This window comes from Lagenorhynchus albirostris, chromosome 17 (genome assembly GCF_949774975.1).
Source record: "Lagenorhynchus albirostris chromosome 17, mLagAlb1.1, whole genome shotgun sequence".
Lineage (NCBI taxonomy): Eukaryota > Metazoa > Chordata > Mammalia > Artiodactyla > Delphinidae > Lagenorhynchus > Lagenorhynchus albirostris.
This window is the reverse complement of record NC_083111.1, coordinates 55,685,818-55,757,906: the sequence shown is the minus strand read 5'-3', so window position 1 is coordinate 55,757,906 and position 72,089 is coordinate 55,685,818.

Here is a 72,089-nt window from a genome sequence, read left to right as displayed (position 1 = left end):
ACGTCCCCTAATCCTAACCCGTACGCTAACACTAACCCATGCCCTCACATGTACGCTCCTCCTAAAGCATTGTCGGACCCTCACCTGGACCCTAAACCGTCCCCGTCCCCTAACCCTAACCCTAGCCCGAACCCTAACCCTAACCCTTCCCCGAAGCCTGACCCTCACCCGTCCCCTAATCCTAACCCGTACGCTAACACTAACCCGTGACCTCACACGTACGCTCCCCCTAAACCGTTGTCGTACCCTCACCTGGACACTAAACCGTCCCCGTCCCCTAACCCTAACCCTAGCCCGAAGCCTAACCCTAACACTTCCCCGAAGCATGACCCTCACCCGTCCCCTAATCCTAACCCGTACGCTAACACTAACCCGCGCCCTCACACGTACGCTCCCCCTAAAGCGTTGTCGGACCGTCACCTGGACCCTAAACCGTCCCCGTCCCCTAACCCTAACCCTAGCCCGAACCCTAACCCTAACCCTTCCCCGAAGCCTGACCCTCACCCGTCCCCTAATCCTAACCCGTACGCTAACACTAACCCGCGGCCTCACACGTACTCTCCCCCTAAAGCGTTGTCGGACCCTCACCTGGACCCTAAACCGTCCCCATCCCCTAACCCTAACCCTAGCCCGAACACTAACCCTAACCCTTCCCCGAAGCCTGACCCTCACCCGTACCCGAATCCTAACCCGTACGCTAACACTAACCCACGCCCTCACACGTACGCTCCCCCTAAAGCATTGCCGTACCCTCACCTGGACCCTGAACTGTCCCTGTCCCCTAACCCTAACCCTAGCCTGAACCCTAACCCTAAACGTTCCCCGAAGCGTGACCCTCACCCGTCCCCTAATCCTAACCCGTACGCTAACACTAACCCACGCCCTCACACGTACGCTCCCCCTAAAGAGTTGTCGGACCCTCACCTGAACCCTAAACCGTCCCCGTCCCCTAACCCTAACCCTAGCCCGAACCCTAACCCTAACACTTCCCCGAAGCCTGACCCTCACCCGTCCCCTAATCCTAACCCGTACGCTAACACTAACCCACGCCCTCACACGTACGCTCCCCCTAAAGCGTTGTCGGACCCTCACCTGGACCCTAAACCGTCCCCGTCCCCTAACCCTAAACCTAGCCCGAACCCTAACCCTAACACTTCCACGAAGCCTGACCCTCACCCCTCCCCTAATCCTAACACGTACGCTAACACTAACCCGCGCCCTCACAAGTACGCTCCCCCTAAACCGTTGTCGGACCCTCACCTGGACCCTAAACCGTCCCCGTCCCCGTCCCCTAACCCTAGCCCGAACCCTAACCCTAACCCTTCCCCGAAGCCTGACCCTCACCCGTCCCCTAATCCTAACCCGTACGCTAACACTAACCCGCGCCCCCACACGTACGCTCTCCCTAAAGCGTTGTCGGACCCTCACCTGGACCCTAAACCGTCCCCGTCCCCTAACCCTAACCCTAGCCCGAAACCTATCCCTACCCCTTCCCCGAAGCCTGACCCTCACCCGTCCCCTAATCCTAACCTGTACGCTAACACTAACCCGCGCCCTCACACGTACGCTCCCCCTAAAGCGTTGTCGGACCCTCACCTGGAACCTAAACCGTCCCCGTCCCCTAACCCTAACCCTAGCCCGAACCCTAACCCTAACCCTTCTCCGAAGCCTGACTCTCACACGTCCCCTAATCCTAACCCGTACGCTAACACTAACCCATGCCCTCACATGTACGCTCCTCCTAAAGCATTGTCGGACCCTCACCTGGACCCTAAACCGTCCCCGTCCCCTAACCCTAACCCTAGCCCGAACCCTAACCCTAAACCTTCCCCGAAGCCTGACCCTCACCCGTCCCCTAATCCTAACCCGTACGTTAACACTAACCCGTGACCTCACACGTACGCTCCCCCTAAAGCGTTGTCGTACCCTCACCTGGAACCTAAACCGTCCCCATCCCCTAACCCTAACCCTAGCCCGAACCCTAACCCTAACACTTCCCCGAAGCGTGACCCTCACCCGTCCCCTAATCCTAACCCGTACGCTAACACTAACCCACGCCCTCACACGTACGCTCCCCCTAAAGCGTTGCCGTACCCTCAGCTGGACCCCAAACCACCCCGTCCCCTAACCCTAACCCTAGCCCGAACCCTAACCCTAACCCTTCCCCGAAGCCTGACCCTCACCCTTCCCGTAATCCTAACCCGTACGCTAACACTAAACCACGCCCTCACACGTACGCTCCCCCTAAAGCGTTTCCGTACCCTCAGCTGGACCCTAAACCGTCCCCGTCCCCTAACCCTAACCCTAGCCCGAACCTTAACCCTAACCCTTCCCCGAAGCCTGACCCTCACCCGTCCCCTAATCCTAACCCGTACGCTAACACTAACCCACGCTGTCACACGTACACTCCCCCTAAAGCGTTGTCGTACCCTCACCTGGACCCTAAATCGTCCCCTTACCCTAACCGTAACCCTAGCCCGAACCCAAACCCTAACCCTTCCTCGAAGCCTGACCCTCACCCGTCCCCAATCCTAACCCGTACGCTAACACTAAACCACGCCCTCACACGTACGCTCCCCCTAAAGCGTTGTCGGACCCTCACCTGGACCCTAAACCGTCCCCGTCCCCTAACCCTAACCCTAGCCCGAACCCTAACCCTAACCCTTCCCCGAAGCCTGACCCTCACCCGTCCCCTAATCCTAACCCGTACGCTAACACTAACCCGCGCCCTCACACGTACGCTCCCCCTAAAGCGTTGTCGGACCCTCACCTAGAACCTAAACCGTCCCCGTCCCCTAACCCTAACCCTAGCCCGAACCCTAACCCTAACCGTTCCCCGAAGCCTGACTCTCACACGTCCCCTAATCCTAACCCGTACCCTAACACTAACCCATGCCCTCACATGTACGCTCCTCCTAAAGCATTGTCGGACCCTCACCTGGACCCTAAACCGTCCCCGTCCCCTAAACCTAACCCTAGCCCGAACCCTAACCCTAACCCTTCCCCGAAGCCTGACCCTCACCAATCCCCTAATCCTAACCCGTACGCTAACACTAACCCGCGCCCTCACATGTGCGCTCCCTCTAAAGCGTTGTTGGACCCTCACCTGGACCCTAAACCGTCCCCCTTGCCTAACCCTAACCCTAGCCCGAACCCTAACCCTAAGACTTTCCCGAAGCCTGACCCTCACCCGTCCCCTAATCCTAACCCGTACGCTAACACTAACCCACGCCCTCAGACGTACGCTCCCCCTAAAGCGTTTCCGTACCCTCAGCTGGACCCTAACCGTCCCCGTCTCCTAACACTAACACTAGCCCGAACACTAACCCTAACCCTTCCCCGAAACCTGACACTCACCCGTCCCCTAATCCTAACCCGTACGCTAACACTAACCCACGCCCTCACACGTACGTTCGCCCTAAAGCGTTGTCGGACCCTCACCTGGACCCTAAACCGTCCCCTTCCCCTAACCCTAACCCTAGCACGAACCCTAACCCTAACCCTTCCCCGAAGCCTGACACTCACCCGTCCCCTAATCCTAACCCGTACGCTAACACTAACCCGCACCCTCACACGTACGCTCCCCCTAAAGCGTTGTCGGACCCTCACCTGGAACCTAAACCGTCCCAGTCCCCTAACCCTAACCCTAGCCCGAACCCTAACCCTAACCCTTCTCCGAAGCCTGACTCTCACACGTCCCCTAATCCTAACCCGTACGCTAACACTAACCCATGCCCTCACATGTACGCTCCTCCTAAAGCATTGTCGGACCCTCACCTGGACCCTAAACCGTCCCCGTCCCCTAAACCTAACCCTAGCCCGAACCCTAACCCTAACCCTTCCCCGAAGCCTGACCCTCACCCGTCCCCTAATCCTAACCCGTACGCTAACACTAACCCGTGACCTCACACGTACGCTCCCCCTAAAGCGTTGTCGTACCCTCACCTGGACCCTAAACCGTCCCCGTCCCCTAACCCTAACCCTAGCCCGAAGCCTAACCCTAACCCTTCCCCGAAGCATGACCCTCACCCGTCCCCTAATCCTAACCCGTACGCTAACACTAACCCACGCCCTCACACGTACGCTCCCCCTAAAGCCTTGTCGGACCGTCACCTGGACCCTAAACCGTCCCCATTCCCTAACCCTAACCCTAGCCCGAACCCTAACCCTAACCCTTCCCCGAAGCCTGACCCTCACCCGTCCCCTAATCCTAACCCGTACGCTAACACTAACCCACGCCCTCACACGTACGCTCCCCCTAAAGCGTTGCCGTACCCTCACCTGGACCCCAAACCACCCCGTCCCCTAACGCTAACCCTAGCCCGAACCCTAACCCTAACCATTCCCCGAAGCCTGACCCTCACCCTTCCCCTAATCCTAACCCGTACGCTAATACTAAACCACGCCCTCACATGTACGCTCCCCCTAAAGCGTTTCCGTACCCTCAGCTGGACCCTAAACCGTCCCCGTCCCCTAACCCTAACCCTAGCCCGAACCCTAACCCTAACCCTTCCCCGAAGCCTGACCCTCACCCGTCCCCTAATCCTAACCCGTACGCTAACACTAACCCACGCCCTCACACGTACATCCCCCCAAAGCGTTGTCGTACCCTCACCTGGACCCTAAATCGTCCCCGTACCCTAACCGTAACCCTAGCCCGAACCCTAACCCTAACCCTTCCCCGATGCCTGACCCTCACCCGTCCCCTAATCCTAACCCGTGCGCTAACACTAACCCGCGCCCTCACACGTACGCTCCCCTTAAAGCGTTGTCGGACCCTCACCTGGACCCTAAACCGTCCCCGTCCCCTAACCCTAACCCTAGCCCGAACCCTAACCCTAACCCTTCCCCGAAGCCTGACCCTCACCCGTCCCCTAATCCTAACCCGTACGCTAACACTAACCCACGGCCTCACATGTACGCTCCCCCTAAAGCGTTGTTGGACTCTCACCTGGACCCAAAACCGTCCCCATCCCCTAACCCTAACCCTAGCCAGAACCCTAAACCTAACCCTTCCCCGAAGCCTGACCCTCACCCGTCCCATAATCCTAAACCGTACGCTAACACTAACCCGCACCCTCACACGTACGCTCCCGCTAAAGCGTTGTCGGACCCTCACCTGGACCCTAAACCGTCCCCATCACCTAACCCTAACCCTAGCCCGAACCCTAACCCTAACCTTTCCCAGAAGCCTGACCCTCACCCGTCCCCTAATCCTAACCCATACGCTAACACTAACCCACGCCCTCACACGTACGCTCCCCCTAATTGTTGCCGTACCCTCAGCTGCACCCCAAACCGTCCCCGTACCCTAACCCTAACCCTAGCCCGAACCCTAACCCTAACCCTTCCCCGAAGCCTGACCCTCACCCCTCCCATAATCCTAACCCGTACGCTAACAGTAACCCACGCCCTCACACGTACGCTCCCCCTAAAGCGTTGTCGGACCCTCACCTGGACCCTAAACCGTCCCCGTCCCCTAACCCTAACCCTAGCCCGAACCCTAACCCTAACCCTTCCCCGAAGCCTGACCCTCACCCGTCTCATAATCCTAAACCGTACGCTAACACTAACCCACGCCCTCACACGTAAGCTCCACCTAAAGCGTTGCCGAAATCTCACCTGGACCATAAACTGTCCCTGTCCCCTAACCCTAACCCTAGCCTGAACCCTAACCCTAACCCTTCCCCGAAGCCTGACCCTCACCCGTCCCCTAATCCTAACCCGTACGCTAACACTAACCCGCGCCCTCACACGTACGCTCCCCCTAAAGCGTTGTCGGACCCTCACCTGGACCCTAAACCGTCCCCATCCCCTAACCCTAACCCTAGCCCGAACCCTAACCGTAACCCTTCCCCGAAGCCTGACCCTCACCCGTCCCCTAATCCTAACCCGTACGCTTACACTAACCCACACCCTCACACGTACGCTCCCCCTAAAGCATTGCCGTACCCTCAGCTGGACCCCAAACCGTCCCCGTCCCCTAACCCTAACCCTAGCCCGAACCCTAACCCTAACCCTTCCCCGAAGCCTGACCCTCACCCTTCCCCTAATCCTAACCCGTACGCTAACACTAAACCACGCCCTCACACGTACGCTCCCCCTAAAGCGTTTCCGTACCCTCAGCTGGACCCTAAACCGTCCCCGTCCCCTAACCCTAACCCTAGCCCGAAGCCTAACCCTAACCCTTCCCCGAAGCCTGACCCTCACCCGTCCCCTAATCCTAAACCGTACGCTAACACTAACCCACGCCGTCACACGTACACTCCCCCTAAAGCGTTGTCATACCCTCACCTGGACCCTAAGTCGTCCCCGTACCCTAACCGTAACCCTAGCCCGAACCCAAACCCTAACCCTTCCTCGAAGCCTGACCCTCACCCGTCCCCAATCCTAACCCGTACGCTAACACTAACCCACGCCCTCACACGTACGCTCCCCCTAAAGCGTTGTCGGACCCTCACCTGGACCCTTAACCGTCCCCGTCCCCTAACCCTAACCCTAGCCCGAACCCTAACCCTAACCCTTCCCCGAAGCGTGACCCTCACCCGTCCCCTAATCTTAACCCGTACGCTAACACTAACCCACGCCGTCACACGTACACTCCCCCTAAAGCGTTGTCGTACCCTCACCTGGACCCTAAATCGTCCCCGTACCCTAACCCTAACCCTAGCCCGAACCCTAACCCTAACCCTTCCCCGAAGCCTGACCCTCACCCGTCCCCAATCCTAACCCGTACGCTAACACTAACCCGCGCCCTCACACGTACGCTCCCCCTAAAGCGTTGTCGGACCCTCACCTGGACCCTAAACCGTCCCCTTCCCCTAACCCGAACCCTGGCCCGAACCTTAACCCTAACTCTTTCCCGAAGCCTGACCCTCACCCGTCCCCAAATCCTAACCCGTACGCTAACACTAACCCACGCCCTCACACGTACGCTCCCCCTAAAGCGTTGTCGGACCCTCACCTGGACCCTAAACCGTCCCCGTCCCCTAACCCTAACCCTAGCCCGAACCCTGACCCTAAGCCTTCCCCGAAGCCTGACCCTCACCCGTCCCCTAATCCTAACCCGTACGCTAACACTAACCCGCGCCCTCACACGTACGCTCCCCCTAAAGCGTTGTCGGACCCTCACCTGGACCCTAAACCGTCCCCATCCCCTAACCCTAACCCTAGCCCGAACCCTAACCCTAACACTTCCCCGAAGCCTGACCCTCACCCGTCCCCAATCCTAACCTGAACGCTAACACTAACCCACGCCCTCACACGTACGCTCCCCCTAAAGCGTTGTCGGACCCTCACCTGGAACCTAAACCGTCCCCGTCCCCTAACCCTAAACCTAGGCCGAACCCTAACCCTAACCCTTCCCCGAAGCCTGACTCTCACACGTCCCCTAATCCTAACCCGTACGCTAACACTAACCCATGCCCTCACATGTACGCTCCTCCTAGCATTGTCGGACCCTCACCTGGACCCTAAACCGTCCCCGTCCCCTAACCCTAACCCTAGCCCGAACCCTAACCCTAACCCTTCCCCGAAGCCTGACCCTCACCCGTCCCCTAATCCTAACCCGTACGCTAACACTAACCCGTGACCTCACACGTACGCTACCCCTAAACCGTTGTCGTACCCTCACCTGGACACTAAACCGTCCCCGTCCCCTAACCCTAACCCTAGCCCGAAGCCTAACCCTAACCCTTCCCCGAAGCATGACCCTCACCCGTCCCCTAATCCTAACCCGTACGCTAACACTAACCCGCGCCCTCACACGTACGCTCCCCCTAAAGCGTTGTCGGACCGTCACCTGGACCCTAAACCGTCCCCGTCCCGTAACCCTAACCCTAGCCCGAACCCTAACCCTAACCCTTCCCCGAAGCCTGACCCTCACCCGTCCCCTAATCCTAACCCGTACGCTAACACTAACCCGCGGCCTCACATGTACGCTCCCCCTAAAGCGTTGTTGGACCCTCACCTGGAACCAAAACCGTCCCCATCCCCTAACCCAAACCCTAGCCAGAACCCTAAACCTAACCCTTCCCCGAAGCCTGACCCTCACCCGTCCCCTAATCCTAAACCGTACGCTAACACAAACCCGCGCCCTCACACGTACGCTCCCCCTAAAGCGTTGTCGGACCCTCACCTGGACCCTAAACCGTCCCCATCCCCTAACCCTAACCCTAGCCCGAACCCTAACCCTAACCCTTCCCCGAAGCCTGACCCTCACCCGTACCCTAATCCTAACCCGTACGCTAACACTAACCCACGCCCTCACACGTACGCTCCCCCTAAAGCATTGCCGTACCCTCAGATGGACCCTAAACCGTCCCCGTCCCCTAACCCTAACCCTAGCCCGAACCCTAACCCTAACCCTTCCCCGAAGCCTGACCCTCACCCTTCCCCTAATCCTAAACCGTACGCTAACACTAAACCACGCCCTCACACATACGCTCCCCCTAAAGTGTTTCCGTACCCTCAGCTGGACCCTAAACCGTCCCCGTCCCCTAACCCTAACCCTAGCCCGAACCCTAACCCTAACCCTTCCCAGAAACCTGACCCTCACCCGTCCCCTAATCCTAACCCGTACGCTAACACTAACCCACGCCCTCACACGTACGCTCCCCCTAAAGCGTTGCCGTACCCACACCTGGACCCTGAACTGTCCCTGTCCCCTAACCCTAACCCTAGCCTGAACCCTAACCCTAAACGTTCCCCGAAGCGTGACCCTCACCCGTCCCCCAATCCTAACCCGTACGCTAACACTAACCCACGCCCTCACACGTACGCTCCCCCTAAAGAGTTGTCGGACCCTCACCTGAACCCTAAACCGTCCCCGTCCCCTAACCCTAACCCTAGCCCGAACCCTAACCCTAACACTTCCCCGAAGCCTGACCCTCACCCGTCCCCTAATGCTAACCCGTACGCTAACACTAACCCACGCCCTCACACGTACGCTCCCCCTAAAGCGTTGTCGGGCCCTCACCTGGACCCTAAACCGTCCCCCTTGCCTAACCCTAACCCTAGCCCGAACCCTAACCCTAAGCCTTCCCCGAAGCCTGACCCTCACCCGTCCCCTAATCCTAACCCGTACGCTAACACTACCTCGCGCCCTCACACGTACGCTCCCCCTAAAGCGTTGTAGGACCCTCACCTGGACCCTAAACCGTCCCCGTCCCCTAACCCTAACCCTAGACCGAACCGTACCCCTAACCCTTCCCCGAAGCCTGACCCTCACCCGTCCCCTAATCCTAACCCGTACGCTAACACTAACCCGGGCCCTCACACGTACGCTCCCCCTAAACCGTTGTCGGACCCTCACTGGACCCTAAACCGTCCCCGTCCCCTAACCCTAACCCTAGCCCGAACCCTAACACTAACCCTTCCCCGAAGCCTGAAACTCACCCGCCCCTAATCCTAACCCGTACGCTAACACTAACCCACGCCCTCACACGTACGCTCCCCCTAAAGCGTTGTCGGACCCTCACCTGGACCCTAAACCGTCCCCGTCCCCTAACCCTAACCCTAGCCCGAACCCTAACCCTAACACTTCCCCGAAGCGTGACCCTCACCCGTCCCCTAATCTTAACCCGTACGCTAACACTAACCCACGCCGTCACACGTACACTCCCCCTAAAGCGTTGTCGGACCCTCACCTGGACCCTAAACCGTCCCCGTCCCCTAACCCGAACCCTAGCCCGAACCTTAACCCTAACTCTTTCCCGAAGCCTGACCCTCACCCGTCCCCAAATCCTAACCCGTACGCTAACACTAACCCACGCCCTCACACGTACGTTCCCCTAAAGCGTTGTCGGACCCTCACCTGGACCCTAAACCGTGCCCGTCCCCTAACCCTAACCCTAGCCCGAACCCTGACCCTAAGCCTTCCCCGAAGCCTGACCCTCACCCGTCCCCTAATCCTAACCCGTACGCTAACACTAACCCGCGCCCTCACACGTACGCTCCCCCTAAAGCGTTGTCGGACCCTCACCTGGACCCTAAACCGTCCCCATCCCCTAACCCTAACCCTAGCCCGAACCCTAACCCTAACACTTCCCCGAAGCCAGACCCTCACCCGTCCCCAATCCTAACCTGAACGCTAACACTAACCCACGCCCTCACACGTACGCTCCCCCTAAAGCTTTGCCGTACCCTCAGCTGGACCCCAAACCGTCCCCGTCCCCTAACCCTAACCCTAGCCCGAACCCTAACCCTAACCCTTCCCCGAAGCCTGACCCTCACCCGTCCCCTAATCCTAACCCGTACGCTAACACTAACCTGCGCCCTCACACGTACGCTCCCCCTAAAGCGTTGTCGGACCCTCACCTGGACCCTAAACCGTCCCCGTCCCCTAACACTAACCCTAGCCCGAACCCTAACCCTAACCCTTCCCCGAAACATGACCCTCACCCGTCCCCTAATCCTAACCCGTACGCTAACACTAACCCGCGCCCTCACACGTACGCTCCCCCTAAAGCGTTGTGGGACCCTCACCTGGACCCTAAACCGTCCTCATCCCCTAACCCTAACCCTAGCCAGAATCCTAACCCTAACCCTTCCCCGAAGCCTGACCCTCACCCGTCCTCTAATCCTAACCCGTACGCTAACACTAACCCACTCCCTCACACGTACGCTCCCCCTAAAGCGTTGTGGGACCCTCACGTGGACCCTAAACCGTCTCCGTCCCCTAACCCTAACCCTAGCCCGAACCCTAACCCTAACCCTTCCCCGAAGCCTGACCCTCACCCGTCCCCTAATCCTAACCCGTACGCTAAAACTAACCCACGCCCTCACACATACACTCCCGCTAAAGCATTGTCGTACCCTCACCTGGACCCTAAACCGTCCCCGTCCCCTAACACTAACCATAGCCCAAACCCTAACCCTAACCCTTCCCCGAAGCCTGACCCTCACCTGTCCCCTAATCCTAACCCGTACGCTAACACTAACCCACGCCCTCACACGTACGCTCCCCCTAAGCGTTGTCGGACCCTCACCTGGACCCTAAACCGTCCCCGTCCTCTAACCCTAACCCTAGCCCGAACCCTAACCCTAACCCTTCCCCGAAGCCTGATCGTCACCCGTCCCCTAATCCTAACCCGTACGCTAACACTAACCCGTGACCTCACACGTACGCTCCCCCTAAAGCGTTGTCGTACCCTCACCTGGACCCTAAACCGTCCCCGTCCCCTAAACCTAACCCTAGCCCGAAGCCTAACCCTAACCCTTCCCCGAAGCGTGACCCTCACCCATCCCCTAATCCTAACCCGTACGCTAACACTAACCCACGCCGTCACACGTACACTCCCCCTAAAGCGTTGTCGTACCCTCACCTGGATCCTAAATCGTCCCCGTACCCTAACCCTAACCCTAGCCCGAACCCTAACCCTAACCTTCCCCGAAGCCTGACCCTCACCCGTCAACAATCCTAACCCGTACGCTAACACTAACCCGCGCCCTCACACGTACGCTCCCCCTAAAGCGTTGTCGGACCCTCACCTGGACCCTAAACCGTCCCCGTCCCCTAACCCGAACCCTAGCCCGAAACTTAACCCTAACTCTTCCCCGAAGCCTGACCCTCACCCGTCCCCAAATCCTAACCCGTACGCTAACACTAACCCACGCCCTCACACGTACGCTCCCCCTAAAGCGTTGTCGGACCCTCACCTGGACCCTAAACCGTCCCCGTCCCCTAACCCTAACCCTAGCCCGAACCCTAACCCTAACCCTTCCCCGAAGCCTGACCCTCACCCGTCCCCTAATCCTAACCCGTACGCTTACACTAACCCGTGCCCTCACACGTACGCTCCCCCTAAAGCGTTGTCGGACGCTAACCTGGAACCTAAACCGTCCCCGTCCCCTAACCCTAACCCTAGCCCGAACCCTAACCCTAACCCTTCTCCGAAGCCTGACTCTCACACGTCCCCTAATCCTAACCCGTACGCTAACACTAACCCATGCCCTCACATGTACGCTCCTCCTAAAGCATTGTCGGACCCTCACCTGAACCCTAAACCGTCCCCGTCCCCTACCCCTAACCCTAGCCCGAACCCTAACCCTAACCCTTCCCCGAAGCCTGACCCTCACCCGTCCCCTAATCCTAACCCGTACGCTAACACTAACCCGTGACGTCACACGTACGCTCCCCCTAAAGCGTTGTCGTACCCTCACCTGGACCCCAAACCGTCCCCGTACCCTAACCCTAACCCTAGCCCGAACACTAACCCTAACCCTTCCCCGAAGCCTGACCCTCACCCTTCCCCTAATCCTAACCCGTACGCTAACACTAAACAACGCTCTCACACGTACGCTCCCCCTAAAGCGTTTCCGTACCCTCAGCTGGACCCTAAACCGTCCCCGTCCCCTAACACTAACCCTAGCCCGAACCCTAACCCTAACCCTTCCCCGAAACATGACCCTCACCCGTCCCCTAATCCTAACCCGTACGCTAACACTAACCTGCGCCCTCACACGTACGCTCCCCCTAAAGCGTTGTCGGACCCTCACCTGGACCCTAAACCGTCCCCATCCCCTAACCCTAACCCTAGCCAGAACCCTAACCCTAACCCTTCCCCGAAGCCTGACCCTCACCCGTCCCCTAATCCTAACCCGTACGCTAAAACTAACCCACGCCCTCACACATACACTCCCGCTAAAGCATTGTCGTACCCTCACCTGGATCCTAAACCGTCCCCGTCCCCTAACACTAACCATAGCCCAAACCCTAACCCTAACCCTTCCCCGAAGCCTGACCCTCACCCGTCCCCTAATCCTAACCCGTACGCTAACACTAACCCACGCCCTCACACGTACGCTCCCCCTAAAGCGTTGTCGGACCCTCACCTGGACCCTAAACCGTCCCCGTCCCCTAACCCTAACCCTAGCCCTAACCCTAACCCTAACCCTTCCCCGAAGCCTGACCATCACCCATCCCCTAATCCTAACCCGTACGCTAACACTAACCCGTGACCTCACACGTACGCTCCCCCTAAAGCGTTGTCGTACCCTCACCTGGACCCTAAACCGTCCCCGTCCCCTAAACCTAACCCTAGCCCGAAGCCTAACCCTAACCCTTCCCGGAAGCGTGACCCTCACCCATCCCCTAATCCTAACCCGTACGCTAACACTAACCCACGCCGTAACACGTACACTCCCCCTAAAGCGTTGTCGTACCCTCACCTGGACCCTAAATCGTCCCCGTACCCTAACCCTAACCTTAGCCCGAACCCTAACCCTAACCCTTCCCCGAAGCCTGACCCTCACCCGTCAACAATCATAACCCGTACGCTAACACTAACCCGCGCCCTCACACGTACGCTCCCCCTAAAGCATTGTCGGACCCTCACCTGGACCCTAAACCGTCCCCGTCCCCTAACCCGAACCCTAGCCCGAAACTTAACCCTAACTCTTCCCCGAAGCCTGACCCTCACCCGTCCCCAAATCCTAACCCGTACGCTAACACTAACCCACGCCCTCACACGTACGCTCCCCCTAAAGCGTTGTCGGACCCTCACCTAGACCCTAAAACGTCCCCGTCCCCTAACCCTAACCCTAGCCCGAACCCTAACCCTAACCCTTCCCCGAAGCCTGACCCTCACCCGTCCCCTAATCCTAACCCGTACGCTAACACTAACCCGCGCCCTCACACGTACGCTCCCCCTAAAGCGTTGTCGGACCCTCACCTGGACCCTAAACCGTCCCCGTCCCCTAACCCTAACCCTAGCCCGAACCCTAACCCTAACCCTTCCCCGAAGCCTGACCCTCACCCGTCCCCTAATCCTAACCCATACTCTAACACTAACCCACGCCCTCACGCGTACCCTCCCCCTAAAGCGTTGTTGGACGCTCACCTGGACCCTAAACCGTCCCCGTCCGCTAACCCTAACCCTAGCCTGAACCCTAACACTAACCCTTCCCCGAAGCCTGACCCTCACCCTTCCCCTAATCCTAACCCGTACGCTAACACTAACCCATGCCCTCACACGTACGCTCCACCTAAAGCGTTGCCGAAATCTCACCTGGACCCTAAACTGTCCCTGTCCCCTAACCCTAACCCTAGCCTGAACCCTAACCCTAACCCTTCCCCGAAGCCTGAACCTCACCCGTCCCCTAATCCTAACCCATACGCTAACACTAACCCGTGCCCTCACACGTACGCTCCCCCTAAAGCGTTGTCGGACCCTCACCTGGACCCTAAACCGTCCCCATCCCCTAACCCTAACCCTAGCCCGAACCCTAACCCTAACCCTTCCCCGAAGCCTGACCCTCACCCGTCCCCTAATCCTAACCCGTACGCTAACACTAACCGACGCCCTCACACGTACGCTCCCACTACCCTCAGCTGGACCCTAATCCGTCCCCGTCCCCTAACCCTAACCCTAGCCCGAACCCTAACCCTAACCCTTCCCCGAAACCTGACCCTCACCCGTCCCCTAATCCTAACCCGTACGCTAACACTAACCCACGCCCTCACACGTACGCTCGCCCTAAAGCGTTGTCGGACCCTCACCTGGACCCTAAACCGTCCCCGTCCCCTAACCCTAACCCTAGCCCGAACCCTAACCCTAACCCTTCCCCGAAGCCTGACCCTCACCCGTCCCCTAATCCTAACCCGTACGCTAACACTAACCCGCACCCTCACACGTACGCTCCCCCTAAAGCGTTGTCGGACCCTCACCTGGAACCTAAACCGTCCCCGTCCCCTAACCCTAACCCTAGCCCGAACCCTAACCCTAACCCTTCTCCGAAGCCTGACTCTCACACGTCCCCTAATCCTAACCCGTACGCTAACACTAACCCATGCCCTCACACGTACGCTCCTCCTAAAGCATTGTCGGACCCTCACCTGGACCCTAAACCGTCCCCGTCCCCTAACCCTAACCCTAGCCCGAACCCTAACCCTAAACCTTCCCCGAAGCCTGACCCTCACCCGTCCCCTAATCCTAACCCGTACGCTACCACTAACCCGTGACCTCACACGTACGCTCCCCCTAAAGCGTTGTCGTACCCTCACCTGGAACCTAAACCGTCCCCATCCCCTAACCCTAACCCTAGCCCGAACCCTAACCCTAACCCTTCCCCGAAGCCTGACCCTCACCCGTCCCCTAATCCTAACCCGTACGCTAACACTAACCCACGCCCTCACACGTACGCTCCCCCTAAAGCGTTGCCGTACCCTCAGCTGGACCCCAAACCACCCCGTCCCCTAACCCTAACCCTAGCCCGAACCCTAACCCTAACTCTTCCCCGAAGCCTGACCCTCACCCTTCCCGTAATCCTAACCCGTACGCTAACACTAAACCACGCCCTCACACGTACGCTCCCCCTAAAGCGTTTCCGTACCCTCAGCTGGACCCTAAACCGTCCCCGTCCCCTAACCCTAACTCTAGCCCGAACCCTAACCCTAACCCTTCCCCGAAGCCTGACCCTCAGCGTCCCCTAATCCTAACCCGTACGCTAACACTAACCCACGCTGTCACACATACACTCCCCCTAAAGCGTTGTCGTACCCTCACCTGGACCCTAAATCGTCCCCTTACCCTAACCGTAACCCTAGCCCGAACCCAAACCCTAACCCTTCCTCGAAGCCTGACCCTCACCCGTCCCCAATCCTAACCCGTACGCTAACACTAACCCACGCCCTCACACGTACGCTCCCCCTAAAGCGTTGTCGGACCCTCACCTGGACCCTAAACCGTCCCCGTCCCCTAACCCTAACCCTAGCCCGAACCCTAACCCTAACCCTTCCCCGAAGCCTGACCGTCACCCGTCCCCTAATCCTAACCCGTACGCTAACACTAACCCGCGCCCTCACACGTATGCTCCCCCTAAAGCGTTGTCGGACCCTCACCTAGAACCTAAACCGTCCCCGTCCCCTAACCCTAACCCTAGCCCGAACCCTAACCCTAACCGTTCCCCGAAGCCTGACTCTCACACGTCCCCTAATCCTAACCCGTACCCTAACACTAACCCATGCCCTCACATGTACGCTCCTCCTAAAGCATTGTCGGACCCTCACCTGGACCCTAAACCGTCCCCGTCCCCTAACCCTAACCCTAGCCCGAACCCTAACCCTAACCCTTCCCCGAAGCCTGACCCTCACCCATCCCCTAATCCTAACCCGTACGCTAACACTAACCCGCGCCCTCACACGTGCGCTCCCTCTAAAGCGTGTTGGACCCTCACCTGGACCCTAAACCGTCCCCCTTGCCTAACCCTAACCCTAGCCCGAACCCTAACCCTAAGCCTTTCCCGAAGCCTGACCCTCACCCGTCCCCTAATCCTAACCCGTACGCTAACACTAACCCACGCCCTCAGACGTACGCTCCCCCTAAAGCGTTTCCATACCCTCAGCTGGACCCTAACCGTCCCCGTCTCCTAACACTAACACTAGCCCGAACACTAACCCTAACCCTTCCCCGAAACCTGACCCTCACCCGTCCCATAATCCTAACCCGTACGCTAACACTAACCCACGCCCTCACACGTACGTTCGCCCTAAAGCGTTGTCGGACCCTCACCTGGACCCTAAACCGTCCCCTTCCCCTAACCCTAACCCTAGCACGAACCCTAACCCTAACCCTTCCCCGAAGCCTGACACTCACCCGTCCCCTAATCCTAACCCGTACGCTAACACTAACCCGCACCCTCACACGTACGCTCCCCCTAAAGCGTTGTCGGACCCTCACCTGGAACCTAAACCGTCCCCGTCCCCTAACCCTAACCCTAGCCCGAACCCTAACCCTAACCCTTCTCCGAAGCCTGACTCTCACACGTCCCCTTATCCTAACCCGTACGCTAACACTAACCCATGCCCTCACATGTACGCTCCTCCTAAAGCATTGTCGGACCCTCACCTGGACCCTAAACCGTCCCCGTCCCCTAACCCTAACCCTAGCCCGAACCCTAACCCTAACCCTTCCCCGAAGCCTGACCCTCACCCGTCCCCTAATCCTAACCCGTACGCTAACACTAACCCGTGACCTCACACGTACGCTCCCCCTAAAGCGTTGTCGTACCCTCACCTGGACCCTAAACCGTCCCCGTCCCCTAACCCTAACCCTAGCCCGAAGCCTAACCCTAACCCTTCCCCGAAGCATGACCCTCACCCGTCCCCTAATCCTAACCCGTACGCTAACACTAAACAACGCTCTCACACGTACGCTCCCCCTAAAGCGTTTCCGTAACCTCAGCTGGACCCTAAACCGTCCCCGTCCCCTAACCCTAACCCTAGCCCGAACCCTAACCCTAACCCTTCCCCGAAGCCTGACCCTCACCCCTCCCATAATCCTAACCCGTACGCTAACAGTAACCCACGCCCTCACACGTACGCTCCCCCTAAAGCGTTGTCGGACCCTCACCTGGACCCTAAACCGTCCCCGTCCCCTAACCCTAACCCTAGCCCGAACCCTAACCCTAACCCTTCCCCGAAGCCTGACCCTCACCCGTCTCATAATCCTAAACCGTACGCTAACACTAACCCACGCCCTCACACGTAAGCTCCACCTAAAGCGTTGCCGAAATCTCACCTGGACCATAAACTGTCCCTGTCCCCTAACCCTAACCCTAGCCTGAACCCTAACCCTAACCCTTCCCCGAAGCCTGACCCTCACCCGTCCCCTAATCCTAACCCGTACGCTAACACTAACCCGCGCCCTCACACGTACGCTCCCCCTAAAGCGTTGTCGGACCCTCACCTGGACCCTACACCGTCCCCATCCCCTAACCCTAACCCTAGCCCGAACCCTAACCGTAACCCTTCCCCGAAGCCTGACCCTCACCCGTCCCCTAATCCTAACCCGTACGCTAACACTAACCCACACCCTCACACGTACTCTCCCCCTAAAGCATTGCCGTACCCTCAGCTGGACCTCAAACCGTCCCCGTCCCCTAACCCTAACCCTAGCCCGAACCCTAACCCTAACCCTTCCCCGAAGCCTGACCCTCACTCTTCCCCTAATCCTAACCCGTACGCTAACACTAAACCACGCCCTCACACGTACGCTCCCCCTAAAGCGTTTCCGTACCCTCAGCTGGACCCTAAACCGTCCCCGTCCCCTAACCCTAACCCTAGCCCGAACCCTAACCCTAACCCTTCCCCGAAGCCTGACCCTCACCCGTCCCCTAATCCTAAACCGTACGCTAACACTAACCCACGCCGTCACACGTACACTCCCCCTAAAGCGTTGTCATACCCTCACCTGGACCCTAAGTCGTCCCCGTACCCTAACCGTAACCCTAGCCCGAACCCAAACCCTAACCCTTCCTCGAAGCCTGACCCTCACCCGTCCCCAATCCTAACCTGTACGCTAACACTAACCCACGCCCTCACACGTACGCTCCCCCTAAAGCGTTGTCGGACCCTCACCTGGACCCTTAACCGTCCCCGTCCCCTAACCCTAACCCTAGCCCGAACCCTAACCCTAACCCTTCCCCGAAGCGTGACCCTCACCCGTCCCCTAATCTTAACCCGTACGCTAACACTAACCCACGCCGTCACACGTACACTCCCCCTAAAGCGTTGTCGTACCCTCACCTGGACCCTAAATCGTCCCCGTACCCTAACCCTAACCCTAGCCCGAACCCTAACCCTAACCCTTCCCCGAAGCCTGACCCTCACCCGTCCCCAATCCTAACCCGTACGCTAACACTAACCCGCGCCCTCACACGTACGCTCCCCCTAAAGCGTTGTCGGACCCTCACCTGGACCCTAAACCGTCCCCGTCCGCTAACCCGAACCCTAGCCCGAACCTTAACCCTAACTCTTTCCCGAAGCCTGACCCTCACCCGTCCCCAAATCCTAACCCGTACGCTAACACTAACCCACGCCCTCACACGTACGCTCCCCCTAAAGCGTTGTCGGACCCTCACCTGGACCCTAAACCGTCCCCGTCCCCTAACCCTAACCCTAGCCCGAACCCTGACCCTAAGCCTTCCCCGAAGCCTGACCCTCACCCGTCCCCTAATCCTAACCCGTACGCTAACACTAACCCGCGCCCTCACACGTACGCTCCCCCTAAAGCGTTGTCGGACCCTCACCTGGACCCTAAACCGTCCCCGTCCCCTAACCCTAACCCTAGCCCGAACCCTAACCCTAACCCTTCCCCGAAGCCTGACCCTCACCCGTCCCCTAATCCTAACCCGTACGCTAACACTAACCCGTGACCTGACACGTACGCTCCCCCTAAACCGTTGTCGTACCCTCACCTGGACACTAAACCGTCCCCGTCCCCTAACCCTAACCCTAGCCCGAAGCCTAACCCTAACCCTTCCCCGAAGCATGACCCTCACCCGTCCCCTAATCCTAACCCGTACGCTAACACTAACCCGCGCCCTCACACGTACGCTCCCCCTAAAGCGTTGTCGGACCGTCACCTGGACCCTAAACCGTCCCCGTCCCCTAACCCTAACCCTAGCCCGAACCCTAACCCTAACCCTTCCCCGAAGCCTGACCCTCACCCGTCCCCTAATCCTAACCCGTACGCTAACACTAACCCGCGGCCTCACATGTACGCTCCCCCTAAAGCATTGTTGGACCCTCACCTGGAACCAAAACCGTCCCCATCCCCTAACCCAAACCCTAGCCAGAACCCTAAACCTAACCCTTCCCCGAAGCCTGACCCTCACCCGTCCCCTAATCCTAAACCGTACGCTAACACAAACCCGCGCCCTCACACGTACGCTCCCCCTAAAGCGTTGTCGGACCCTCACCTGGACCCTAAACCGTCCCCATCCCCTAACCCTAACCCTAGCCCGAACCCTAACCCTAACCCTTCCCCGAAGCCTGACCCTCACCCGTACCCTAATCCTAACCCGTACGCTAACACTAACCCACGCCCTCACACGTACGCTCCCCCTAAAGCATTGCCGTACCCTCAGCTGGACCCTAAACCGTCCCCGTCCCCTAACCCTAACCCTAGCCCGAACCCTAACCCTAACCCTTCCCCGATGCCTGACCCTCACCCTTCCCCTAATCCTAAACCGTACGCTAACACTAAACCACGCCCTCACACATACGCTCCCCCTAAAGCGTTTCCGTACCCTCAGCTGGACCCTAAACCGTCCCCGTCCCCTAACCCTAACCCTAGCCCGAACCCTAACCCTAACCCTTCCCCGAAACCTGACCCTCACCCGTCCCGTAATCCTAACCCGTACGCTAACACTAACCCACGCCCTCACACGTACGCTCCCCCTAAAGAGTTGTCGGACCCTCACCTGAACCCTAAACCGTCCCCGTCCCCTAACCCTAACCCTAGCCCGAACCCTAACCCTAACACTTCCCCGAAGCCTGACCCTCACCCGTCCCCTAATCCTAACCCGTACGCTAACACTAACCCACGCCCTCACACGTACGCTCCCCCTAAAGCGTTGTCGGGCCCTCACCTGGACCCTAAACCGTCCCCGTCCCCTAACCCTAAACCTAGCCCGAACCCTAACCCTAACACTTCCACGAAGCCTGACCCTCACCCCTCCCCTAATCCTAACACGTACGCTAACACTAACCCGCGCCCTCACACGTACGCTCCCCCTAAACCGTTGTCGGACCCTCACCTGGACCCTAAACCGTCCCCGTCCCCGTCCCCTAACCCTAGCCCGAACCCTAACCCTAAACCTTCCCCGAAGCCTGACCCTCACCCGTCCCCTAATCCTAACCCGTACGCTAACACTAACCCGCGCCCTCACACGTACGCTCTCCCTAAAGCGTTGTCGGACCCTCACCTGGACCCTAAACCGTCCCCGTCCCCTAACCCTAACCCTAGCCCGAACCCTAACCCTAACCCTTCCCCAAAGCCTGACCCTCACCCGTCCCCTAATCCTAACCCGTACGCTAACACTAACCCGCGCCCTCACACGTACGTTCCCCCTAAAGCGTTGTCGGACCCTCACCTGGACCCTAAACCGTCCCTGTTCCCTAACCCTAACCCTAGCCCGAACCCTAACTCTAATACTTCCCCGAATCCTGACACTTACCCGTCCCCTAATCCTAACCCATACGCTAACACTAACCCACGCCCTCACACGTACGCTCCCCCTAAAGCGTTGCCGTACCCTCAGCTGAACCCTAAACCATCCCCGTCGACTAACCCTAACCCTAGCCCGAACCCTAACCCTAAGCCTTCCCCGAAGCCTGACCCTCACCCGTCCCCTAATCCTAACCCGTACGCTAACACTAACCCACGCCCTCACACGTACGCTCCCCCTAAAGCGTTGTCGGACCCTCACCTGGACCCTAAACCGTCCCCGTCCCCTAACCCTAACCCTAGCCCGAACCCTATCCCTAACCCTTCCCCGAAGCCTGACACTCACCCGTCCCCTAATCCTAACCTGTACGCTAACACTAACCCGCGCCCTCACACGTACGCTCCCCCTAAAGCATTGTCGGACCCTCACCTGGAACCTAAACCGTCCCCGTCCCCTAACCCTAACCCTAGCCCGAACCCTAACCCTAACCCTTCTCCGAAGCCTGACTCTCACACGTCCCCTAATCCTAACCCGTACGCTAACACTAACCCATGCCCTCACATGTACGCTCCTCCTAAAGCATTGTCGGACCCTCACCTGGACCCTAAACCGTCCCCGTCCCCTAACCCTAACCCTAGCCCGAACCCTAACCCTAACCCTTCCCCGAAGCCTGACCCTCACCCGTCCCCTAATCCTAACCCGTACGCTAACACTAACCCGTGACCTCACACGTACGCTCCCCCTAAAGCGTTGTCGTACCCTCACCTGGACCCTAAACCGTCCCCGTCCCCTAACCCTAACCCTAGCCCGAAGCCTAACCCTAACCCTTCCCCGAAGCATGACCCTCACCCGTCCCCTAATCCTAACCCGTACGCTAACACTAACCCGCGCCCTCACACGTACGCTCCCCCTAAAGCCTTATCGGACCCTCACCTGGAACCTAAACCGTCCCCATCCCCTAACCCTAACCCTAGCCCGAACCCTAACCCTAACCCTTCCCCGAAGCCTGACCCTCACCCGTCCCCTAATCCTAATCCGTACGCTAACACTAACCCACGCCATCACATGTACGCTCCCCCTAAAGCGTTGCCGTACCCTCAGCTGGACCCCAAACCACCCCGTCCCCTAACCCTAACCCTAGCCCGAACCCTAACCCTAACTCTTCCCCGAAGCCTGACCCTCACCCTTCCCGTAATCCTAACCCGTACGCTAACACTAAACCACGCCCTCACACGTACGCTCCCCCTAAAGCGTTTCCGTACCCTCAGCTGGACCCTAAACCGTCCCCGTCCCCTAACCCTAACCCTAGCCCGAACCCTAACCCTAACCCTTCCCCGAAGCCTGACCCTCACCCGTCCCCTAATCCTAACCCGTACGCTAACACTAACCCACGCTGTCACACGTACACTCCCCCTAAAGCGTTGTCGTACCCTCACCTGGACCCTAAATCGTCCCCGTACCCTAACCGTAACCCTAGCCCGAACCCAAACCCTAACCCTTCCTCGAAGCCTGACCCTCACCCGTCCCCAATCCTAACCCGTACGCTAACACTAACCCACGCCCTCACACGTACGCTCCCCCTAAAGCGTTGTCGGACCCTCACCTGGACCCTAAACCGTCCCCGTCCCCTAACCCTAACCCTAGCCCGAACCCTAACCCTAACCCTTCCCCGAAGCCTGACCCTCACCCGTCCCCTAATCCTAACCCGTACGCTAACACTAACCCGCGCCCTCACACGTACGCTTCCCCTAAAGCGTTGTCGGACCCTCACCTAGAACCTAAACCGTCCCCGTCCCCTAACCCTAACCCTAGCCCGAACCCTAACCCTAACCGTTCCCCGAAGCCTGACTCTCACACGTCCCCTAATCCTAACCCGTACCCTAACACTAACCCATGCCCTCACATGTACGCTCCTACTAAAGCATTGTCGGACCCTCACCTGGACCCTAAACCGTCCCCGTCCCCTAACCCTAACCCTAGCCCGAACCCTAACCCTAACCCTTCCCCGAAGCCTGACCCTCACCCATCCCCTAATCCTAACCCGTACGCTAACACTAACCCGCGCCCTCACACGTGCGCTCCCCCTAAAGCGTTGTTGGACCCTCACCTGGACCCTAAACCGTCCCCCTTGCCTAACCCTAACCCTAGCCCGAACCCTAACCCTAACCCTTCCCCGAAGCCTGACCCTCACCCGTCCCCTAATCCTAACCCGTACGCTAACACTAACCCACGCCCTCAGACGTACGCTCCCCCTAAAGCGTTTCCGTACCCTCAGCTGGACCCTAAACCGTCCCCGTCTCCTAACACTAACACTAGCCCGAACTCTAACCCTAACCCTTCCCCGAAACCTGACCCTCACCCGTCCCCTAATCCTAACCCGTACGCTAACACTAACCCACGCCCTCACACGTACGTTCGCCCTAAAGCGTTGTCGGACCCTCACCTGGACCCTAAACCGTCCCCTTCCCCTAACCCTAACCCTAGCACGAACCCTAACCCTAACCCTTCCCCGAAGCCTGACACTCACCCGTCCCCTAATCCTAACCCGTACGCTAACACTAACCCGCACCCTCACACGTACGCTCCCCCTAAAGCGTTGTCGGACCCTCACCTGGAACCTAAACCGTCCCCTTCCCCTAACCCTAACCCTAGCCCGAACCCTAACCCTAACCCTTCTCCGAAGCCTGACTCTCACACGTCCCCTAATCCTAACCCGTACGCTAACACTAACCCATGCCCTCACATGTACGCTCCTCCTAAAGCATTGTTGGACCCTCACCTGGACCCTAAACCGTCCCCGTCCCCTAACCCTAACCCTAGCCCGAACCCTAACCCTAACCCTTCCCCGAATCCTGACCCTCACCCGTCCCCTAATCCTAACCCGTACGCTAACACTAACCCGTGACCTCACACGTACGCTCCCCCTAAAGCGTTGTCATACCCTCACCTGGACCCTAAACCGTCCCCGTCCCCTAACCCTAACCCTAGCCCGAAGCCTAACCCTAACCCTTCCCCGAAGCATGACCCTCACCCGTCCCCTAATCCTAACCCGTACGCTAACACTAACCCGCGCCCTCACACGTACGCTCCCCCTAAAGCCTTGTCGGACCCTCACCTGGACCCTAAACCGTCCCCATCCCCTAACCCTAACCCTAGCCCGAACCCTAACCCTAACCCTTCCCCGAAGCCTGACCCTCACCCGTCCCCTAATCCTAACCCGTACGCTAACACTAACCCACGCCCTCACACGTACGCTCCCCCTAAAGCGTTGCCGTACCCTCACCTGGACCCCAAACCACCCCGTCCCCTAACCCTAACCCTAGCCCGAACCCTAACCCTAACCATTCCCCGAAGCCTGACCCTCACCCTTCCCCTAATCCTAACCCGTACGCTAACACTAAACCACGCCCTCACATGTACGCTCCCCCTAAAGCGTTTCCGTACCCTCAGCTGGACCCTAAACCGTCCCCGTCCCCTAACCCTAACCCTAGCCCGAACCCTAACCCTAACCCTTCCCCGAAGCCTGACCCTCACCCGTCCCCTAATCCTAACCCGTACGCTAACACTAACCCACGCCCTCACACGTACGCTCCCCCTAAAGCGTTGTCGGACCCTCACCTGGACCCTAAACCGTCCCCGTCCCCTAACCCTAACCCTAGCCCTAACCCTAACCCTAACCCTTCCCCGAAGCCTGACCATCACCCATCCCCTAATCCTAACCCGTACGCTAACACTAACCCGTGACCTCACACGTACGCTCCCCCTAAAGCGTTGTCGTACCCTCACCTGGACCCTAAACCGTCCCCGTCCCCTAAACCTAACCCTAGCCCGAAGCCTAACCCTAACCCTTCCCGGAAGCGTGACCCTCACCCATCCCCTAATCCTAACCCGTACGCTAACACTAACCCACGCCGTAACACGTACACTCCCCCTAAAGCGTTGTCGTACCCTCACCTGGACCCTAAATCGTCCCCGTACCCTAACCCTAACCTTAGCCCGAACCCTAACCCTAACCCTTCCCCGAAGCCTGACCCTCACCCGTCAACAATCATAACCCGTACGCTAACACTAACCCGCGCCCTCACACGTACGCTCCCCCTAAAGCATTGTCGGACCCTCACCTGGACCCTAAACCGTCCCCGTCCCCTAACCCGAACCCTAGCCCGAAACTTAACCCTAACTCTTCCCCGAAGCCTGACCCTCACCCGTCCCCAAATCCTAACCCGTACGCTAACACTAACCCACGCCCTCACACGTACGCTCCCCCTAAAGCGTTGTCGGACCCTCACCTAGACCCTAAAACGTCCCCGTCCCCTAACCCTAACCCTAGCCCGAACCCTAACCCTAACCCTTCCCCGAAGCCTGACCCTCACCCGTCCCCTAATCCTAACCCGTACGCTAACACTAACCCGCGCCCTCACACGTACGCTCCCCCTAAAGCGTTGTCGGACCCTCACCTGGACCCTAAACCGTCCCCGTCCCCTAACCCTAACCCTAGCCCGAACCCTAACCCTAACCCTTCCCCGAAGCCTGACCCTCACCCGTCCCCTAATCCTAACCCATACTCTAACACTAACCCACGCCCTCACGCGTACCCTCCCCCTAAAGCGTTGTTGGACGCTCACCTGGACCCTAAACCGTCCCCGTCCGCTAACCCTAACCCTAGCCTGAACCCTAACACTAACCCTTCCCCGAAGCCTGACCCTCACCCTTCCCCTAATCCTAACCCGTACGCTAACACTAACCCATGCCCTCACACGTACGCTCCACCTAAAGCGTTGCCGAAATCTCACCTGGACCCTAAACTGTCCCTGTCCCCTAACCCTAACCCTAGCCTGAACCCTAACCCTAACCCTTCCCCGAAGCCTGAACCTCACCCGTCCCCTAATCCTAACCCATACGCTAACACTAACCCGTGCCCTCACACGTACGCTCCCCCTAAAGCGTTGTCGGACCCTCACCTGGACCCTAAACCGTCCCCATCCCCTAACCCTAACCCTAGCCCGAACCCTAACCCTAACCCTTCCCCGAAGCCTGACCCTCACCCGTCCCCTAATCCTAACCCGTACGCTAACACTAACCGACGCCCTCACACGTACGCTCCCACTACCCTCAGCTGGACCCTAATCCGTCCCCGTCCCCTAACCCTAACCCTAGCCCGAACCCTAACCCTAACCCTTCCCCGAAACCTGACCCTCACCCGTCCCCTAATCCTAACCCGTACGCTAACACTAACCCACGCCCTCACACGTACGCTCGCCCTAAAGCGTTGTCGGACCCTCACCTGGACCCTAAACCGTCCCCGTCCCCTAACCCTAACCCTAGCCCGAACCCTAACCCTAACCCTTCCCCGAAGCCTGACCCTCACCCGTCCCCTAATCCTAACCCGTACGCTAACACTAACCCGCACCCTCACACGTACGCTCCCCCTAAAGCGTTGTCGGACCCTCACCTGGAACCTAAACCGTCCCCGTCCCCTAACCCTAACCCTAGCCCGAACCCTAACCCTAACCCTTCTCCGAAGCCTGACTCTCACACGTCCCCTAATCCTAACCCGTACGCTAACACTAACCCATGCCCTCACACGTACGCTCCTCCTAAAGCATTGTCGGACCCTCACCTGGACCCTAAACCGTCCCCGTCCCCTAACCCTAACCCTAGCCCGAACCCTAACCCTAAACCTTCCCCGAAGCCTGACCCTCACCCGTCCCCTAATCCTAACCCGTACGCTACCACTAACCCGTGACCTCACACGTACGCTCCCCCTAAAGCGTTGTCGTACCCTCACCTGGAACCTAAACCGTCCCCATCCCCTAACCCTAACCCTAGCCCGAACCCTAACCCTAACCCTTCCCCGAAGCCTGACCCTCACCCGTCCCCTAATCCTAACCCGTACGCTAACACTAACCCACGCCCTCACACGTACGCTCCCCCTAAAGCGTTGCCGTACCCTCAGCTGGACCCCAAACCACCCCGTCCCCTAACCCTAACCCTAGCCCGAACCCTAACCCTAACTCTTCCCCGAAGCCTGACCCTCACCCTTCCCGTAATCCTAACCCGTACGCTAACACTAAACCACGCCCTCACACGTACGCTCCCCCTAAAGCGTTTCCGTACCCTCAGCTGGACCCTAAACCGTCCCCGTCCCCTAACCCTAACTCTAGCCCGAACCCTAACCCTAACCCTTCCCCGAAGCCTGACCCTCAGCGTCCCCTAATCCTAACCCGTACGCTAACACTAACCCACGCTGTCACACATACACTCCCCCTAAAGCGTTGTCGTACCCTCACCTGGACCCTAAATCGTCCCCTTACCCTAACCGTAACCCTAGCCCGAACCCAAACCCTAACCCTTCCTCGAAGCCTGACCCTCACCCGTCCCCAATCCTAACCCGTACGCTAACACTAACCCACGCCCTCACACGTACGCTCCCCCTAAAGCGTTGTCGGACCCTCACCTGGACCCTAAACCGTCCCCGTCCCCTAACCCTAACCCTAGCCCGAACCCTAACCCTAACCCTTCCCCGAAGCCTGACCGTCACCCGTCCCCTAATCCTAACCCGTACGCTAACACTAACCCGCGCCCTCACACGTATGCTCCCCCTAAAGCGTTGTCGGACCCTCACCTAGAACCTAAACCGTCCCCGTCCCCTAACCCTAACCCTAGCCCGAACCCTAACCCTAACCGTTCCCCGAAGCCTGACTCTCACACGTCCCCTAATCCTAACCCGTACCCTAACACTAACCCATGCCCTCACATGTACGCTCCTCCTAAAGCATTGTCGGACCCTCACCTGGACCCTAAACCGTCCCCGTCCCCTAACCCTAACCCTAGCCCGAACCCTAACCCTAACCCTTCCCCGAAGCCTGACCCTCACCCATCCCCTAATCCTAACCCGTACGCTAACACTAACCCGCGCCCTCACACGTGCGCTCCCTCTAAAGCGTGTTGGACCCTCACCTGGACCCTAAACCGTCCCCCTTGCCTAACCCTAACCCTAGCCCGAACCCTAACCCTAAGCCTTTCCCGAAGCCTGACCCTCACCCGTCCCCTAATCCTAACCCGTACGCTAACACTAACCCACGCCCTCAGACGTACGCTCCCCCTAAAGCGTTTCCATACCCTCAGCTGGACCCTAACCGTCCCCGTCTCCTAACACTAACACTAGCCCGAACACTAACCCTAACCCTTCCCCGAAACCTGACCCTCACCCGTCCCATAATCCTAACCCGTACGCTAACACTAACCCACGCCCTCACACGTACGTTCGCCCTAAAGCGTTGTCGGACCCTCACCTGGACCCTAAACCGTCCCCTTCCCCTAACCCTAACCCTAGCACGAACCCTAACCCTAACCCTTCCCCGAAGCCTGACACTCACCCGTCCCCTAATCCTAACCCGTACGCTAACACTAACCCGCACCCTCACACGTACGCTCCCCCTAAAGCGTTGTCGGACCCTCACCTGGAACCTAAACCGTCCCCGTCCCCTAACCCTAACCCTAGCCCGAACCCTAACCCTAACCCTTCTCCGAAGCCTGACTCTCACACGTCCCCTTATCCTAACCCGTACGCTAACACTAACCCATGCCCTCACATGTACGCTCCTCCTAAAGCATTGTCGGACCCTCACCTGGACCCTAAACCGTCCCCGTCCCCTAACCCTAACCCTAGCCCGAACCCTAACCCTAACCCTTCCCCGAAGCCTGACCCTCACCCGTCCCCTAATCCTAACCCGTACGCTAACACTAACCCGTGACCTCACACGTACGCTCCCCCTAAAGCGTTGTCGTACCCTCACCTGGACCCTAAACCGTCCCCGTCCCCTAACCCTAACCCTAGCCCGAAGCCTAACCCTAACCCTTCCCCGAAGCATGACCCTCACCCGTCCCCTAATCCTAACCCGTACGCTAACACTAAACAACGCTCTCACACGTACGCTCCCCCTAAAGCGTTTCCGTAACCTCAGCTGGACCCTAAACCGTCCCCGTCCCCTAACCCTAACCCTAGCCCGAACCCTAACCCTAACCCTTCCCCGAAGCCTGACCCTCACCCCTCCCATAATCCTAACCCGTACGCTAACAGTAACCCACGCCCTCACACGTACGCTCCCCCTAAAGCGTTGTCGGACCCTCACCTGGACCCTAAACCGTCCCCGTCCCCTAACCCTAACCCTAGCCCGAACCCTAACCCTAACCCTTCCCCGAAGCCTGACCCTCACCCGTCTCATAATCCTAAACCGTACGCTAACACTAACCCACGCCCTCACACGTAAGCTCCACCTAAAGCGTTGCCGAAATCTCACCTGGACCATAAACTGTCCCTGTCCCCTAACCCTAACCCTAGCCTGAACCCTAACCCTAACCCTTCCCCGAAGCCTGACCCTCACCCGTCCCCTAATCCTAACCCGTACGCTAACACTAACCCGCGCCCTCACACGTACGCTCCCCCTAAAGCGTTGTCGGACCCTCACCTGGACCCTACACCGTCCCCATCCCCTAACCCTAACCCTAGCCCGAACCCTAACCGTAACCCTTCCCCGAAGCCTGACCCTCACCCGTCCCCTAATCCTAACCCGTACGCTAACACTAACCCACACCCTCACACGTACTCTCCCCCTAAAGCATTGCCGTACCCTCAGCTGGACCTCAAACCGTCCCCGTCCCCTAACCCTAACCCTAGCCCGAACCCTAACCCTAACCCTTCCCCGAAGCCTGACCCTCACTCTTCCCCTAATCCTAACCCGTACGCTAACACTAAACCACGCCCTCACACGTACGCTCCCCCTAAAGCGTTTCCGTACCCTCAGCTGGACCCTAAACCGTCCCCGTCCCCTAACCCTAACCCTAGCCCGAACCCTAACCCTAACCCTTCCCCGAAGCCTGACCCTCACCCGTCCCCTAATCCTAAACCGTACGCTAACACTAACCCACGCCGTCACACGTACACTCCCCCTAAAGCGTTGTCATACCCTCACCTGGACCCTAAGTCGTCCCCGTACCCTAACCGTAACCCTAGCCCGAACCCAAACCCTAACCCTTCCTCGAAGCCTGACCCTCACCCGTCCCCAATCCTAACCTGTACGCTAACACTAACCCACGCCCTCACACGTACGCTCCCCCTAAAGCGTTGTCGGACCCTCACCTGGACCCTTAACCGTCCCCGTCCCCTAACCCTAACCCTAGCCCGAACCCTAACCCTAACCCTTCCCCGAAGCGTGACCCTCACCCGTCCCCTAATCTTAACCCGTACGCTAACACTAACCCACGCCGTCACACGTACACTCCCCCTAAAGCGTTGTCGTACCCTCACCTGGACCCTAAATCGTCCCCGTACCCTAACCCTAACCCTAGCCCGAACCCTAACCCTAACCCTTCCCCGAAGCCTGACCCTCACCCGTCCCCAATCCTAACCCGTACGCTAACACTAACCCGCGCCCTCACACGTACGCTCCCCCTAAAGCGTTGTCGGACCCTCACCTGGACCCTAAACCGTCCCCGTCCGCTAACCCGAACCCTAGCCCGAACCTTAACCCTAACTCTTTCCCGAAGCCTGACCCTCACCCGTCCCCAAATCCTAACCCGTACGCTAACACTAACCCACGCCCTCACACGTACGCTCCCCCTAAAGCGTTGTCGGACCCTCACCTGGACCCTAAACCGTCCCCGTCCCCTAACCCTAACCCTAGCCCGAACCCTGACCCTAAGCCTTCCCCGAAGCCTGACCCTCACCCGTCCCCTAATCCTAACCCGTACGCTAACACTAACCCGCGCCCTCACACGTACGCTCCCCCTAAAGCGTTGTCGGACCCTCACCTGGACCCTAAACCGTCCCCGTCCCCTAACCCTAACCCTAGCCCGAACCCTAACCCTAACCCTTCCCCGAAGCCTGACCCTCACCCGTCCCCTAATCCTAACCCGTACGCTAACACTAACCCGTGACCTGACACGTACGCTCCCCCTAAACCGTTGTCGTACCCTCACCTGGACACTAAACCGTCCCCGTCCCCTAACCCTAACCCTAGCCCGAAGCCTAACCCTAACCCTTCCCCGAAGCATGACCCTCACCCGTCCCCTAATCCTAACCCGTACGCTAACACTAACCCGCGCCCTCACACGTACGCTCCCCCTAAAGCGTTGTCGGACCGTCACCTGGACCCTAAACCGTCCCCGTCCCCTAACCCTAACCCTAGCCCGAACCCTAACCCTAACCCTTCCCCGAAGCCTGACCCTCACCCGTCCCCTAATCCTAACCCGTACGCTAACACTAACCCGCGGCCTCACATGTACGCTCCCCCTAAAGCATTGTTGGACCCTCACCTGGAACCAAAACCGTCCCCATCCCCTAACCCAAACCCTAGCCAGAACCCTAAACCTAACCCTTCCCCGAAGCCTGACCCTCACCCGTCCCCTAATCCTAAACCGTACGCTAACACAAACCCGCGCCCTCACACGTACGCTCCCCCTAAAGCGTTGTCGGACCCTCACCTGGACCCTAAACCGTCCCCATCCCCTAACCCTAACCCTAGCCCGAACCCTAACCCTAACCCTTCCCCGAAGCCTGACCCTCACCCGTACCCTAATCCTAACCCGTACGCTAACACTAACCCACGCCCTCACACGTACGCTCCCCCTAAAGCATTGCCGTACCCTCAGCTGGACCCTAAACCGTCCCCGTCCCCTAACCCTAACCCTAGCCCGAACCCTAACCCTAACCCTTCCCCGATGCCTGACCCTCACCCTTCCCCTAATCCTAAACCGTACGCTAACACTAAACCACGCCCTCACACATACGCTCCCCCTAAAGCGTTTCCGTACCCTCAGCTGGACCCTAAACCGTCCCCGTCCCCTAACCCTAACCCTAGCCCGAACCCTAACCCTAACCCTTCCCCGAAACCTGACCCTCACCCGTCCCGTAATCCTAACCCGTACGCTAACACTAACCCACGCCCTCACACGTACGCTCCCCCTAAAGAGTTGTCGGACCCTCACCTGAACCCTAAACCGTCCCCGTCCCCTAACCCTAACCCTAGCCCGAACCCTAACCCTAACACTTCCCCGAAGCCTGACCCTCACCCGTCCCCTAATCCTAACCCGTACGCTAACACTAACCCACGCCCTCACACGTACGCTCCCCCTAAAGCGTTGTCGGGCCCTCACCTGGACCCTAAACCGTCCCCGTCCCCTAACCCTAAACCTAGCCCGAACCCTAACCCTAACACTTCCACGAAGCCTGACCCTCACCCCTCCCCTAATCCTAACACGTACGCTAACACTAACCCGCGCCCTCACACGTACGCTCCCCCTAAACCGTTGTCGGACCCTCACCTGGACCCTAAACCGTCCCCGTCCCCGTCCCCTAACCCTAGCCCGAACCCTAACCCTAAACCTTCCCCGAAGCCTGACCCTCACCCGTCCCCTAATCCTAACCCGTACGCTAACACTAACCCGCGCCCTCACACGTACGCTCTCCCTAAAGCGTTGTCGGACCCTCACCTGGACCCTAAACCGTCCCCGTCCCCTAACCCTAACCCTAGCCCGAACCCTAACCCTAACCCTTCCCCAAAGCCTGACCCTCACCCGTCCCCTAATCCTAACCCGTACGCTAACACTAACCCGCGCCCTCACACGTACGTTCCCCCTAAAGCGTTGTCGGACCCTCACCTGGACCCTAAACCGTCCCTGTTCCCTAACCCTAACCCTAGCCCGAACCCTAACTCTAATACTTCCCCGAATCCTGACACTTACCCGTCCCCTAATCCTAACCCATACGCTAACACTAACCCACGCCCTCACACGTACGCTCCCCCTAAAGCGTTGCCGTACCCTCAGCTGAACCCTAAACCATCCCCGTCGACTAACCCTAACCCTAGCCCGAACCCTAACCCTAAGCCTTCCCCGAAGCCTGACCCTCACCCGTCCCCTAATCCTAACCCGTACGCTAACACTAACCCACGCCCTCACACGTACGCTCCCCCTAAAGCGTTGTCGGACCCTCACCTGGACCCTAAACCGTCCCCGTCCCCTAACCCTAACCCTAGCCCGAACCCTATCCCTAACCCTTCCCCGAAGCCTGACACTCACCCGTCCCCTAATCCTAACCTGTACGCTAACACTAACCCGCGCCCTCACACGTACGCTCCCCCTAAAGCATTGTCGGACCCTCACCTGGAACCTAAACCGTCCCCGTCCCCTAACCCTAACCCTAGCCCGAACCCTAACCCTAACCCTTCTCCGAAGCCTGACTCTCACACGTCCCCTAATCCTAACCCGTACGCTAACACTAACCCATGCCCTCACATGTACGCTCCTCCTAAAGCATTGTCGGACCCTCACCTGGACCCTAAACCGTCCCCGTCCCCTAACCCTAACCCTAGCCCGAACCCTAACCCTAACCCTTCCCCGAAGCCTGACCCTCACCCGTCCCCTAATCCTAACCCGTACGCTAACACTAACCCGTGACCTCACACGTACGCTCCCCCTAAAGCGTTGTCGTACCCTCACCTGGACCCTAAACCGTCCCCGTCCCCTAACCCTAACCCTAGCCCGAAGCCTAACCCTAACCCTTCCCCGAAGCATGACCCTCACCCGTCCCCTAATCCTAACCCGTACGCTAACACTAACCCGCGCCCTCACACGTACGCTCCCCCTAAAGCCTTATCGGACCCTCACCTGGAACCTAAACCGTCCCCATCCCCTAACCCTAACCCTAGCCCGAACCCTAACCCTAACCCTTCCCCGAAGCCTGACCCTCACCCGTCCCCTAATCCTAATCCGTACGCTAACACTAACCCACGCCATCACATGTACGCTCCCCCTAAAGCGTTGCCGTACCCTCAGCTGGACCCCAAACCACCCCGTCCCCTAACCCTAACCCTAGCCCGAACCCTAACCCTAACTCTTCCCCGAAGCCTGACCCTCACCCTTCCCGTAATCCTAACCCGTACGCTAACACTAAACCACGCCCTCACACGTACGCTCCCCCTAAAGCGTTTCCGTACCCTCAGCTGGACCCTAAACCGTCCCCGTCCCCTAACCCTAACCCTAGCCCGAACCCTAACCCTAACCCTTCCCCGAAGCCTGACCCTCACCCGTCCCCTAATCCTAACCCGTACGCTAACACTAACCCACGCTGTCACACGTACACTCCCCCTAAAGCGTTGTCGTACCCTCACCTGGACCCTAAATCGTCCCCGTACCCTAACCGTAACCCTAGCCCGAACCCAAACCCTAACCCTTCCTCGAAGCCTGACCCTCACCCGTCCCCAATCCTAACCCGTACGCTAACACTAACCCACGCCCTCACACGTACGCTCCCCCTAAAGCGTTGTCGGACCCTCACCTGGACCCTAAACCGTCCCCGTCCCCTAACCCTAACCCTAGCCCGAACCCTAACCCTAACCCTTCCCCGAAGCCTGACCCTCACCCGTCCCCTAATCCTAACCCGTACGCTAACACTAACCCGCGCCCTCACACGTACGCTTCCCCTAAAGCGTTGTCGGACCCTCACCTAGAACCTAAACCGTCCCCGTCCCCTAACCCTAACCCTAGCCCGAACCCTAACCCTAACCGTTCCCCGAAGCCTGACTCTCACACGTCCCCTAATCCTAACCCGTACCCTAACACTAACCCATGCCCTCACATGTACGCTCCTACTAAAGCATTGTCGGACCCTCACCTGGACCCTAAACCGTCCCCGTCCCCTAACCCTAACCCTAGCCCGAACCCTAACCCTAACCCTTCCCCGAAGCCTGACCCTCACCCATCCCCTAATCCTAACCCGTACGCTAACACTAACCCGCGCCCTCACACGTGCGCTCCCCCTAAAGCGTTGTTGGACCCTCACCTGGACCCTAAACCGTCCCCCTTGCCTAACCCTAACCCTAGCCCGAACCCTAACCCTAACCCTTCCCCGAAGCCTGACCCTCACCCGTCCCCTAATCCTAACCCGTACGCTAACACTAACCCACGCCCTCAGACGTACGCTCCCCCTAAAGCGTTTCCGTACCCTCAGCTGGACCCTAAACCGTCCCCGTCTCCTAACACTAACACTAGCCCGAACTCTAACCCTAACCCTTCCCCGAAACCTGACCCTCACCCGTCCCCTAATCCTAACCCGTACGCTAACACTAACCCACGCCCTCACACGTACGTTCGCCCTAAAGCGTTGTCGGACCCTCACCTGGACCCTAAACCGTCCCCTTCCCCTAACCCTAACCCTAGCACGAACCCTAACCCTAACCCTTCCCCGAAGCCTGACACTCACCCGTCCCCTAATCCTAACCCGTACGCTAACACTAACCCGCACCCTCACACGTACGCTCCCCCTAAAGCGTTGTCGGACCCTCACCTGGAACCTAAACCGTCCCCTTCCCCTAACCCTAACCCTAGCCCGAACCCTAACCCTAACCCTTCTCCGAAGCCTGACTCTCACACGTCCCCTAATCCTAACCCGTACGCTAACACTAACCCATGCCCTCACATGTACGCTCCTCCTAAAGCATTGTTGGACCCTCACCTGGACCCTAAACCGTCCCCGTCCCCTAACCCTAACCCTAGCCCGAACCCTAACCCTAACCCTTCCCCGAATCCTGACCCTCACCCGTCCCCTAATCCTAACCCGTACGCTAACACTAACCCGTGACCTCACACGTACGCTCCCCCTAAAGCGTTGTCATACCCTCACCTGGACCCTAAACCGTCCCCGTCCCCTAACCCTAACCCTAGCCCGAAGCCTAACCCTAACCCTTCCCCGAAGCATGACCCTCACCCGTCCCCTAATCCTAACCCGTACGCTAACACTAACCCGCGCCCTCACACGTACGCTCCCCCTAAAGCCTTGTCGGACCCTCACCTGGACCCTAAACCGTCCCCATCCCCTAACCCTAACCCTAGCCCGAACCCTAACCCTAACCCTTCCCCGAAGCCTGACCCTCACCCGTCCCCTAATCCTAACCCGTACGCTAACACTAACCCACGCCCTCACACGTACGCTCCCCCTAAAGCGTTGCCGTACCCTCACCTGGACCCCAAACCACCCCGTCCCCTAACCCTAACCCTAGCCCGAACCCTAACCCTAACCATTCCCCGAAGCCTGACCCTCACCCTTCCCCTAATCCTAACCCGTACGCTAACACTAAACCACGCCCTCACATGTACGCTCCCCCTAAAGCGTTTCCGTACCCTCAGCTGGACCCTAAACCGTCCCCGTCCCCTAACCCTAACCCTAGCCCGAACCCTAACCCTAACCCTTCCCCGAAGCCTGACCCTCACCCGTCCCCTAATCCTAATCCGTACGCTAACACTAACCCACGCCGTCACACGTACATCCCCCCAAAGCGTTGTCGTACCCTCACCTGGACCCTAAATCGTCCCCGTACCCTAACCGTAACCCTAGCCCGAACCCTAACCCTAACCCTTCCCCGATGCCTGACCCTCACCCGTCCCCTAATCCTAACCCGTGCGCTAACACTATCCCGCGCCCTAACACGTACGCTCCCCCTAAAGCGTTGTCGGACCCTCACCTGGACCCTAAACCGTCCCCGTCCCCTAACCCTAACCCTAGCCCGAACCCTAACCCTAACCCTTCCCCGAAGCCTGACCCTCACCCGTCCCCTAATCCTAACCCGTACGCTAACACTAACCCACGGCCTCACATGTACGCTCCCCCTAAAGCGTTGTTGGACTCTCACCTGGACCCAAAACCGTCCCCATCCCCTAACCCTAACCCTAGCCAGAACCCTAAACCTAACCCTTCCCCGAAGCCTGACCCTCACCCGTCCCATAATCCTAAACCGTACGCTAACACTAACCCGCGCCCTAACACGTACGCTCCCCCTAAAGCGTTGTCGGACCCTCACCTGGACCCTAAACCGTCCCCATCCCCTAATGCTAACCCTAGCCCGAACCCTAACCCTAACCTTTCCCAGAAGCCTGACCCTCACCCGTCCCCTAATCCTAACCCATACGCTAACACTAACCCACGCCCTCACACGTACGCTCCCCCTAAAGTGTTGTCGGACCCTCACCTGGACCCTAAACCGTCCCCGTCCCCTAACCCTAACCCTAGCCCGAACCCTAACCCTAACCCTTCCCCGAAGCCTGACCCTCACCCATCTCATAATCCTAAACCGTACGCTAACACTAACCCACGCCCTCACACGTACGCTCCACCTAAAGCGTTGCCGAAATCTCACCTGGACCCTAAACTGTCCCTGTCCCCTAACCCTAACCCTAGCCTTAACCCTAACCCTAACCCTTTCCCGAAGCCTGACCCTCACCCGTCCCCTAATCCTAACCCGTACGCTAACACTAACCCGCGCCCTCACACGTACGCTCCCCCTAAAGCGTTGTCGGACCCTCACCTGGACCCTAAACCGTCCCCATCCCCTAACCCTAACCCTAGCCCGAACCCTAACCGTAACCCTTCCCCGAAGCCTGACCCTCACCCGTCCCCTAATCCTAACCCGTACGCTAACACTAACCCACACCCTCACACGTACGCTCCCCCTAAAGCGTTGCCGTACCCTCAGCTGGACCCCAAACCGTCCCCGTCCCCTAACCCTAACCCTAGCCCGAGCCCTAACCCTAACCCTTCCCCGAAGCCTGACCCTCACCCGTCCCCTAATCCTAAACCGTACGCTAACACTAAACCACGCCCTCACACGTACGCTCCCCCTAAAGCGTTTCCGTACCCTCAGCTGGACCCTAAACCGTCCCCGTCCCCTAACCCTAACCCTAGCCCGAACCCTAACCCTAACCCTTCCCCGAAGCCTGACCCTCACCCGTCCCCTAATCCTAAACCGTACGCTAACACTAACCCGCGCCCTCACACGTGCGCTCCCCCTAAAGCGTTGTTGGACCCTCACCTGGACCCTAAACCGTCCCCCTTGCCTAACCCTAACCCTAGCCCGAACCCTAACCCTAACCCTTCCCCGAAGCCTGACCCTCACCCGTCCCCTAATCCTAACCCGTACGCTAACACTAACCCACGCCCTCAGACGTACGCTCCCCCTAAAGCGTTTCCGTACCCTCAGCTGGACCCTAAACCGTCCCCGTCTCCTAACACTAACACTAGCCCGAACCCTAACCCTAACCCTTCCCCGAAACCTGACCCTCACCCGTCCCCTAATCCTAACCCGTACGCTAACACTAACCCACGCCCTCACACGTACGTTCGCCCTAAAGCGTTGTCGGACCCTCACCTGGACCCTAAACCGTCCCCTTCCCCTAACCCTAACCCTAGCACGAACCCTAACCCTAACCCTTCCCCGAAGCCTGACACTCACCCGTCCCCTAATCCTAACCCGTACGCTAACACTAACCCGCACCCTCACACGTACGCTCCCCCTAAAGCGTTGTCGGACCCTCACCTGGAACCTAAACCGTCCCCGTCCCCTAACCCTAACCCTAGCCCGAACCCTAACCCTAACCCTTCTACGAAGCTTGACTCTCACACGTCCCCTAATCCTAACCCGTACGCTAACACTAACCCATGCCCTCACATGTACGCTCCTCCTAAAGCATTGTCGGACCCTCACCTGGACCCTAAACCGTCCCCGTCCCCTAACCCTAACCCTAGCCCGAACCCTAACCCTAACCCTTCCCCGAAGCCTGACCCTCACCCGTCCCCTAATCCTAACCCGTACGCTAACACTAACCCGTGACCTCACACGTACGCTCCCCCTAAAGCGTTGTCGTACCCTCACCTGGACCGTAAACCGTCCCCGTCCCCTAACCCTAACCCTAGCCCGAAGCCTAACCCTAACCCTTCCCCGAAGCATGACCCTCACCCGTCCCCTAATCCTAACCCGTACGCTAACACTAACCCGCGCCCTCACACGTACGCTCCCCCTAAAGCCTTGTCGGACCCTCACCTGGACCCTAAACCGTCCCCATCCCCTAACCCTAACCCTAGCCCGAACCCTAACCCTAACCCTTCCCCGAAGCCTGACCCTCACCCGTCCCCTAATCCTAACCCGTACGCTAACACTAACCCACGCCCTCACACGTACGCTCCCCCTAAAGCGTTGCCGTACCCTCACCTGGACCCCAAACCACCCCGTCCCCTAACCCTAACCCTAGCCCGAACCCTAACCCTAACCATTCCCCGAAGCCTGACCCTCACCCTTCCCCTAATCCTATCCCGTACGCTAACACTAAACCACGCCCTCACATGTACGCTCCCCCTAAAGCGTTAACGTACCCTCAGCTGGACCCTAAACCGTCCCCGTCCGCTAACCCTAACCCTAGCCCGAACCCTAACCCTAACCCTTCCCCGAAGCCTGACCCTCACCCGTCCCCTAATCCTAAACCGTACGCTAACACTAACCCACGCCGTCACACGTACATCCCCCCAAAGCGTTGTCGTACCCTCACCTGGACCCTAAATCGTCCCCGTACCCTAACCCTAACCCTAGCCCGTACCCTAACCCTAACCCTTCCCCGAAGCCTGACCCTCACCCGTCCCCAATCCTAACCCGTACGCTAACACTAACCCGCGCCCTCACACGTACGCTCCCCCTAAAGCGTTGTCGGACCCTCACCTGGACCCTAAACCGTCCCCGTCCCCTAACCCGAACCCTAGCCCGAACCTTAACCCTAAATCTTTCCCGAAGCCTGACACTCACCCGTCCCCAAATCCTAACCCGTACGCTAACACTAACCCACGCCCTCACACGTACGCTCCCCCTAAAGCGTTGTCGGACCCTCACCTGGACCCTAAACCGTCCCCGTCCCCTAACCCTAACCCTAGCCCGAACCCTAACCCTAACCCTTCCCCGAAGCCTGACCCTCACCCGTCCCCTAATCCTAACCCGTACGCTAACACTAACCCGCGGCCTCACATGTACGCTCCCCCTAAAGCGTTGTTGGACCCTCACCTGGACCCAAAACCGTCCCCGTCCCCTAACCCTAACCCTAGCGAGAACCCTAAACCTAAGCCTTCCCTGAAGCCTGACCCTCACCCGTCCCCTAATCCTAAACCGTACGCTAAAACTAACCCGCGCCCTCACACGTACGCTCCCCCTAAAGCGTTGTCGTACCCTCACCTGGAACCTAAACCGTCCCCGTCCCCTAACCCTAACCCTAGCCCGAACCCTAACCGTAACCCTTCCCCAAAGCCTGACCCTCACCCGTCCCCTAATCCTAACCCGTACGCTAACACTAACCCACGCCCTCACACGTACGCTCCCCCTAAAGCGTTGTCGTACCCTCACCTGGACCCTAAACCGTCCCCGTCCCATAACCCTAACCCTAGCCCGAGACCTAACCCTAAACCTTCCCCGAAGCCTGACCCTCACCCTTCCCCTAATCCTAACCCGTACGCTAACACTAACCCACGCCCTCACACGTACTCTCCCCCTAAAGCGTTTCCGTACCCTCAACTGGACCATAAACCGTCCCCGTCCCCGTCCCCTAACCCTAGCCCGAACCCTAACCCTAACCCTTCCCCGAAGCCTGACCCTCACCCGACCCCTAATCCTAACCCGTACGCTAACACTAACCCGCGCCCTCACACGTACGCTCCCCCTAAAGCATTGTCGTACCCTCACCTGGGCCCTAAACCGTCCCCGTCCCCTAAACCTAACCCTAGCCCGAACCATAATCCTAACCCTTCCCCGAATCCTGACCCTCACCAGTCCCCTAATCCTAACCCGTACGCTAACACTAACCCGCACCCTCACTCGTACGCTCCCCCTAAAGCGTTGTCGGACCCTCACCTGGACCCTAAACCGTCCCCGTCCCCTAACCCTAACGCTAGCCCAAACCCTAACCCTAACCCTTCCCCGAAGCCTGACCCTCACACGTCCCCTAATCTTAACCCTTATAATAACACTAACCCGCGCCCTCACACGTACGCTCCCCATAAAGCGTTGTCGTACCCTCACCTGGACCATAAACCGTCCCCGTGCCCTAACCCTAACCCTAGCCCGAGCCATAACCCTAACCCTTCCCCGAAGCCTGACCCTCACCCGACCCCTAATCCAAACCCGTACGTAACACTAACCCGCGCCCTCACATGTACGCTCCCCCTAAAGCGTTGTCGGACCCTCACCTGGACCCTAAACCATCCCCATCCCCCAACCCTAACCCTAGCCCGAACCCTAACCCTAACCCTTCCCCGAAGCCTGACCCTCACCCGTCACCTAATCCTAACCCGTACGCTAACACTAACCCGTGCCCTCACACGTACGCTCCCCCTAAAGCGTTGTCCTACCCTCACCTGGAGCCTAAATCTCCCCGTCCCCTAACCCTAACCCTAGCCCGAACCCTAACCCTAACACTTCGCCGAAGCCTGACCCTCTCCCCTCCCCTAATCCTAACCCGTACGCTAACACTAACCCACGCCCTCACACGTACGCTCCCCCTAAAGCGTTGTCGGACCCTCACCTGGACCCTAAACCGTCCCCGTCCCCTAACCCTAACCCTAGCCCGAACCCTAACCCTAACACTTCCCCGAAGCCTGACCCCCAACCGTCCCCTAATCCTAACCCGTACGCTAACACTAACCCACGCCCTCACACGTACGCTCCCCATAAAGCGTTGTCGTACGCTCACCTGGACCCTAAACCGTCCCCGTCAACTAACCCTAACCCTAGCCCGAACCCTAACCCTAACACTTCCCCGAAGCCTGACCCTCACCCGTCCCCTAATCCTAACCCGTAAGCTAACACTAACCCGCGCCCTCACACGTACGCTCCCCCTAAAGCGTTGTCGTACCCTCACCTGGACCCTAAACCGTCCCCGTCAGCTACCCATAACCCTAGCCGGAACCCTAACCCTAACACTTCCCCGAAGCCTGACACTCTCCCGTCCCCTATTCCTAACCCGTACGCTAACACTAACCCACGCCCTCACACGTACACTCCCCCTAAAGTGTTGTGGGACCCTCACGTGGACCCTAAACCATCCCCGTCCCCTAACCCTAAACCTAGCCCGAACCCTAACCCTAACACTTCCCCGAAGCCTGACCCTCACCCGTCCCCTAATCCTAACCCGTACGCTAACACTAACCCACGCCCTCACACATACACTCCCGCTAAAGCGTTGTCGTACCCTCACCTGAACCCTAAACCGTCCCCGTCCCCTAACACTAACCATAGCCCGAACCCTAACCCTAACCCTTCCCCGAAGCCTGACCCTCACCCGTCCCCTAATCCTAACCCGTACGCTAACAGTAACCCACGCCCTCACACGTACGCTCCCCCTAAAGCGTTGTCGGACACTCACCTGGACCCTAAACCGTCCCCGTCCCCTAACCAAACCCTAGCCCGAACCCTAACCCTAACCCTTTCCCGACACCTGACCCTCACCCGTCCACTAATCCTAACCCGTACGCTAACACTAACACACGCCCTCACACGTACGCTCCCCCTAATGCGTTGTCGGACCCTCACCTGGATCCTAAACCGTCCCCGTCCCCTAACCCTAACCCTAGCCCGAAACCTAACCCTAACACTTTCCCGAAGCCTGACCCTCACCCGTCCCCTAATCCTAACCCGTACGCTAACACTAACCCGCGCCCTCACACGTACGCTCCCCCTAAAGCGTTGTCGGACCCTCACCTGGACCCTAAACCGTCCCCGTCCCCTAAACCTAGCCCTAGCCCGAACCCTAACCCTAACCCTTCCCCGAAGCCTGACACTCACCCGTCCCTTAATCCTAACCCGTACGCTAACAGTAACCCACGCCCTCACACGTACGCTCCCCCTAAAGCGTTGTCGGACCCTCACCTGGACCCTAAACCGTCCCCGTCCCCTAACCCTAACCCTAGCCCGAACCCTAACCCTAACCCTTCCCCGAAGCCTGACCCTCACCCGTCCACTAATCCTAACCCGTACGCTAACACTAACCCACGCCCTCACACGTACGCTCCACCTAAAGCGTTGCCGAAATCTCACCTGGACCCTAAACTGTCCCTGTCCCCCAACCCTAACCCTAGCCAGAACCCTAACCCTAACCCTTCCCCGAAGCCTGACCCTCACCCGTCCCCTAATCCTAACCCGTACGCTAACACTAACCCGCCCCCTCACACGTACGCTCCCCCTAAAGCGTTGTAGGACCCTCACCTGGACCCTAAACCGTCCCCATCCCCTAACCCTAACCGTAGCCCGAACCCTAACCCTAACCCTTCCCCGAAGCCTGACCCTCACCCGTCCCCAATCCTAACCCGTACGCTAACACTAACCCACGCCCTCACACGTATGCTCCGCCTAAAGCGTTTCCGTACCCTCAGCTGGACCCTAAACCGTCCCCGTCCCCTAACCGTAACCCTAGCCCGAACCCTAACCCTAACCCTTCCCCGAAACCTGACCCTCACCCGTCCCCTAATCCTAACCCGTACGCTAACACTAACCCACGCCCTCACACGTACGTTCGCCCTAAAGCGTTGTCGGACCCTCACCTGGACCCTAAACCGTCCCCGTCCCCTAACCCTAACCCTAGCCCGAACCCGAACCCTAACCCTTCCCCGGAGCCTGACCCTCACCCGTCCCCTAATCCTAACCCATACGCTAACACTAACCCGCACCCTCACACGTACGCTCCCCCTAAAGCGTTGTCGGACCCTCACCTGTAACCTAAACCGTCCCCGTCCCCTAACCCTAACCCTAGCCCGAACCCTAACCCTAACCCTTCTCCGAAGCCTGACTCTCACACGTCCCCTAATCCTAACCCGTACGCTAACACTAACCCATGCCCTCACATGTACGCTCCTCCTAAAGCATTGTCGGACCCTCAACTGGACCCTAAACCGTCCCCGTCCCCTAACCCTAACCCTAGCCCGAACCCTAACCCTAACCCTTCCCCGAAGCCTGACCCTCACCCGTCCCCTAATCCTAACCCGTACGCTAACACTAACCCGTGACCTCACACGTACGCTCCCCCTAAAGCGTTGTCGTACCCTCACCTGGACCCTAAACCGTCCCCATCCCCTAACCCTAACCCTAGCCCGAAGCCTAACCCTAACCCTTCCCCGAAGCATGACCCTCAACCGTCCCCTAATCCTAACCCGTACGCTAACACTAACCCACGCCCTCACACGTACGCTCCCCCTAAAGCGTTGCCGTACCCTCATCTGGACCCCAAACCACCCCGTTCCCTAACCCTAACCCTAGCCCGAACCCTAACCCTAACTCTTCCCCGAAGCCTGACCCTCACCCTTCCCCTAATCCTAACCCGTACGCTAACACTAAACCACGCCCTCACACGTACGCTCCCCCTAAAGCGTTTCCGTACCCTCAGCTGGACCCTAAACCGTCCCCGTCCCCTAACCCTAACCCTAGCCCGAACCCTAACCCTAACCCTTCCCCGAAGCCTGACCCTCACCCGTCCCCTAATCCTAACCCGTACGCTAACACTAACCCACGCCGTCACACGTACACTCCCCCAAAAGCGTTGTCGTACCCTCACCTGGACCCTAAATCGTCCCCGTACCCTAACCGTAACCCTAGCCCGAACCCTAACCCTAACCCTTCCCCGATGCCTGACCCTCACCCGTCCCCTAATCCTAACCCGTGCGCTAACACTAACCCGCGCCCTCACACTTACGCTCCCCCTAAAGCGTTGTCGAACTCTCACCTGGACCCTAAACCGTCCCCGTCCCCTAACCCTAACCCTAGCCCGAACCCTAACCCTAACCCTTCCCCGAAGCCTGACCCTCACCCGTCCCCTAATCCTAACCCGTACGCTAACACTAACCCGCGGCCTCACATGTACGGTCCCCCTAAAGCGTTGTTGGACTCTCACCTGGACCCAAAACCGTCCCCATCCCCTAACCCTAACCATCGCCCGAACCCTAACCCTAACCCTTCCCCGAAGCCTGACCCTCATCCGTCCCCTAATCCTAACCCGTACGCTAACACTAACCCACGCCCTCACACGTAGGCTCCCCCTAAGGCGTTGCCGTACCCTCAGCTGGACCCTAAACCGTCCCCGTCCCCTAACCCTAACCCTCGCCCGAACCCTAACCCTAAAACTTCCCCGAAGCCTGACCCTCACCCGTCCCCTAATCCTAACCCGTACGCTAACACTAACCCACGCCCTCAGACGTACGCTCCCCCTAAAGCGTTGTCGGACCCTCACCTGGACCCTAAACCGTCCCCATCCCCTAACCCTAACCCTAGCCCGAACCCTAACCCTAACCCTTCCCCGAAGCCTGACCCTCACCCGTCCCCTAATCCTAACCCGTACACTAACACTAACCCGGGCCCTCACACGTACGCTCCCCCTAAACCGTTGTCGGACCCTCATTTGGACCCTAAACCGTCCCCGTCCCCTAACCCTAACCCTAGCCCGAACCCTAACACTAACCCTTCCCCGAAGCCAGACCCTCACCCGCCCGTAATCCTAACCCGTACGCTAACACTAACCCACGCCCTCACACGTACGCTCCCCCTAAAGCGTTGTCGGACCCTCACCTGGACCCTAAACCGTCCCCGTCCCCTAACCCTAACCCTAGCCCGAACCCTAACCCTAACCCTTCCCCGAAGCGTGACCCTCACCCGTCCCCTAATCCTAACCCGTACGCTACACTAACCCACGCCGTCACACGTACACTCCCCCTAAAGCGTTGTCGTACCCTCACCTGGAGCCTAAATCGTCCCCGTACCCTAACCCTAACCCTAGCCCGAACCCTAACCCTAACCCTTCCCCGAAGCCTGACCCTCACCCGTCCCCAATCCTAACCCGTACGCCAACACTAACCCGCGCCCTCACACGTACGCTCCCCCTAAAGCGTTGTTGGACCCTCACCTGGACCCTAAACCGTCCCCGTCCCCTAACCCGAACCCTAGCCCGAAACTTAACCCTAAATCTTTCCCGAAGCCTGACCCTCACCCGTCCCCAAATCCTAACCCGTACGCTAACACTAACCCACGCCCTCACACGTACGCTCCCCCTAAAGCGTTGTCGGACCCTCACCTGGACCCTAAACCGTCCCCGTCCCCTAACCCTAACCATAGCCCGAACCCTAACCCTAACCCTTCCCCGAAGCCTGACCCTCACCTGTCCCCTAATCCTAACCCGTACGCTAACACTAACCCGCGGCCTCACATGTACGCTCCCCCTAAAGCGTTGTTGGACCCTCACCTGGACCCAAAACCGTCCCCGTCCCCTAACCCTAACCCTAGCGAGAACCCTAAACCTAACCCTTCCCTGAAGCCTGACCCTCACCCGTCCCCTAATCCTAAACCGTACGCTAACACTAACCCGCGCCCTCACACGTACGCTCCCCCTAAAGCGTTGTCGGACCCTCACCTGGACCCTAAACCGTCCCCATCCCCTAACCCTAACCCTAGCCCGAACCCGAACCCTAACACTTCCCCGAAGCCTGACCCTCACCCGTCCCCAATCCTAACCTGAACGCTAACACTAACCCACGCCCTCACACGTACGCTCCCCTGAAGCTTTGCCGTACCCGCAGCTGGACCTCAAACCGTCCCCGTCCCCTAACCCTAACCCTAGCCCGAACCCTAACCCTAACCCTTCCCCGAAGCCTGACCCTCACCCGTCCCCTAATCCTAAACCGTACGCTAACACTAACCCGCGCCCTCACACGTACGCTCCCCCTAAAGCTTTGCCGTACCCTCAGCTGGACCCCAAACCGTCCCCGTCCCCTAACCCTAACCCTAGCCCGAACCCTAACCCTAACCCTTCCCCGTAACATGACCCTCACCCGTCACCTAATCCTAACCCGTACGCTAACACTAACCCGCGCCCTCACACGTACGCTCCCCCTAAACCGTTGTCGGACCCTCACCTGGACCCTAAACCGTCCCCGTCCCCTAACCCTAACCCTAGCCAGAACCCAAACCCTAACCCTTCCCCGAAGCCTGATCCTCACCCGTCCCCTAATCCTAACCCGTACGCTAACACTAACCCGCGCCCTCACACGTACGCTCCCCATAAAGCGTTGTCGGACCCTCACCTGGACCCTAAACCGTCCCCGTCCCCTAACCCTAACCCTAGCCCGAACCCTAACCCTAACCCTTCCCCGAAGCCTGACCCTCACTCGTCCCCTAATCCTAACCCGTATGCTAACACTAACCCGCGCCCTCACACGTACGCTGCCCCTAAAGCATTGTCGGACACTCACCTGGACCATAAACCGTCCCCGTCCCCTAACCCTAACCATCGCCCGAACCCTAACCCTAACCCTTCCCCGAAGCCTGACCCTCATCCGTCCCCTAATCCTAAACCGTACGCTAACACTAACCCACGCCCTCACACGTAGGCTCCCCCTAAGGCGTTGCCGTACCCTCAGCTGGACCTAAACCGTCCCCGTCCCCTAACCCTAACCCTCGCCCGAACCCTAACCCTATCACTTCCCCGAAGCCTGACCCTCACCCGTCCCCTAATCCTAACCCGTACGCTAACACTAACCCACGCCCTCAGACGTACACTCCCCCTAAAGCGTTGTCGGACCCTCACCTGGACCCTAAACCGTCCCCGTCCCCTAACCCTAACCCTAGCCCGAACCCTAACCCTAACCCTTCCCCGAAGCCTGACCCTCACCCGTCCCCTAATACTAACCCGTGCGCTAACACTAACACGCGCCCTCAGACATACGCTCCCCCTAAAGCGTTGTCGTACCCTCACCTGGACCCTAAACCGTCCCCGTCCCCTAACCCTAACCCTAGCCCGAACCCTAACCCTAACCCTTCCCCGAAGCCTAACCCTCACCCGTCCCCAATCCTAACCCGTACGCTAACACTAACCCGCGCCCTCACACGTACGCTGCCCCTAAAGCATTGTCGGACACTCACCTGGACCATAAACCGTCCCCGTCCCCTAACCCTAACCATCGCCCGAACCCTAACCCTAACCCTTCCCCGAAGCCTGACCCTCATCCGTCCCCTAATCCTAACCCGTACGCTAACACTAACCCACGCCCTCACACGTACGCTCCCCCTAAGGCGTTGCCGTACCCTCAGCTGGACCCTAAACCGTCCCCGTCCCCTAACCCTAACCCTCGCCCGAACCCTAACCCTAACACTTCCCCGAAGCCTGACCCTCACCCGTCCCCTAATCCTAACCCGTACGCTAACACTAACCCACGCCCTCAGACGTACGCTCCCCCTAAAGCGTTGTCGGACCCTCACCTGGACCCTAAACCGTCCCAATCCCCTAACCCTAACCCTAGCCCGAACCCTAACCCTAACCCTTCCCCGAAGCCTGACCCTCACCCGTCCCCTAATCCTAACCCGTACACTAACACTAAACCGGGCCCTCACACGTACGCTCCCCCTAAACCGTTGTCGGACCCTCACTTGGACCCTAAACCGTCCCCGTCCCCTAACCCTAACCCTAGCCCGAACCCTAACGCTAACCCTTCCCCGAAGCCAGACCCTCACCCGCCCCTAATCCTAACCCGTACGCTAACACTAACCCACGCCCTCACACGTACGCTCCCCCTAAAGTGTTGTCGGACCCTCACCTGGACCCTAAACCGTCCCCGTCCCCTAACCCTAACCCTAGCCCGAACCCTAACCCTAACCCTTCCCCGAAGCGTGACCCTCACCCGTCCCCTAATCCTAACCCGTACGCTAACACTAACCCACGCCGTCACACGTACACTCCCCCTAAAGCGTTGTCGTACCCTCACCTGGACCCTAAGTCGTCCCCGTACCCTAACCCTAACCCTAGCCCGAACCCTAACCCTAACCCTTCCCCGAAGCCTGACCCTCACCCGTCCCCAATCCTAACCCGTACGCTAACACTAACCCGCGCCCTCACACGTACGCTCCCCCTAAAGCGTTGTCGGACCCTCACCTGGACCCTAAACCGTCCCCGTCCCCTAACCCGAACCCTAGCCCGAACCTTAACCCTAAATCTTTCCCGAAGCCTGACCCTCACCCGTCCCCAATCCTAACCTGAACGCTAACACTAACCCACGCCCTCACACGTACGCTCCCCCTAAAGCGTTGCCGTACCCTCAGCTGGACCCCAAACCGTCCCCGTCCCCTAACCCTAACCCTAGCCCGAACCCTAACCCTAACCCTTCCCCGAAGCCTGACCCTCACCCGTCCCCTAATCCTAAACCGTACGCTAACACTAACCCGCGCCCTCACACGTACGCTCCCCCTAAAGCGTTGTCGGACCCTCACCTGAACCCTAAACCGTCCCCGTCCCCTAACACTAACCCTAGCCCGAACCCTAACCCTAACCCTTCCCCGTAACATGACCCTCACCCGTCCCCTAATCCTAACCCGTACGCTAACACTAACCCGCGCCCTCACACGTACGCTCCCCCTAAAGCGTTGTCGGACCCTCACCTGGACCCTAAACCGTCCCCGTCCCCTAACCCTAACCCTAGCCAGAACCCAAACCCTAACCCTTCCCCGAAGCCTGACCCTCACCCGTCCCCTAATCCTAACCCGTACGCTAACACTAACCCGCGCCCTCACACGTACGCTCCCCATAAAGCGTTGTCGGACCCTCACCTGGACCCTAAACCGTCCCCGTCCCCTAACCCTAACCCTAGCCCGAACCCTAACCCTAACCCTTCCCCGAAGCCTGACCCTCACTCGTCCCCTAATCCTAACCCGTATGCTAACACTAACCCGCGCCCTCACACGTACGCTGCCCCTAAAGCATTGTCGGACACTCACCTGGACCATAAACCGTCCCCGTCCCCTAACCCTAACCATCGCCCGAACCCTAACCCTAACCCTTCCCCGAAGCCTGACCCTCATCCGTCCCCTAATCCTAACCCGTACGCTAACACTAACCCACGCCCTCACACGTAGGCTCCCCCTAAGGCGTTGCCGTACCCTCAGCTGGACCTAAACCGTCCCCGTCCCCTAACCCTAACCCTCGCCCGAACCCTAACCCTAACACTTCCCCGAAGCCTGACCCTCACCCGTCCCCTAATCCTAACCCGTACGCTAACACTAACCCACGCCCTCAGACGTACGCTCCCCCTAAACCGTTGTCGGACCCTCACCTGGACCCTAAACCGTCCCCATCCCCTAACCCTAACCCTAGCCCGAACCCTAACCCTAACCCTTCCCCGAAGCCTGACACTCACCCGTCCCCTAATCCTAACCCGTATGCTAACACTAACCCACGCCCTCACACGTACGCTCCCCATAAAGCGTTGTCGGACCCTCACCTGGACCCTAAACCGTCCCCGTCCCCTAACCCTAATCCTAGCCCGAACCCTAACCCTAACCCTTCCCCAAAGCCTGACCCTCACCCGTCCCCTAATACTAACCCGTGCGCTAACACTAACACGCGCCCTCAGACATACGCTCCCCCTAAAGCGTTGTCGTACCCTCACCTGGACCCTAAACCGTCCCCGTCCCCTAACCCTAACCCTAGCCCGAACCCTAACCCTAACCCTTCCCCGAGCCTGACCGTCACCTGTCCCCTAATCCTAACCCGTACGCTAACACTAACCCGTGACCTCACACGTACGCTCCCCCTAAAGCGTTGTCGTACCCTCACCTGGACCCTAAACCGTCCCCGTCCCCTAACCCTAACCCTAGCCCGAAGCCTAACCCTAACCCTTCCCCGAAGCGTGACCCTCACCCATCCCCTAATCCTAACCCGTACGCTAACACTAACCCACGCCGTCACACGTACACTCCCCCTAAAGCGTTGTCGTACCCTCACCTGGACCCTAAATCGTCCCCGTACCCTAACCCTAACCCTAGCCCGAACCCTAACCCTAACCCTTCCCCGAAGCTTGACCCTCACCCGTCAACAATCGTAACCCGTACGCTAACACTAACCCGCGCCCTCACACGTACGTTCCCCCTAAAGCGTTGTCGAACCCTCACCTGGACCCTAAACCGTCCCCGTCCCCTAACCCGAACACTAGCCCGAAACTTAACCCTAACTCTTCCCCGAAGCCTGACCCTCACCCGTCCCCAAATCCTAACCCGTACGCTTACACAAACCCCCGCCCTCACACGTACGCTCCCCCTAAAGCGTTGTCGGACCCTCACCTGGACCCTAAACCGTCCCCGTCCCCTAACCCTAACCCTAGCCCGAACCCTAACCCTAACCCTTCTTCGAAGCCTGACCCTCACCCGTCCCCTAATCCTAACCCGTACGCTAACACTAACCCGCGCCCTCACACGTACGCTCCCCCTAAAGCGTTGTCGGACCCTCACCTGGACCCTAAACCGTCCCCGTCCCCTAACCCTAACCCTAGCCCGAACCCTAACCCTAACCCTTCCCCGAAGCCTGACCCTCACCCGTCCCCTAATCCTAACCCATACTCTAACACTAACCAACGCCCTCACGCGTACCCTCCCCCTAAAGCGTTGTTGGACGCTCACCTGGACCCTAAACCGTCCCCGTCCGCTAACCCTAACCCTAGCCTGAACCCTAACACTAACCCTTCCCCGAAGCCTGACCCTCACCCGTCCTCTAATCCTAACCCATACGCTAACACTAACCCACGCCCTCACACGTACGCTCCCCCTAAAGCGTTGTGGGACCCTCACGTGGACCCTAAACCGTCTCCGTCCCCTAACCCTAAACCTAGCCCGAACCCTAACCCTAACACTTCCCCGAAGCCTGACCCTCACCCGTCCCCTAATCCTAACCCGTACGCTAACACTAACCCACGCCCTCAGACGTACGCTCCCCCTAAAGCGTTGTCGGACCCTCACCTGGACCCTAAACCGTCCCCGTCCCCTAACCCTAACCCTAGCCCGAACCCTAACCCTAACCCTTCCCCGAAGCCTGACCCTCACCCGTCCCCTAATACTAACCCGTGCGCTAACACTAACACGCGCCCTCAGACATACGCTCCCCCTAAAGCGTTGTCGTACCCTCACCTGGACCCTAAACCGTCCCCGTCCCCTAACCCTAACCCTAGCCCGAACCCTAACCCTAACCCTTCCCCGAAGCCTGACCCTCACCCGTCCCCAATCCTAACCCGTACGCTAACACTAACCCGCGCCCTCACACGTACGCTCCCCCTAAAGCGTTGTCGGACCCTCACCTGGACCCTAAACCGTCCCCGTCCCCTAACCCTAACCCTAGCCCGAACCCTAACCCTAACCCTTCCCCGAAGCCTGACCCTCACCCGTCCCCTAATCCTAACCCGTACGCTAAAACTAACCCACGCCCTCACACATACACTCCCGCTAAAGCGTTGTCGTACCCTCACCAGGACCCTAAACCGTCCCCGTCCCCTAACACTAACCATAGCCCAAACCCTAACCCTAACCCTTCCCCGAAGCCTGACCCTCACCCGTCCCCTAATCCTAACCCGTATGCTAACACTAACCCACGCCCTCACACGTACGCTCCCCCTAAAGCGTTGTCGGACCCTCACCTGGACCCTAAACCGTCCCCGTCCCCTAACCCTAACCCTAGCCCGAACCCTAACCCTAACACTTCCCCGAAGCCTGACCCTCACCCGTCCACTAATCCTAACCCGTACGCTAACACTAACACACGCCCTCACACGTACGCTCCCCCTAATGCGTTGTCGGACACTCACCTGGACCCTAAACAGTCCCCGTCGCCTAACCCTAACCCTAGCCCGAACCCTAACCCTAAAACTTCCCCGAAGCCTGACCCTCACCCGTCCCCTAATCCTAACCCGTACGCTAACACTAACCCGCGCCCTCACACGTACGCTGCCCCTAAAGCATTGTCGGACACTCACCTGGACCATAAACCGTCCCCGTCCCCTAACCCTAACCATCGCCCGAACCCTAACCCTAACCCTTCCCCGAAGCCTGACCCTCATCCGTCCCCTAATCCTAACCCGTACGCTAACACTAACCCACGCCCTCACACGTACGCTCCCCCTAAGGCGTTGCCGTACCCTCAGCTGGACCCTAAACCGTCCCCGTCCCCTAACCCTAACCCTCGCCCGAACCCTAACCCTAACACTTCCCCGAAGCCTGACCCTCACCCGTCCCCTAATCCTAACCCGTACGCTAACACTAACCCACGCCCTCAGACGTACGCTCCCCCTAAAGCGTTGTCGGACCCTCACCTGGACCCTAAACCGTCCCCATCCCCTAACCCTAACCCTAGCCCGAACCCTAACCCTAACCCTTCCCCGAAGCCTGACCCTCACCCGTCCCCTAATCCTAACCCGTACACTAACACTAAACCGGGCCCTCACACGTACGCTCCCGCTAAACCGTTGTCGGACCCTCACTTGGACCCTAAACCGTCCCCGTCCCCTAACCCTAACCCTAGCCCGAACCCTAACACTAACCCTTCCCCGAAGCCAGACCCTCACCCGCCCCTAATCCTAACCCGTTCGCTAACACTAACCCACGCCCTCACACGTACGCTCCCCCTAAAGTGTTGTCGGACCCTCACCTGGACCCTAAACCGTCCCCGTCCCCTAACCCTAACCCTAGCCCGAACCCTAACCCTAACCCTTCCCCGAAGTGTGACCCTCACCCGTCCCCTAATCCTAACCCGTACGCTAACACTAACCCACGCCGTCACACGTACACTCCCCCTAAAGCGTTGTCGTACCCTCACCTGGACCCTAAATCGTCCCCGTCCCCTAACCCTAACCCTAGCCCGAACCCTAACCCTAACCCTTCCCCGAAGCCTGACCCTCACCCGTCCCCAATCCTAACCCGTACGCTAACACTAACACGCGCCCTCACACGTACGCTCCCCCTAAAGCGTTGTCGGACCCTCACCTGGACCCTAAACCGTCCCCGTCCCCTAACCCGAACCCTAGCCCGAACCTTAACCCTAAATCTTTCCCGAAGCCTGACCCTCACCCGTCCCCAATCCTAACCTGAACGCTAACACTAACCCACGCCCTCACACGTACGCTCCCCCTAAAGCGTTGCCGTACCCTCAGCTGGACCCCAAACCGTCCCCGTCCCCTAACCCTAACCCTAGCCCGAACCCTAACCCTAACCCTTCCCCGAAGCCTGACCCTCACCTGTCCCCTAATCCTAAACCGTACGCTAACACTAACCCGCGCCCTCACACGTACGACCCCCTAAAGCGTTGTCGGACCCTCACCTGAACCCTAAACCGTCCCCGTCCCCTAACACTAACCCTAGCCCGAACCCTAACCCTAACCCTTCCCCGTAACATGACCCTCACCCGTCACCTAATCCTAACCCGTACGCTAACACTAACCCGCGCCCTCACACGTACGCTCCCCCTAAAGCGTTGTCGGACCCTCACCTGGACCCTAAACCGTCCCCGTCCCCTAACCCTAACCCTAGCCAGAACCCAAACCCTAACCCTTCCCCGAAGCCTGACCCTCACCCGTCCCCTAATCCTAACCCGTACGCTAACACTAACCCGCGCCCTCACACGTACGCTCCCCATAAAGCGTTGTCGGACCCTCACCTGGACCCTAAACCGTCCCCGTCCCCTAACCCTAACCCTAGCCCGAACCCTAACCCTAACCCTTCCCCGAAGCCTGACCCTCACTCGTCCCCTAATCCTAACCCGTACGCTAACACTAACCCGTGACCTCACACGTACGCTCCCCCTAAAGCGTTGTCGTACCCTCACCTGGACCCTAAACCGTCCCCGTCCCCTAACCCTAACCCTAGCCCGAAGCCTAACCCTAACCCTTCCCCGAAACGTGACCCTCACCCATCCCCTAATCCTAACCCGTACGCTAACACTAACCCACGCCGTCACACGTACACTCCCCCTAAAGCGTTGTCGTACCCTCACCTGGACCCTAAATCGTCCCCGTACCCTAACCCTAACCCTAGCCCGAACCCTAACCCTAACCCTTCCCCGAAGCCTGACCCTCACCCGTCAACAATCGTAACCCGTACGCTAACACTAACCCGCGCCCTCACACGTACGTTCCCCCTAAAGCGTTGTCGGACCCTCACCTGGACCCTAAACCGTCCCCGTCCCCTAACCCGAACACTAGCCCGAAACTTAACCCTAACTCTTCCCCGAAGCCTGACCCTAACCCGTCCCCAAATCCTAACCCGTACGCTAACACTAACCCACGCCCTCACACGTACGCTCCCCCTAAAGCGTTGTCGGACCCTCACCTGGACCCTAACCCGTCCCCGTCCCCTAATCCTAACCCTAGCCCGAACCCTAACCCTAACCCTTCCCCGAAGCCTGACCCTCACCCGTCCCCTAATCCTAACCCGTACGCTTACACAAACCCGCGCCCTCACACGTACGCTCCCCCTAAAGCGTTGTCGGACCCTCACCTGGACCCTAAACCGTCCCCGTCCCCTAACCCTAACCCTAGCCCGAACCCTAACCCTAACACTTCTTCGAAGCCTGACCCTCACCCGTCCCCTAATCCTAACCCGTACGCTAACACTAACCCGCGCCCTCACACGTACGCTCCCCCTAAAGCGTTGTCGGACCCTCACCTGGACCCTAAACCGTCCCCGTCCCCTAACCCTAACCCTAGCCCGAACCCTAACCCTAACCCTTCCCCGAAGCCTGACCCTCACCCGTCCCCTAATCCTAACCCATACTCTAACACTAACCAACGCCCTCACGCGTACCCTCCCCCTAAAGCGTTGTTGGACGCTCACCTGGACCCTAAACCGTCCCCGTCCGCTAACCCTAACCCTAGCCTGAACCCTAACACTAACCCTTCCCCGAAGCCTGACCCTCACCCGTCCTCTAATCCTAACCCATACGCTAACACTAACCCACGCCCTCACACGTACGCTCCCCCTAAAGCGTTGTGGGACCCTCACGTGGACCCTAAACCGTCTCCGTCCCCTAACCCTAAACCTAGCCCGAACCCTAACCCTAACACTTCCCCGAACCCTGACCCTCACCCGTCCCCTAATCCTAACCCGTACGCTAAAACTAACCCACGCCCTCACACATACACTCCCGCTAAAGCGTTGTCGTACCCTCACCAGGACCCTAAACCGTCCCCGTCCCCTAACACTAACCATAGCCCAAACCCTAACCCTAACCCTTCCCCGAAGCCTGACCCTCACCCGTCCCCTAATCCTAACCCGTATGCTAACACTAACCCACGCCCTCACACGTACGCTCCCCCTAAAGCGTTGTCGGACCCTCACCTGGACCCTAAACCGTCCCCGTCCCCTAACCCTAACCCTAGCCCGAACCCTAACCCTAACACTTCCCCGAAGCCTGACCCTCACCCGTCCACTAATCCTAACCCGTACGCTAACACTAACACACGCCCTCACACGTATGCTCCCCCTAATGCGTTGTCGGACCCTCACCTGGACCCTAAACAGTCCCCGTCGCCTAACCCTAACCCTAGCCCGAACCCTAACCCTAAAACTTCCCCGAAGCCTGACCCTCACCAGTCCCCTAATCCTAACCCGTACGCTAACACTAACCCGCGCCCTCACACGTACGGTCCCCCTAAAGCCTTGTCGGACCCTCACCTGGACACTAAACCGTCCCCGTCCCCTAAACCTAGCCCTAGCCCGAACCCTAAACCTAACCCTTCCCCGAAGCCTGACCCTCACCCTTCCCCTAATCCTAACCCGTACGCTAACAGTACCCACGCCCTCACACGTACGCTCCCCCTAAAGCGTTGTCGAACGCTCACCTGGACCCTAAACCGTCCCCGTCCCCTAACCCTAACCCTAGCCCGAACCCTAACCCTAAACCTTCCCCGAAGCCTGACCCTCACCCGTCCCATAATCCTAACCCGTACGCTAACACTAACCCACGCCCTCACACGTACGCTCCACCTAAAGCGTTGCCGAAATCTCACCTGGACCCTAAACTGTCCCTGTCCCCTAACCCTAACCCTAGCCTGAACCCTAACCCTAACCCTTCCCCGAAGCCTGAACCTCACCCGTCCCCTAATCCTAACCCGTACGCTAACACTAACCCGCGCCCTCACACGTACGCTCCCCCTAAAGCGTTGTCGGACCCTCACCTGGACCCTAAACCGTCCCCATCCCCTAACCCTAACCCTAGCCCGAACCCTAACCCTAACCCTTCCCCGAAGCCTGACCCTCACCCGTCCCCTAATCCTAACCCGTACGCTAACACTAACCGACGCCCTCACACGTACGCTCCCACTACCCTCAGCTGGACCCTAAACCATCCCCGTCCCCTAACCCTAACCCTAGCCCGAACCCTAACCCTAACCCTTCCCCGAAACTTGACCCTCACCCGTCCCCTAATCCTAACCCGTACGCTAACACTAACCCACGCCCTAACACGTATGCTCGCCCTAAAGCGTTGTCGGACCCTCACCTGGACCCTAAACCGTCCCCGTCCCCTAACCCTAACACTAGCCCGAACCCTAACCCTAACACTTCCCCGAAGCCTGACCCTCACACGTCCCCTAATCCTAACCCGTACGCTAACACTAACCCGCACCCTCACACGTACGCTCCCCCTAAAGCGTTGTCGGACCCTCACCTGGAACCTAAACCGTCCCCGTCCCCTAACCCTAACCCTAGCCCGAACCCTAACCCTAACCCTTCCCCGAAGCCTGACCCTCACCCTTCCCCTAATCCTAACCCGTACGCTAACACTAAACCATGCCCTCACACGTACGCTCCCCCTAAAGCGTTTCCGTACCCTCAGCTGGACCCTAAACCGTCCCCGTCCCCTAACCCTAACCCTAGCCCGAACCCTCACCCTAACCCTTCCCCGAAGCCTGACCCTCACCCGTCCCCTAATCCTAACCCGTACGCTAACACTAACCCACGCCCTCACACGTACGCTCCCCCTAAAGCGTTGTCGGACCCTCACCTGGACCCTAAACCGTCCCTGTCCCCTAACCCTAAACCTAGCCCGAACCCTAACCCTAACCCTTCCTCGAAGCCTGACCCTCACCCCTCCACTAATCCTAACCCGTACGCTAACACTAACCCGCGCCCTCAGACGTACGCTCCCCCTAAACCGTTGTCGGACCCTCACCTGGACCCTAAACCGTCCCCATCCCCTATCCATAACCCTAGCCCGAACCCTAACTCTAACCCTTCCCCGAAGCCTGACCCTCACCCGTCCCCTAATCCTAACCTGTACGCTAACACTAACCCGCGTCCTCACACGTACGCTCCCCCTAAAGCGTTGTCGGACCCTCACCTGGACCCTAAACCGTCTCCGTCCCCTAACCCTAACCCTAGCCCGAACCCTAACCCTAACCCTTCCCCGAAGCCTGACCCTCACCCGTCCCCTAATCCTATCCCGTACGCTAACACTAACCCGTGACCTCACACGTACGCTCCCCCTAAAGCGTTGTCGTACCCTCACCTGGACCCTAAACCGTCCCCGTCCCCTAACCCTAACCCTAGCCCGAAGCCTAACCCTAACCCTTCCCCGAAGCGTGACCCTCACCCATCCCCTAATCCTAACCCGTACGCTAACACTAACCCACGCCGTCACACGTACACTCCCCCTAAAGCGTTGTCGTACCCTCACCTGGACCCTAAATCATCCCCGTCCCCTAACCCTAACCCTAGCCCGAACCCTAACCCTAACCCTTCCCCGAAGCCTGACCCTCACCCGTCCCCTAATCCTAACCCATACTCTAACACTAACCAACGCCCTCACGCGTACCCTCCCCCTAAAGCGTTGTTGGACGCTCACCTGGACCCTAAACCGTCCCCGTCCGCTAACCCTAACCCTAGCCTGAACCCTAACACTAACCCTTCCCCGAAGCCTGACCCTCACCCGTCCTCTAATCCTAACCCGTACGCTGACACTAACACACGCCCTCACACGTACGCTCCCCCTAAAGCGTTGTGGGACCCTCACGTGGACCCTAAACCGTCTCCGTCCCCTAACCCTAACCCTAGCCCGAACCCTAACCCTAACACTTCCCCGAAGCCTGACCCTCACCCGTCCCCTAATCCTAACCCGTACGCTAAAACTAACCCACGCCCTCACACATACACTCCCGCTAAAGCGTTGTCGTACCCTCACCAGGACCCTAAACCGTCCCCGTCCCCTAACCCTAACCCTAGCCCGAACCCTAACCCTAACACTTCCCCGAAGCCTGACCATCACCCGTCCACTAATCCTAACCCGTACGCTAACACTAACACACGCCCTCACACGTACGCTTCCCTAATGCGTTGTCGGACCCTCACCTGGACCCTAAACAGTCCCCGTCGCCTAACCCTAACCCTAGCCCGAACCCTAACCCTAAAACTTCCCCGAAGCCTGACCCTCACCCGTCCCCTAATCCTAACCCGTACGCTAACACTAACCCGCGCCCTCACACGTACGCTCCCCCTAAAGCCTTGTCGGACCCTCACCTGGACCCTAAACCGTCCCCGTCCCCTAAACCTAGCCCTAGCCCGAACCCTAACCCTAACCCTTCCCCGAAGACTGACGCTCACCCGTCCCCTAATCCTAACCCGTACGCTAACACTAACCCGCGGCCTCACATGTACGCTCCCCCTAAAGCGTTGTTGGACCCTCACCTGGACCCAAAACCGTCCCCGTCCCCTAACCCTAACCCTAGCGAGAACCATAAACCTAACCCTTCCCTGAAGCCTGACCCTCACCCGTCCCATAATCCTAAACCGTACGCTAACACTAACCCGCGCCCTCACACGTATGCTCCCCCTAAAGCGTTGTCGGACCCTCACCTGGACCCTAAACCGTCCCCATCCCCTAACCCTAACCCTAGCCCGAACCCGAACCCTAACACTTCCCCGAAGCCTGACCCTCACCCGTCCCCAATCCTAACCTGAACGCTAACACTAACCCACGCCCTCACACGTACGCTCCCCCTAAAGCTTTGCCGTACCCTCAGCTGGACCCCAAACCGTCCCCGTCCCCTAAACCTAACCCTAGCCCGAACCCTAACCCTAACCCTTCCCCGAAGCCTGACCCTCACCCGTTCCCTAATCCTAAACCGTACGCTAACACTAACCCGCGCCCTCACACGTACGCTCCCCCTAAAGCGTTGTCGGACCCTCACCTGAACCCTAAACCGTCCCCGTCCCCTAACACTAACCCTAGCCCGAACCCTAACCCTAACACTTCCCCGAAACATGACCCTCACCCGTCCCCTAATCCTAACCCGTACGCTAACACTAACCCGCGCCCTCACACGTACGCTCCCCCTAAAGCGTTGTCGGACCCTCACCTGGACCCTAAACCGTCCCCGTCCCCTAACCCTAACCCTAGCCAGAACCCAAACCCTAACCCTTCCCCGAAGCCTGACCCTCACCCGTCCCCTAATCCTAACCCGTACGCTAACACTAACCCGCGCCCTCACACGTACGCTCCCCATAAAGCGTTGTCGGACCCTCACCTGGACCCTAAACCGTCCCCGTCCCCTAACCCTAACCCTAGCCCGAACCCTAACCCTAACCCTTCCCCGAAGCCTGACCCTCAATCGTCCCCTAATCCTAACCCGTATGCTAACACTAACCCGCGCCCTCACACGTACGCTGCCCCTAAAGCATTGTCGGACACTCACCTGGACCATAAACCGTCCCCGTCCCCTAACCCTAACCATCGCCCGAACCCTAACCCTAACCCTTCCCCGAAGCCTGACCCTCATCCGTCCCCTAATCCTAACCCGTACGCTAACACTAACCCACGCCCTCACACGTAGGCTCCCCCTAAGGCGTTGCCGTACCATCAGCTGGACCCTAAACCGTCCCCGTCCCCTAACCCTAACCCTCGCCCGAACCCTAACCCTAACACTTCCCCGAAGCATGACCCTCACCCGTCCCCTAATCCTAACCCGTACGCTAACACTAACCCACGCCCTCAGATGTACGCTCCCCCTAAAGCGTTGTCGGACCCTCACCTGGACCCTAAACCGTCCCCATCCCCTAACCCTAACCCTAGCCCGAACCCTAACCCTAACCCTTCCCCGAAGCCTGACCCTCACCCGTCCCCTAATCCTAACCCGTATGCTAACACTAACCCACGCCCTCACACGTACGCTCCCCATAAAGCGTTGTCGGACCCTCACCTGGACCCTAAACCGTCCCCGTCCCCGTCCCCTAACCCTAGCCCGAACCCTAACCCTAACCCTTCCCCGAAGCCTGACCCTCACCCGTCCCCTAATACTAACCCGTGCGCTAACACTAACACGCGCCCTCAGACATACGCTCCCCCAAAAGCGTTGTCATACCCTCACCTGGACCCTAAACCGTCCCCGTCCCCTAACCCTAACCCTAGCCCGAACCCTAACCCTAACCCTTCCCCGAAGCCTGACCGTCACCCGTCCCCTAATCCTATCCCGTACGCTAACACTAACCCGTGACCTCACACGTACGCTCCCCCTAAAGCGTTGTCGTACCCTCACCTGGACCCTAAACCGTCCCCGTCCCCTAACCCTAACCCTAGCCCGAAGCCTAACCCTAACCCTTCCCCGAAGCGTGACCCTCACCCATCCCCTAATCCTAACCCGTACGCTAACACTAACCCACGCCGTCACACGTACACTCCCCCTAAAGCGTTGTCGTACCCTCACCTGGACCCTAAATCATCCCCGTCCCCTAACCCTAACCCTAGCCCGAACCCTAACCCTAACACTTCCCCGAAGCCTGACCCTCACCCGTCCCCTAATCCTAACCCATACTCTAACACTAACCAACGCCCTCACGCGTACCCTCCCCCTAAAGCATTGTTGGACGCTCACCTGGACCCTAAACCGTCCCCGTCCGCTAACCCTAACCCTAGCCTGAACCCTAACACTAACCCTTCCCCGAAGCCTGACCCTCACCCGTCCTCTAATCCTAACCCGTACGCTAACACTAACACACGCCCTCACACGTACGCTCCCCATAAAGCGTTGTGGGACCCTCACGTGGACCCTAAACCGTCTCCGTCCCCTAACCCTAACCCTAGCCCGAACCCTAACCCTAACACTTCCCCGAAGCCTGACCCTCACCCGTCCCCTAATCCTAACCCGTACGCTAAAACTAACCCACGCCCTCACACATACACTCCCGCTAAAGCGTTGTCGTACCCTCACCAGGACCCTAAACCGTCCCCGTCCCCTAACCCTAACCCTAGCCCGAACCCTAACCCTAACACTTCCCCGAAGCCTGACCATCACCCGTCCACTAATCCTAACCCGTACGCTAACACTAACACACGCCCTCACACGTACGCTTCCCTAATGCGTTGTCGGACCCTCACCTGGACCCTAAACAGTCCCCGTCGCCTAACCCTAACCCTAGCCCGAAGCCTAACCCTAAAACTTCCCCGAAGCCTGACCCTCACCCGTCCCCTAATCCTAACCCGTACGCTAACACTAACCCGCGCCCTCACACATACGCTCCCCCTAAAGCCTTGTCGGACCCTCACCTGGACCCTAAACCGTCCCCGTCCCCTAAACCTAGCCCTAGCCCGAACCCTAACCCTAACCCTTCCCCGAAGACTGACGCTCACCCGTCCCCTAATCCTAACCCGTACGCTAACACTAACCCGCGGCCTCACATGTACGCTCCCCCTAAAGCGTTGTTGGACCCTCACCTGGACCCAAAACCGTCCCCGTCCCCTAACCCTAACCCTAGCGAGAACCATAAACCTAACCCTTCCCTGAAGCCTGACCCTCACCCGTCCCATAATCCTAAACCGTACGCTAACACTAACCCGCGCCTTCACACGTATGCTCCCCCTAAAGCGTTGTCGGACCCTCACCTGGACCCTAAACCGTCCCCATCCCCTAACCCTAACCCTAGCCCGAACCCGAACCCTAACACTTCCCCGAAGCCTGACCCTCACCCGTCCCCAATCCTAACCTGAACGCTAACACTAACCCACGCCCTCACACGTACGCTCCCCCTAAAGCTTTGCCGTACCCTCAGCTGGACCCCAAACCGTCCCCGTCCCCTAAACCTAACCCTAGCCCGAACCCTAACCCTAACCCTTCCCCGAAGCCTGACCCTCACCCGTTCCCTAATCCTAAACCGTACGCTAACACTAACCCGCGCCCTCACACGTACGCTCCCCCTAAAGCGTTGTCGGACCCTCACCTGAACCCTAAACCGTCCCCGTCCCCTAACACTAACCCTAGCCCGAACCCTAACCCTAACACTTCCCCGAAACATGACCCTCACCCGTCCCCTAATCCTAACCCGTACGCTAACACTAACCCGCGCCCTCACACGTACGCTCCCCCTAAAGCGTTGTCGGACCCTCACCTGGACCCTAAACCGTCCCCGTCCCCTAACCCTAACCCTAGCCAGAACCCAAACCCTAACCCTTCCCCGAAGCCTGACCCTCACCCGTCCCCTAATCCTAACCCGTACGCTAACACTAACCCGCGCCCTCACACGTACGCTCCCCATAAAGCGTTGTCGGACCCTCACCTGGACCCTAAACCGTCCCCGTCCCCTAACCCTAATCCTAGCCCGAACCCTAACCCTAACCCTTCCCCGAAGCCTGACCCTCACTCGTCCCCTAATCCTAACCCGTATGCTAACACTAACCCGCGCCCTCACACGTACGCTGCCCCTAAAGCATTGTCGGACACTCACCTGGACCATAAACCGTCCCCGTCCCCTAACCCTAACCCTAGCCCGAACCCTAACCCTAACCCTTCCCCGAAGCCTGACCGTCACCCGTCCCCTAATCCTAACCCGTACGCTAACACTAACCCGTGACCTCACACGTACGCTCCCCCTAAAGCGTTGTCGTACCCTCACCTGGACCCTAAACCGTCCCCGTCCCCTAACCCTAACCCTAACCCGAAGCCTAACCCTAACCCTTCCCCGAAGCGTGACCCTCACCCATCCCCTAATCCTAACCCGTACGCTAACACTAACGCACGCCGTCACACGTACACTCCCCATAAAGCGTTGTCGTACCCTCACCTGGACCCTAAATCGTCCCCGTACCCTAACCATAACCCTAGCCCGAACCCTAACCCTAACCCTTCCCCGAAGCCTGACCCTCACCCGTCAACAATCCTAACCCGTACGCTAACACTAACCCGCGCCCTCACACGTACGTTCCCCCTAAAGCGTTGTCGGACCCTCACCTGGACCCTAAACCGTCCCCGTCCCCTAACCCGAACCCTAGCCCGAAACTTAACCCTAACTCTTCCCCGAAGCCTGACCCTCACCCGTCCCCAAATCCTAACCCGTACGCTAACACTAACCCACGCCCTCACACGTACGCTCCCCCTAAAGCGTTGTCGGACCCTCACCTGGACCCTAAACCGTCCCCGTCCCCTAATCCTAACCCTAGCCCGAACCCTAACCCTAACCCTTCCCCGAAGCCTGACCCTCACCCGTCCCCTAATCCTAACCAGTACGCTTACACTAACCCGCGCCCTCACACGTACGCTCCCCCTAAAGCGTTGTCGGACCCTCACCTGCACCCTAAACCGTCCCCGTCCCCTAACCCTAACCCTAGCCCGAACCCTAACCCTAACCCTTCCCCGAAGCCTGACCCTCACCCGTCCCCTAATCCTAACCCATACTCTAACACTAACCAACGCCCTCACGCATACCCTCCCCCTAAAGCGTTGTTGGACGCTCACCTGGACCCTAAACCGTCCCCGTCCCCTAACCCTAACCCTAGCCTGAACCCTAACACTAACCCTTCCCCGAAGCCTGACCCTCACCCGTCCTCTAATCCTAACCCGTACGCTAACACTAACACACGCCCTCACACGTACGCTCCCCCTAAAGCGTTTTGGGACCCTCACGTGGACCCTAAACCGTCTCCGTCCCCTAACCCTAACCCTAGCCCGAACCCTAACCCTAACACTTCCCCGAAGCCTGACACTCACCCGTCCCCTAATCCTAACCCGTACGCTAAAACTAGCCCACGCCCTCACACATACACTCCCGCTAAAGCGTTGTCGTACCCTCACCAGGACCCTAAACCGTCCCCGTCCCCTAACCCTAACCCTAGCCCGAACCCTAACCCTAACACTTCCCCGAAGCCTGACCCTCACCCGTCCACTAATCCTAACCCGTACGCTAACACTAACACACGCCCTCACACGTACGCTCCCCCTAATGCGTTGTCGGACCCTCACCTGGACCCTAAACAGTCCCCGTCGCCTAACCCTAACCCTAGCCCGAACCCTAACCCTAAAACTTCCCCGAAGCCTGACCCTCACCCGTCCCCTAATCCTAACCCGTACGCTAACACTAACCCGCGCCCTCACACGTACGCTCCCCCTAAAGCCTTGTCGGACCCTCACCTGGACCCTAAACCGTCCCCGTCCCCTAAACCTAGCCCTAGCCCGAACCCTAAACCTAACCCTTCCCCGAAGCCTGACCCTCACCCGTCCCCTAATCCTAACCCGTACGCTAACAGTACCCACGCCCTCACACGTACTCTCCCCCTTAAGCGTTGTCGGACGCTCACCTGGACCCTAAACCGTCCCCGTCCCCTAACCCTAACCCTAGCCCGAACCCTAACCCTAAACCTTCCCCGAAGCCTGACCCTCACCCGTCCCATAATCCTAACCCGTACGCTAACACTAACCCACGCACTCACACGTACGCTCCAGCTAAAGCGTTGCCGAAATCTCACCTGGACCCTAAACTGTCCCTGTCCCCTAACCCTAACCCTAGCCTGAACCCTAACCCTAACCCTTCCCCGAAGCCTGAACCTCACCCGTCCCCTAATCCTAAGCCGTACGCTAACACTAACCCGCGCCCTCACACGTACGCTCCCCCTAAAGCGTTGTCGGACCCTCACCTGGACCCTAAACCGTCCCCATCCCCTAACCCTAACCCTAGCCCGAACCCTAACCCTAACCCTTCCCCGAAGCCTGACCCTCACCCGTCCCCTAATCCTAACCCGTACGCTAACACTAACCGACGCCCTCACACGTACGCTCCCACTACCCTCAGCTGGACCCTAAACCGTCCCCGTCCCCTAACCCTAACCCTAGCCCGAACCCTAACCCTAAAACTTCCCCGAAGCCTGACCCTCACCCGTCCCCTAATCCTAACCCGTACGCTAACACTAACCCGCGCCCTCACACGTACGCTCCCCCTAAAGCCTTGTCGGACCCTCACCTGGACCCTAAACCGTCCCCGTCCCCTAAACCTAGCCCTAGCCCGAACCCTAAACCTAACCCTTCCCCGAAGCCTGACCCTCACCCGTCCCCTAATCCTAACCCGTACGCTAACAGTACCCACGCCCTCACACGTACGCTCCCCCTTAAGCGTTGTCGGACGCTCACCTGGACCCTAAACCGTCCCCGTCCCCTAACCCTAACCCTAGCCCGAACCCTAACCCTAAACCTTCCCCGAAGCCTGACCCTCACCCGTCCCATAATCCTAACCCGTACGCTAACACTAACCCACGCACTCACACGTACGCTCCAGCTAAAGCGTTGCCGAAATCTCACCTGGACCCTAAACTGTCCCTGTCCCCTAACCCTAACCCTAGCCTGAACCCTAACCCTAACCCTTCCCCGAAGCCTGAACCTCACCCGTCCCCTAATCCTAAGCCGTACGCTAACACTAACCCGCGCCCTCACACGTACGCTCCCCCTAAAGCGTTGTCGGACCCTCACCTGGACCCTAAACCGTCCCCATCCCCTAACCCTAACCCTAGCCCGAACCCTAACCCTAACCCTTCCCCGAAGCCTGACCCTCACCCGTCCCCTAATCCTAACCCGTACGCTAACACTAACCGACGCCCTCACACGTACGCTCCCACTACCCTCAGCTGGACCCTAAACCGTCCCCGTCCCCTAACCCTAACCCTAGCCCGAACCCTAACCCTAACCCTTCCCCGAAACTTGACCCTCACCCGTCCCCTAATCCTAACCCGTACGCTAACACTAACCCACGCCCTAACACGTACGCTCGCCCTAAAGCGTTGTCGGACACTCACCTGGACCCTAAACCGTCCCCGTCCCCTAACCCTAACCCTAGCCCGAACACTAACCCTAACCCTTCCCCGAAGCCTGACCCTCACCCGTCCCCTAATCCTAACCCGTACGCTAACACTAACCCGCACCCTCACACGTACGCTCCCCCTAAAGCATTGTCGGACCCTCACCTGGAACCTAAACCGTCCCCGTCCCCTAACCCTAACCCTAGCCCGAACCCTAACCCTAACCCTTCTCCGAAGCCTGACTCTCACACGTCCCCTAATCCTAACCCGTACGCTAACACTAACCCATGCCCTCACACGTACGCTCCTCCTAAAGCATTGTCGGACCCTCACCTGGACCCTAAACCGTCCCCGTCCCCTAACCCTAACCCTAGCCCGAACCCTAACCCTAACCCTTCCCCGAAGCCTGACCCTCACCCGTCCACTAATCCTAACCCGTACGCTAACACTAACCCGTGACCTCACACGTACGCTCCCCCTAAAGTGTTGTCGTACCCTCACCTGGACACTAAACCGTCCCCGTCCCCTAACCCTAACCCTAGCCCGAAGACTAACGCTAACCCTTCCCCGAAGCATGATCCTCACCCGTCCCCTAATCCTAACCCGTACGCTAACACTAACCCGTGACCTCACACGTACGCTCCCCCTAAAGCGTTGTCGTACCCTCACCTGGACCCTAAACCGTCCCCATCCCCTAACCCTAACCCTAGCCCGAAGCCTAACCCTAACCCTTCCCCGAAGCATGACCCTCAACCGTCCCCTAATCCTAACCCGTACGCTAACACTAACCCACGCCCTCACACGTACGCTCCCCCTAAAGCGTTGCCGTACCCTCATCTGGACCCCAAACCACCCCGTTCCCTAACCCTAACCCTAGCCCGAACCCTAACCCTAACTCTTCCCCGAAGCCTGACCCTCACCCTTCCCCTAATCCTAACCCGTACGCTAACACTAAACCACGCCCTCACACGTACGCTCCCCCTAAAGCGTTTCCGTACCCTCAGCTGGACCCTAAACCGTCCCCGTCCCCTAACCCTAACCCTAGCCCGAACCCTAACCCTAACCCTTCCCCGAAGCCTGACCCTCACCCGTCCCCTAATCCTAACCCGTACGCTAACACTAACCCACGCCGTCACACGTACACTCCCCCAAAAGCGTTGTCGTACCCTCACCTGGACCCTAAATCGTCCCCGTACCCTAACCGTAACCCTAGCCCGAACCCTAACCCTAACCCTTCCCCGATGCCTGACCCTCACCCGTCCCCTAATCCTAACCCGTGCGCTAACACTAACCCGCGCCCTCACACTTACGCTCCCCCTAAAGCGTTGTCGAACTCTCACCTGGACCCTAAACCGTCCCCGTCCCCTAACCCTAACCCTAGCCCGAACCCTAACCCTAACCCTTCCCCGAAGCCTGACCCTCACCCGTCCCCTAATCCTAACCCGTACGCTAACACTAACCCGCGGCCTCACATGTACGGTCCCCCTAAAGCGTTGTTGGACTCTCACCTGGACCCAAAACCGTCCCCATCCCCTAACCCTAACCATCGCCCGAACCCTAACCCTAACCCTTCCCCGAAGCCTGACCCTCATCCGTCCCCTAATCCTAACCCGTACGCTAACACTAACCCACGCCCTCACACGTAGGCTCCCCCTAAGGCGTTGCCGTACCCTCAGCTGGACCCTAAACCGTCCCCGTCCCCTAACCCTAACCCTCGCCCGAACCCTAACCCTAAAACTTCCCCGAAGCCTGACCCTCACCCGTCCCCTAATCCTAACCCGTACGCTAACACTAACCCACGCCCTCAGACGTACGCTCCCCCTAAAGCGTTGTCGGACCCTCACCTGGACCCTAAACCGTCCCCATCCCCTAACCCTAACCCTAGCCCGAACCCTAACCCTAACCCTTCCCCGAAGCCTGACCCTCACCCGTCCCCTAATCCTAACCCGTACACTAACACTAACCCGGGCCCTCACACGTACGCTCCCCCTAAACCGTTGTCGGACCCTCATTTGGACCCTAAACCGTCCCCGTCCCCTAACCCTAACCCTAGCCCGAACCCTAACACTAACCCTTCCCCGAAGCCAGACCCTCACCCGCCCGTAATCCTAACCCGTACGCTAACACTAACCCACGCCCTCACACGTACGCTCCCCCTAAAGCGTTGTCGGACCCTCACCTGGACCCTAAACCGTCCCCGTCCCCTAACCCTAACCCTAGCCCGAACCCTAACCCTAACCCTTCCCCGAAGCGTGACCCTCACCCGTCCCCTAATCCTAACCCGTACGCTACACTAACCCACGCCGTCACACGTACACTCCCCCTAAAGCGTTGTCGTACCCTCACCTGGAGCCTAAATCGTCCCCGTACCCTAACCCTAACCCTAGCCCGAACCCTAACCCTAACCCTTCCCCGAAGCCTGACCCTCACCCGTCCCCAATCCTAACCCGTACGCCAACACTAACCCGCGCCCTCACACGTACGCTCCCCCTAAAGCGTTGTTGGACCCTCACCTGGACCCTAAACCGTCCCCGTCCCCTAACCCGAACCCTAGCCCGAAACTTAACCCTAAATCTTTCCCGAAGCCTGACCCTCACCCGTCCCCAAATCCTAACCCGTACGCTAACACTAACCCACGCCCTCACACGTACGCTCCCCCTAAAGCGTTGTCGGACCCTCACCTGGACCCTAAACCGTCCCCGTCCCCTAACCCTAACCATAGCCCGAACCCTAACCCTAACCCTTCCCCGAAGCCTGACCCTCACCTGTCCCCTAATCCTAACCCGTACGCTAACACTAACCCGCGGCCTCACATGTACGCTCCCCCTAAAGCGTTGTTGGACCCTCACCTGGACCCAAAACCGTCCCCGTCCCCTAACCCTAACCCTAGCGAGAACCCTAAACCTAACCCTTCCCTGAAGCCTGACCCTCACCCGTCCCCTAATCCTAAACCGTACGCTAACACTAACCCGCGCCCTCACACGTACGCTCCCCCTAAAGCGTTGTCGGACCCTCACCTGGACCCTAAACCGTCCCCATCCCCTAACCCTAACCCTAGCCCGAACCCGAACCCTAACACTTCCCCGAAGCCTGACCCTCACCCGTCCCCAATCCTAACCTGAACGCTAACACTAACCCACGCCCTCACACGTACGCTCCCCTGAAGCTTTGCCGTACCCGCAGCTGGACCTCAAACCGTCCCCGTCCCCTAACCCTAACCCTAGCCCGAACCCTAACCCTAACCCTTCCCCGAAGCCTGACCCTCACCCGTCCCCTAATCCTAAACCGTACGCTAACACTAACCCGCGCCCTCACACGTACGCTCCCCCTAAAGCTTTGCCGTACCCTCAGCTGGACCCCAAACCGTCCCCGTCCCCTAACCCTAACCCTAGCCCGAACCCTAACCCTAACCCTTCCCCGTAACATGACCCTCACCCGTCACCTAATCCTAACCCGTACGCTAACACTAACCCGCGCCCTCACACGTACGCTCCCCCTAAACCGTTGTCGGACCCTCACCTGGACCCTAAACCGTCCCCGTCCCCTAACCCTAACCCTAGCCAGAACCCAAACCCTAACCCTTCCCCGAAGCCTGATCCTCACCCGTCCCCTAATCCTAACCCGTACGCTAACACTAACCCGCGCCCTCACACGTACGCTCCCCATAAAGCGTTGTCGGACCCTCACCTGGACCCTAATCCGTCCCCGTCCCCTAACCCTAACCCTAGCCCGAACCCTAACCCTAACCCTTCCCCGAAGCCTGACCCTCACTCGTCCCCTAATCCTAACCCGTATGCTAACACTAACCCGCGCCCTCACACGTACGCTGCCCCTAAAGCATTGTCGGACACTCACCTGGACCATAAACCGTCCCCGTCCCCTAACCCTAACCATCGCCCGAACCCTAACCCTAACCCTTCCCCGAAGCCTGACCCTCATCCGTCCCCTAATCCTAAACCGTACGCTAACACTAACCCACGCCCTCACACGTAGGCTCCCCCTAAGGCGTTGCCGTACCCTCAGCTGGACCTAAACCGTCCCCGTCCCCTAACCCTAACCCTCGCCCGAACCCTAACCCTATCACTTCCCCGAAGCCTGACCCTCACCCGTCCCCTAATCCTAACCCGTACGCTAACACTAACCCACGCCCTCAGACGTACACTCCCCCTAAAGCGTTGTCGGACCCTCACCTGGACCCTAAACCGTCCCCGTCCCCTAACCCTAACCCTAGCCCGAACCCTAACCCTAACCCTTCCCCGAAGCCTGACCCTCACCCGTCCCCTAATACTAACCCGTGCGCTAACACTAACACGCGCCCTCAGACATACGCTCCCCCTAAAGCGTTGTCGTACCCTCACCTGGACCCTAAACCGTCCCCGTCCCCTAACCCTAACCCTAGCCCGAACCCTAACCCTAACCCTTCCCCGAAGCCTAACCCTCACCCGTCCCCAATCCTAACCCGTACGCTAACACTAACCCGCGCCCTCACACGTACGCTGCCCCTAAAGCATTGTCGGACACTCACCTGGACCATAAACCGTCCCCGTCCCCTAACCCTAACCATCGCCCGAACCCTAACCCTAACCCTTCCCCGAAGCCTGACCCTCATCCGTCCCCTAATCCTAACCCGTACGCTAACACTAACCCACGCCCTCACACGTACGCTCCCCCTAAGGCGTTGCCGTACCCTCAGCTGGACCCTAAACCGTCCCCGTCCCCTAACCCTAACCCTCGCCCGAACCCTAACCCTAACACTTCCCCGAAGCCTGACCCTCACCCGTCCCCTAATCCTAACCCGTACGCTAACACTAACCCACGCCCTCAGACGTACGCTCCCCCTAAAGCGTTGTCGGACCCTCACCTGGACCCTAAACCGTCCCAATCCCCTAACCCTAACCCTAGCCCGAACCCTAACCCTAACCCTTCCCCGAAGCCTGACCCTCACCCGTCCCCTAATCCTAACCCGTACACTAACACTAAACCGGGCCCTCACACGTACGCTCCCCCTAAACCGTTGTCGGACCCTCACTTGGACCCTAAACCGTCCCCGTCCCCTAACCCTAACCCTAGCCCGAACCCTAACGCTAACCCTTCCCCGAAGCCAGACCCTCACCCGCCCCTAATCCTAACCCGTACGCTAACACTAACCCACGCCCTCACACGTACGCTCCCCCTAAAGTGTTGTCGGACCCTCACCTGGACCCTAAACCGTCCCCGTCCCCTAACCCTAACCCTAGCCCGAACCCTAACCCTAACCCTTCCCCGAAGCGTGACCCTCACCCGTCCCCTAATCCTAACCCGTACGCTAACACTAACCCACGCCGTCACACGTACACTCCCCCTAAAGCGTTGTCGTACCCTCACCTGGACCCTAAGTCGTCCCCGTACCCTAACCCTAACCCTAGCCCGAACCCTAACCCTAACCCTTCCCCGAAGCCTGACCCTCA